General features: G+C 34.8%; 1 long non-coding RNA gene across 1 annotated transcript; it reads right to left on the bottom strand.

The window, feature by feature from the left end:
- Positions 1-30,390: 30,390 nt before the first annotated feature.
- Positions 30,391-40,703, bottom strand: LOC101421525 (uncharacterized). Its single transcript, XR_188264.2, has 3 exons — positions 39,996-40,703; positions 39,465-39,633; positions 30,391-30,575 (listed from the first exon to the last, which is right to left on the bottom strand). It is a non-coding gene; the product is annotated as an uncharacterized lncRNA (long non-coding RNA).
- Positions 40,704-72,089: the final 31,386 nt, after the last annotated feature.

Genomic DNA, 72,089 nt, shown 5'->3' with positions numbered 1-72,089 from the left:
TTTTTCCCATACAACATTTTGAGGTAGAATTAGAGGAAGTGCAAAATCTGCTCTTAAGTACCAAAGAGTTCCAAATTCGATGACACAAAATTATAACCTAATTACAAAACTGGACTTATCATATCTTCAGAAAGATGGAAACCTCTCCAAACCTATGGCTTATATGTATAAAATATTCTATCTAAAAATGCACCTTTCTTAAAAATAACTACAAATGTAATAATAAGGGGTCATTCAACTTACTCTCAGTACAGAGAATCAAGCACTTAATTTTTTATCAATAAATTCTCAAAAATTAAGTATTGCTACTACTTTCTTTGGAAATGACCATTATGACATGTGATGGCTTCCTCTAGTGAACTTAGAACAGATACAAAATTTCTTGTGTGAAATCTTCCCAAAATTCTGCATCTAAACTGGGCAGCTGGTAAGAAAATGGACTGCTATTTTCTTAGCATAGATTATTTATTTTTCAGTCCTCTTGAGAGATTACCCCTTTGGTAACTGAACACTTATTGCCATCTGGAGCAGGTGGGAAATATAGAAAGTATGTGAAATTCTGGCGCATTTCTGTGATCAAAAAAAATAATTGCAGAAAATATTTTCTTTCATATTTTGGGTGGAAATTCAATTTCTTAATAAATGACCCCTTCCCATGATTTCTATCAGGATGTCATCACATTTGAAAGTATATTGTTTTCCCTCCCACAGATGTGTAGGATGGCATCAGAAATTAGCAATTTAAGGTAGTTGTAAATCATCCTTGGGAACAGACTTGGCCCAGTGGTTAGGGCGTCCGTCTACCACATGGGAGGTCCGCAGTTCAAACCCCGGGCCTCCTTGACCCGTATGGAGCTGGCCCATGCACAGTGCTGATGCATGCAAGGAGTGCCCTGCCACGCAGGGGTGTCCCCCGTGTAGGGGAGCCCCACACGCAAGGAGTGTGCCCTGTAAGGAGAGCTGCCCTGTGCGAAAGAAAGTGCAGCCTCCCCAGGAATGGCGCCACCCACACGGAGAGCTGACACAACAATATGACGCAACAAAAAGAGACACAGATTCCCGTGCTACTGACAACAACAGAAGCAGACAAAGAAACAAGAAGCAGCAAATAGACACAGAAAACAGACAACATGTGTGTGGGGGGAAGAAATAAATAGATAGATAGATAGATAAATAAATATCATCCTAAATGTTATTTCTATAACGATAATTCAAACCATGTGACCTGGTTTAAGTTCCATTATTATCTTATGCCAATTCAGTCAACATCCAAAAGACTGAATCTTATTTCAATTTCACTAGTCCCCACTCTGCATTCATGTTCTCTCCCTCTATTTAATTCCTAAGCCCCATCAAGGCAAACAGTGCGTGCTATCCACACAGACTAGAATGACTCAAAATTACCAAACTATTTGGATAAGTAGTGAAGTTTGTGGATTTTCTGCTTCCTAACACCATATAGACTCTGATGTTCCATTCAAGACTTTCAGATTCTATAATTCAAACATGTGCATAAGCAAAACACCCTACCAAAAAGCCTTATAATATATAAAGATGGATATAGACCCTTTGAATGTATTCTAGATATACTCTAGACCTTTGAATAAGCACCTAAAAACCTTCTGTCCAAGAGGGTAGATAAATGGAATAAAATTAACCATATAAATCAGAGAGGAATCTCAACCAGGCTGATCATGGTTCTCCATAGTTGAGTCAATGTCTAAGCATTAGAAAGAAATATGAGTATTTCCAGCAGTTATTTTCAAGCCATTCCTGAATTGATAGAGCTCCCATTTCTTTAGATGAAATATTACTTAGAATTCTAGTATGGAAAATGAGAAAAGTTGAGCTGCTTTACTTGAGGCAAGATGGGATGGCTTATGCTAAACCTCCTATAACTATCATATCACCCTGCAGATTTTGATTCACTGTCTCTGAAGTCTATGGAATTATAATCATGTTCAAAAACAAGTATCTTTTAGAAAAAATCAAGTGTTGCAAATTACTGTGGTATATATATTTTATATTACAGCAAGCTTCAGGAATAAAACTAAGGCAACAAATTCTCTTGAATTATTAAATGTATTTTACATTTGATCATGAAAACATAATTCAGTATAGAATAATTCTGGAAAACCAAAATAACAAAGTTGTAATATTTAAGCTTTTCAAACATTTTCATTTACAATAAGTTCATGAAAATGGAAAAATGCTGTTGCTATAAAAAGGCAATTATATCAGCACACTAATATGTTTTTAAGAATTCAGCAATAAAATTATAAATTAAATAGATCTGAAATGTCATTGGAGTGTTAATATCCAGATATGAGGAACTAGAAATTCAGAGAACAATCTCCTGGCATGTAAAATCTAAAAATTCCAAATAAAATATAGAAAACATTTTTAATAGGGAACTGCTGAGCTAGTGGTGAAGAAAGAAAATTCGTGAGTGAATTCATGAAAGCCAGTACCCAATAGGTAAGTGAGCCCTGAGAGCAGCATTGTCACTCACACCATCTGATCATCCCTTCGGCTGAGAGACAGCAAGGTCTTTCACAGGACTCTTGGCAAGAGGGATAAAAGCATAGCATAGAATCCAAGCAGAGGAAGAGAACTCTCTACCCACCTAAAACTTGGACATAATTCAGCACATCATTGCACCAGGAAAACAAAAACAAAACAAAAAGCGAAAAACATCTCCAATCAAAAGATTCTCAGAATAATTAACCATTTACCTATTAAATCCTTATTGGTTTGGAATAAAAATTCCTACTATCAGTGTAAATGCAAAAGTTGCAAAATAAAAAAAAAATAAAGGATAATAATGAGTCGGTCAAAGTTTTAGGAAACTGACTGAAGCAAGCAGAAATTATTTTCCGAGAAAGGAATTTTAATACAAACCTCAAATGATTTCAGCAAATATAGTTCAAAGAAACAGAACTCACAATTTTTAAAAAATTAACAACCCAGGAAATCTAGCATAGTGAGTAAGAGTCAGTGTAGCAGTTTGATATTGTTAATTAATTCCAAAAATAGATTTTGGATTTTATTTGTGAACTAGTCTGTTCCTCCAGGCATATTAGATTGTATTGGTTTCAGAGGTTTCACTCTTACTTGATTGGATTATGATTAAGACTTTTATTGAGCCACCTCAGTAGGACATTGAGTGTATGCCCTGGTGGGTGGGGACTCACAGAGAAAATGACAAAGCAGAGGAAATAGAGTTTTGATCCTGGAGCCCAGGAGTAAACACACAGAGAAGCAGATATGTGAGGAAGGAGAGAAAGCTCCATTAGACACAGCTGAGGACCCAGGAAGAGACACTAGCCATTTTCCTGACAGTCTACAGCTGGCCTTGTGGAGAGAGCAGAGCAGCTGAGCCCAGAGAAAAGCAAACTCCAGAAAGAGAGGAACTCGGGAACCCTGAACCCTTGCAGACATCTGCAGCCATCTTGCTCCAACATGCGGCAACAGACTTTGATGAGGGAAGTAACTTATGCTTTATGGTCTGGTAACTGTAAGCTTCTACCCCAAATAAATACCTTTTGATAAAAGCCAACAGATTTCTGGTATTTTGCATCAGATCCTTTGGCTGACTAGTACAGTCGGCATATGAAAAAACATATAAACTGTAAAATTAGGCCCTCAGAAAATTCATATATTCGAACTGTAAGCTGTAAAATATAAAACAAATACATTTTATATATTTAAAGATATATTCTAAGAAATAAAAAGGGATACTGAAACAGTAAAAAATTGACCAAACATATTTGAAGAAACAACCAAATAAAATTTTAGAAATTAAAAATTAAATAATTAAAATTAAAATGCATGAACAATTAAAACTTCAGATTAGGCACATAAAGAGAGATTTAGTAAAGTGGGAAATCGATATAAAGAAATTATGTAGAATAAGGCATGAAGAGGTATCGATAACAAAAATATAGAGAAGAAATTAAGAGATAAGTAGGGCAGAAAAAGAAGAAAATTAGCTTTCTAGACAAAGAAAGAAGAGAAAACTGGAGTTGTGCAATTAAAGAGAAATTGATAGTTTACAAAATTCAGAAAATAACAAATCACAGATATAGATGTCTAAAATAAATCCAAGGAGAAAAAGTTAAAAGTATTCCTTTTTGGGCTGTATAGTTAAAAAACAGAACCTCACGCAAAGAGAAAATATTACTAGTAGTAAAATGTAGATAACACTGATTACCCAAAACTAAATTAAAATAGTCAAAAGCTGACTTCTCAATATCATGATGGAAGTCCACATACAGTAGAATAATACATTCATAGTATTTAGAGAAAAGCTGTTAACTTAGAATTGCATATCCATTAAGCTGTTTTCAAAAGAGGTCAAAGTCAGTGGTCAGCAGAGGTTCTGAGGGAGGAAGAGGGAAAAACAGGTGTAACATGGGGCATTTTTAGGACATTGGAATTGTTCTGCCTGATATTGCAGTGACAGATACAGGACATTACACATTTTGTCAAAACCTATAAAATTGTGTGCAAAGTGTAAACCATAATGTAAACTATAGACCATGGTTAGTAGCAATGCTTCAATATGTGTTCATCAAGAGTAACAAATATACCACTCTAATGAAAGATGTTGTTAATGGGTAAAGTATGGAAGGGGGAGAGGCTGGGGTATATGGGAATCTCCCATATTTTGGTGTAATATTTATGTAATCTAAAGCTTTTTAAAAAATAAAGAAAAAATGTTAGAATATATATAAAAAAAGAGAGGTCAAAGGAAAGATATTTTCAAATGAACAAATTTGAGCTCACTATCAAAAAAGCTCACTAAAAGAACTTATAAAATAGTTCCATCCAATAGAATTTTCTGCAATGAGATTCTATTGGTGTTGTCCAAAATGGTAGCTATAAGTCACATGTCATGTGACTTGGAGCACTTGACATGGGGCTGCTATGACTGATGAAATTAATTTTTAATTTTATTTAATTTTTCTTAATTTAAATTAAAATATGAATAGACATGTGGCTACTGGATATGTCTTAGGCCAGTTCTAAAAGATATAATTTAAGAACAAGTGATCTGCAAATATAACAGCAAAATTGTGTATAAATGTTATAATAAATAAAACAATTTAAAAAAGAATATCTTATTTGTGCTGTTAAAAGAATCAATAGAGGGAAGCAGACCTCATCCAGTGGATAGGGAGTCCGTCTACCACATGGAAGGTCCGCAGTTCAAACCCCGGGCCTCCTGGACCCGTGTGAAGCTGGCCCATGTGCAGTGCTGATGCGTGCAAGGAGTGCCATGCCACACAGGGGTGCCCCCTGCATAGGGGAGCCCCACGTGCAAGGAGTGCACCCCGTAAAGAGAGCCGCCTAGCGCGAAAGAAAGTGCAGCCTGCCCAGGAATGGCACCACACACACGGAGAGCTGACACACAAGATGGTGCAACAAAAAGAAACCTGGATTCCCGGTTCCACTGACAGCAACAGAAGTAGATGAAAAAAGAAGACGCAGCAAATGGACACAAAGAACAGACAACTGGGGTGGGGGGGAAGGGGAGTGAGAGAGAGAGAGAAAGAACTGAAATCACAGAAAACAATAACAAAAAAAGTCCTAGATGGGGATGGTTACAGTTAGCATATTATAAAACCTTTCTTTATTTAGGAGGAGAGTACAGTAAAAAGTAATGACACTTTGATAAGATAAATAATTATGATTAATTACTTTTTAATAAAAGTAAAAGGTAGAATATTTAACTTTCAAGCTAGTAGATAAATAAAAGAGAGTGGGCAGGAGAGAAAAAAAATCTTTCAATATAATATAAGGCAATAAGGAGGAAAAAAGATCCACATAACTATGACAAATGAAAGGTATAAAATGAATTGAGTAATAAACATAAATACAAATGCATCTGAAATTATATTAAATATAAAAAGAAAAAAATCTACTTACACAAAAAAGATTACCAAATGGTTAAAAATTACCTAATTATATGTAGTTTGTAAGAGCATAAAATGAGTATAAGAGAAAGGAGATAAAAATATATATCAAGCAAATCTAAACCAAAAGAAAATTAATGTAGGTATATTAACATTTGAAAAAATAATTCAGGACAAAAAGGTATTAATAATAGACTCTTTCTGTTTTAAAAAAAATGTTTAACTCATAAGTAAGGAATATAAATTCTACAGTTGTGAACACACAATAAAATAGTTTCAAAATATATAACAAACTTGAACATATTAGGAGAAATTCATAAAGCTGGCACGATTTTAGAAATTTTTGCCATATTTTTGCTCACCAAATTATAAGAAAAAAATCATTAGTGACAGGGAGCCTTACTTAAGGTGACATAATTAAGAAGAATCATCAAATGGTCACATATAATATATTATTGCCAACATAGCCTTTTCAAGGATACATGTAGCTTTCACAGAAATTCAGTATGTTCTAAGGCATAACACAAATTAAGACAAATTTCAAAGGAAAAAGATTATATAGTGTTAAGAAAGACTAACAGGTGATCACCAAGTATATATCCTCTTCTTTTTAATTAAACATTCTACATTTCTCAAACATGATTCCAGTTGAGGCCAATATGGATGTAAAGTATTTGTAGCCACAAAACACTATTTTATTCTATGAAATATGAACAGAAGTGATTTATGTTCTTTCCAAGGAAGTACCATAAACAATGCTTACAAATTATTCATGCTTATTCCAATACCAACTTGATGATGATGCAAAGAAAATAGAGTCCTGAGATGAAACACACCTAGAATGAATCACTGATTAGGGAAAATCATCTTTTAAATCATGAACACGTATTGGAGGATTTATGTGGAAAATAAATGACTTTATATTTTGTTATATTTTGTTAACTCACTAAGATTTCAGAATATCTGCTACAAATCTAGTGTTATTCTATCTAATACAGTAATTTGTATCAGAAGTGGTAGCAGAGTTGGATTCAGTCCAGGAATGTGAAATTTGTTTCTCATTAAAAATAAATTGATGTAATCCATCAAGTTAATTTTAATAGGTAAAGAAAAAAAGAATCTGATGATTTTCAATATCATTCACATTTTTTAAAAAGTTCTCAGCAAATTCGGAATATAAAGAGATTCCATTTCACTGACTTCAAAAGTTTGTAATCAAACAGAAGAGTGTTTTTATGAACAATGACTGCCACAGATATAAAAACAAATGAAACTTTTCTTTCCCCAAAAATGGAACAATAAATACTGTGACCAGTTGTTTGGTCAAGCAAGCACTGGGCTAACTCTAATGCAAGGACATTTATGGACTTTAGTCACTATTGACTTTACTGCAGTGGTAAATCATAAATAGCTGGTTATAATTACATCAATCAGGGAGATTGACATCAGCAATGAGTGCCGCTTAACCCAATCAGTTGAATGCCTTAAAAGGGGAAGTGATTCCAGCAGAGAGAAAATTTCCCAGTTCATGTTTGGACTGGGAAGGTTCATCAAGAACCTTCATTGGACTTGTATCGCAGCTCCTGGTGGCAGCCTGCCTGTGGAACCTAGACTTGTGCATCCCCACGGTCACATGAGAGACTCATAAAATTGCAGACTATTGACAGATATCTCTTGTTGATTCTGTTTCCTTCTGTTTCCCTAGAGAACCCTAACCAATATACCCATCCTCCATTATTTCTTATTAGCAGAACCCAGGTTGTTCAGAGTGGCACAGACATCTTGATACAGATGACAAAATAAAATCAGTTTAAGCCATCATGACAACCATATTTCCTTTGTCAGATATGGAATTTAACAACTTGTCAATGTGGCTAGTTATGACCATATAACCCCATGTGGCCAATGGAATGTAGGGCATGACTGCTATTTGATTGGATTTGCTTCTAGGAAAACTTAGTTTCTATCAACAGGGAAACACGCCTTGAAAATGCCTTGCCTTGAAAATGTAGTAATATCTGAAACTGAGGTAGCCACCTTGTGTCAGATATAATGAAAATGATATAACTGAAAGATAAAAAGAACTTAGTTACTTGATGACATTATTGAGCCATGATGTCAGTACCATCTATCTCTAGCATTCTTATCATGAGGCATTATTAATGTCTTTATTGCTTTAGGCAAGAACAAGTAAGGAATTTTGTATTTGAAGCTGAAAGTACTCTAAGTGACACAACTACCAAGCACCCCAAGTTCTCTTATTAAACTCCATGTATTTCCAGCTCAAGAGAGTGGAGCTAGGGGTTGCTTGGTGATTTTTCCTTGAAACAAAAATTATTTGGTTCCAGAGTCTTATACTTAAAAATAATATATATACTCAAAGAAAACATGTGTCAGTATGTATTCCTGTGCAACCAACTAATCCAAAACTCAGAGGCTTATAATAACAATTTATAGCTTCTTATGATTCTAGGACTTGGCTGACTCAGTAGGGCATTTTTTTTTTCTGTGCCAAATGATGTTGCCTAATGTTACACATGTGCATCAGTTTGGCTGCCTTCAACAGGGAATGTGGATGGGACAGATAGCTTCATTCACACTAATTGCACCTCCACTGTGATATCTGGAATTCCAGGGACTGGCTGGGCCTTCTACTCTCTCATTACTCAGTTATATTGCCTGAGTTCCTTCACTCTGTTGCTGACTACCAAGAGTGAAAATGGAACCTGCCAGGCCTCTTAAGATCCAAGCCATAGAACTACAATAGCATCAATTCTGCTTCATATGCTTAGTTATAAGTCATAAGGCCAGAAAAGTTTCCAGAAGAGGGAAAATAGATTCCATGTCTTTAGGAGAGAGAGAGGAGTAATTGTTGATGACTGTCTACTGACTGGATAATCTACAGCAAATCCATATGCCTTTAAGTCTTTTGTAGTCCTACCTTTCCTCTACCCCCATAATAACTTCCTTATACAACTATATGTGCCATCTTACTGTCATATTTAAAGTAAAAGTATATTCTATGTAATGAGAAATTGCTAAAAAAGTGATGATATGGTATGGATTCAAATATTTCTTCTATATTATTTCAAGATCAGTCATGGTTCTTTGTTAAAGGAGAACTATTGGAAGTAATAAAATGATTAATAAAGACAAATTGATAGTGTACTAAGATGCAATTATTTTTTCTTTTTGTATATTCTTCTTTTCCATTTCTCTCCTCAGAAATTTGACTTAAGAATGGAGAAATTATGTGGAATTATTTTATACTACTATTATAAACTGAAAATTTTACTTCATTCAAACATAAAAATTCTTGTGTCTATTCCATGAAATATAGAATATGAAGATTATTAAAGAACATTTTTTAAAGTAGTAAAACTACAAAAACAAGAGAGCCCAAGAATATCAGGCCTGTTTACATTGCATCGATTGTATTATTAAATTACAACAGGTTTATTTTACTTATTCTTAAACAATTCCATCCATTTTAGAATTCATTAAGCACTGATTCTATAAATTTAATTTGTTTTGTTTTGATTTGTTTTGTTTTTAAGAATGTTCCTTGAATATCAGAAAGAGAGAATTGTCTAAAGTATCATAATGTATATATTCAAATATTATTTTAAGGGCTGTATTAGCCAAATGGTTGCTGATGCAAAGTGCCAGAAATCTGTTGGCTTTTATAAAGGTTATTTATTTGGGGTAGAAGCTTACCGTTACCAGGTCATAAAGTATAAGTTACTTCTTCCACCAAAATTTGTTGCCACAAGTTGGAGCAAGATGGCTGCCAATGTCTGCAAGGGTTCAGGCTTTCTCTTCCTCTTTAAGGTTCCATGGTCCTGGCTTCTTCCAATATTAGCTGTAGGGTGGGATAAGTCTTGTCTCTCTCCCAGAGCTCATTTCTCTCCAGGCTCAGCCACTCTGCTCTATCCACAAGGCCTGCTGTAAACTATCAGATGAACAACTGTCCCTCTTCCCCAGCGGTGGGGACTCAACGTCCTACTGAGGTGGCCCAATCAAAGTCTTATTCATAATTTAATCAAGCAAAGGTGAAACCTCTGAATCTAATACAATCTAATATGCCCCAAGAAACAGACCACACAAACATAATCTATTGTCTATTTTTTGAATTCATAAACAATATCAAACTGCTACAAGGGCCTAACAAGCAACTTTACTATATGATAGAATTCATTTTCTCCAATCTAGTTCATTTTATTTATCCATTGCGTCACTTATTAAAAATTAATAACATTTTAAAAAATCCAAATTACCAAAATTAATATCATTTATACTAGAAAGTATCATGTTACATTTTTTTTTCTTTTAAGAAGTGCTGATGATTTGAACTCAGGACCTCACACATGTGAAGAAAACTCTCAACCACTGAGTTACACTTGCTCCCCATCATGTTACATTTTATTGGTTATAATACATTCAATGAACCCCAAGTCTCCTAAATATAGTGATATGCATGCACATGTATATGCAATATGTGTATATACACACATCAATACATATATACATGCACATGTATATTCACACACATATATATAAGTGATTTATGCAAACAAAGTTGAAAGACACTGAACTTAAGAGTGTTTTGAAGTCACTACATTCTTTTAGAGAGTACCACTGTGCTGGTAATTAAACAGCCACACTCCCACTGACAGGCCTTCAGCTATGTTGCACTCATCTCAAGAATATGACCGGATCTAGACTCAAACTGAAAACCACCATTAAATAGGTTTACTTCAGACAGATTCAATTTCTCTTCTCAGAGAGTGCAAACTATGAAATTTGAACTGAGAGCAGACATGAGATACCCAATCCCTATTAAACATTGTGTACAAGGATAGAAACTAAAGTGGTATCGTATCTATTTTAATGCATTCAGCCTTCATATTAAGAATTAAGGCTTCCCCAAAATTGATTTACAATATTCAGGATGAATGGAAGTAAACTATAATTAGATGTACAGAGTCTCACAAAAATAATGTTTGATGATTTGTATTAATAATGCTCCAGCTGTATTTTTTTACTAAAAAAAAGTAAATGAGAATCAGTTCCCTTAGTCATTTTTAGAAAAAGTTAAACTGAAATTCAAAATCATTACATATTAAATATTACATAGACAGCCACTAACTAAAAATTTCACACCTTAAAATCTCACTGAACCCTATACAGTTCCCAATAACAGAAATTAGATTATAGCTATTAAAACCTAGATTAAAAAGTGAGTATTTGCCCAAAGACTCCAATTTCCTTTTACAGATGTTACTCTACTCTGCATTATCCTTTTGTGGAAGTAGGGAAAAGGACATTCCCATTTTGGATGGAAAACATACAGGAGAACAGAGTTTCATACTTAGCACAAGATCAAAGGAAACTATTATTAGTGAAGTGACCGTTCTGAAACATCCCTTAACTCCCTGGTGAATGCCTTCTCCAAGTCCTTGCCTACTCTCTTTTGATAAAAGACTCCAAAAATTTTCCTGCATAGTGTACATTCACTCTTTGTTCTGTGAAGAAAATAGGTGGCTGCAAGCTCACGCTCACATAGGGATTTACTTACCTATAGCCAAATGAGTACCGGAAGATGCATTATCTTCAGCCATTTGGTTGCTAAGATGGTCTCCAGCATAAATTTTGTTACTCTGATTTTGAAGCACTAAAGGGAGTTCTCAAGCCTTTGACCCAAGGGTAAAATGAGCACAGAAAGACTTCATCAAGGCTATACTTTATCACTTAAATTTCTTCCCTGTTGATATCACTATTTCAACTGCCTCTCCATTTAGGATCCTGTTGATTTTTTGCCTCCATGGTTTCTGATACAATAATATATTCACTCTTCTTTCTCTAATTACTCGTCTGATTTTGGTCTACTGCCTTTCTCTGATTTATGGTGCTATAAATCTATATGCTATGTCTGGTTCTCAGCACTACTCTGACAAGCTGGGAACTCCTCAAGACTGACCACTCTTTTCCTACCGCCTGATCTTTCATTGGCCTGACTGGTCTCAGTCTTTAGTTGTCTGTATTTTACCAACGATCCTTTGACACTGTCAAGCACAGTCAGTACCTTCACCCTTTCCTTCTCACCACCATTTCCCGTAATAGCATGTTTACTACCACTTTCTTTACAGTGTTGCCCAAGTCGCTGCAAGTGTTCCAATAAAGCACCCTCCTCAAATCATACTCCTGTCCCTGTCCTAATGTTTCCATAGGGTAAACTCATTTTTTAAATAAGTTTCAGATCCAAATTTAATATTCAGATATATTTTGTGTAGTTAGCATATTAACTTAAAAAAAATAGAATTTGTGTGTCTTTTACCACCACTACTTGGTACTGCTGTGGCCATTCACAAAAGTATGTTAGACTTCTATTTTGCAATCTATAGGTTAAAGATGAGGATAAGAAAATTGTATTGCTTAACTTACATTTCCCTCTCCCTTAATTGAAAACATATACCAATTGTGTCCTACGATATCCATACTTACTGTTAGAAGACCCAACTTTCTGACTTGCAGGATTGAGAAAGAATGCTTGCTTCCATTAGATCAGTAGGAGAAAAAACTAACAAAATAAAGCAGAGGAGACTATAGTGACAAATTGAATGAGCCGAAGATGGTAAAGTAAAAAGCTCTCAACTCATATCCGGTCTTCCATCATTTCTGTATCCCAAATATACTCTGAAAAAAAGAGTATCTATAAATATTTAATGGAATTGAATTCAAATATTGTTAGAACATCATTTCTCCTTAGAAACTGGAAGACTGCCTAAGCATATATCTGCGTTCTCTCAGATACTTTCTAACTTTTTAAAACGCAACTGAACCTTTTTTTGTCCAAAGAAATCTTACAGTGAAAACCAATATTAAAATGTAAAGTAGAGCTGCCCTGAGTAAGTAAAAGTGGGAACATTGAGCTTCTTTAGGTTCGTCCCTGACACTCTAAATCATTCCAACCCTGCAACTTCGCCTGAGGCAAACTTGATTATCATGGTTTTCTTTGTGTTTTCACATCTTCATCAATGCCTGATACCAGCCTCTTGCCCTGGCTTACACTTGTGTTAATTGACTTTTTACTCAGCTCTGTGCTCCAATTCTTACTTGGGACCTATATTTGCCTAACCACTGAGATGTTAGTTAATAAGCATGGCTTTAGTATCACCTACCTTAGTTTGGATTTAGAGCTCATTTCTCCATCACACACACCTGAAAATTTAATTGAATGCAGAGGGTATGTGTGTTCCTGTGTGTTTGAGATGGGAAGGGAATTATGGGGTTCAATCTAAATATAATTGAGAGCAATTATTCATTTTACCTAACCTAGCTTGTTTCAATTGAGTTTAAGACAATGAACAGTCTCCAACTGGGTTTCCCTGTCATCAGTTCCCAATGTTTCCAGGTGCCTTCTACCAGATCTTAGGGTAGTGATTCTATGGTGTTCTGATTTCCATTTCCTCCCGTAACCTTCACTACAAAGAAATACACACATAAATACACACCTACCATGTGATGAGCCACTCCCAGCCATCTGTTCTCCCTTTACTCTCAGTTCTAAAATCAGCCTGTCTTACCACCTAGCTATATTGTTCTCAAATATTATGGATGATTACTAGTTTTTTCTAGGAAATCAAATGCCATATCTCTCATTATGAGCTTTTTTCAGAAATTTTCAATAGCGTTTCCTTATCCCTCTAGATTCTGGTCTTATTTTTCATTATTGCATCTTATATTAATTTCTTCTATAGAGAAATAGTCTTACAGGGTTGTGGAATAGACTATTAGATTTTCTCCTAAATACATGTTCTGCTTTTCTTTTTAGCAGTGGAACTCACTATCTTCAACAGACCTTGTAGCCTAAAACTTTAAGTTAGATAAGACTGAATGACTAAGACCTAGATAATAAAATATGAACTAAATAATGTGAGCAACATCTGGGTCATGCTACTAAAGGGAAGTGGCATGCACTCCATATCTGTTTCTTTTTTTCCCTTTTTCTTACTATTTCCCCCTTTTTTAAAATAAAATTTTTATTTTAAATTGGTTGTAGATTTACAGAAAAATTGTGAAGAGATTTACAGAGAGATCCCATACATCACCCCAGTTTCCCTTATTATTAATATTTTACATTATTATGGTACATTTGTTTCAATTAATGAACTAACACTTAAATACTGTTAACAAAAGACCATACTTCATTCAGATTGTCTTAGTTTTTATCTTATCTTTTTTTACTGCTTCAGGATTCCATCAAGGAGAATGCATTACATTGAGTTGACATGGCCCCTTGGCTACGGAAGTTTCTCAGTCTTTATTTCTTATGATTATCATAAGAATTGTGAGAAATATTGGACAAGTATTTAGTAGAATTTCTATCATTGGAATTTGTAATTAGACTGGGGTTGTTTATTTCCAGAGAAAGTCACAAAGAGGTAAAATGCCATTTTTATTATATCATGGCAAAATTACATATTATCAATGTGGCTGTCTCAGTTTCCAAGCTGTTAGAACAAGTACCATATTATGGGATGGCTGGAATAAGAGGAATTTATTGACTCACAGTTTTGAGACTAGAAGTCCAAAATTAAGGCATTAGCAAGGCAATATTTTCTTCCCAAAGACTGTGACATTCTGAGGCTGGCTGACAGTGATCCTAGGGTCCTTGGCTTTCTCAGCCCATGGTGATGCACATGGTAATGCCCTCCCTTTCTCCTCCAAGATCACGTCTAGCATCTGCTCCTCCATATGGCTTTCTATTCAAAAAGTCCCTGTAACAGGATTATAAAACCCAACCTCATTCCCTTGGACTACAACTTCACTGAAAACAACATCTTCAAAAGATCCTATTTACCATGGGTTCACACCCACAGGAATGGACCAAGATTAAGAACATATTTTTTTCTAGGTGCATAATTCAACCTATCATTGTGACATATCAATGTCGATGTCAAACATCATCCCTTGCCTAGAGTAGTGTTCCTCAGGTTTCTCCACTACAAAGTTACACTTTCATCCCCACCCCACCCCATACTGTACTCTTTTGAAGAAGTTGTGATGTACAACCCACACTTAAGGAGTGGGAAGTTAAGTTCCACCTTCTGGAAGGTCAAGTAACTACAGAAATATTTTAAAAGTCTTCTGCTTAGGGATTTGTCTATTCTCCCTATTTATTTAGTCATTTGTTTACATAATGTTGGACTAAAGGATATTCATTATAGAATTCACTACTTTATATTATTGCTCATATTGTTCCAGCTTTGGCCATTGGCAACTCTTTAAGTTGGCTCCTCTGTCCCTTTACATACCCCATCAATAATAATAATAATAATAATAATAACAATAATAAATTCTTTTCCACCTTCTTCTTCTTCGCATGTCCTTACTCTCTGAAACTACAAGAAGTTCCAGGCTCTTCTCCTATAATTCCTGTCCCTATCCTAGAGTTAGCCATTTTGGCAAGGATTCCTGGTTTCTTTTGTTGGAGAATGGCATTAGAAAGTAAAATCTATGTGCTTGTTTAAATTGGAGTATCCTTGCTTGTAGACCCTCAGGTGACAGAGCCAGGAAATACCTGTGTTGCATACTAACCCATGTATATCATGCATATACACATATCTCTAAATATTTCTATGTGTAAACAGCTGAAACTACATTAAGTTGAACTTATGTTAATACTGATTTCTTCCACTGTAAGTCATCACCACATGGATCATTCCATTGTATGGATTATCACAGTTTATTCATTCTGTTGAAGGAGAACTTCAATTTCTGTTTCTGTTTTGTTTTTGTTTTTTTATTTATAAATAAAGTTGCTATAAATATTCTTATGCAGGTTTTAGTGTGGTTGTAAGTTTTCAAATCAGTTGGATAAATGCATATGAACCCAATTGCTGGATCACTTGAAAGACTATGTTTAGTTTTGTAAGAACCTACAGATCTTCCAAAAGTGAATGTACCATTTGCATTCCCAAAAATGAATGAGTGTTCCTATTACTCTGCATCCTCATCAGCAACTGAAATTATCAAGTGTTTGGATTTTTGCTATTTAAGTATGTATGTAGTGACTCGTTGTTGCTTTAATTTGAAATTTCTTAATAACAAATCATTATAAGTATCTTTACATATACTTCTCTGCCATCTGTTAATCTTTGTTGAGAGGTCTTCTCAGATTTTAACCATTTTAAAAATTAGGTTGTTTGTTATCCTATTGTTGAGTTTCAGGAGATCTTTTATATTTTTGTTAGAAGTCCTTTATTTGTTACATGTTTTGCAAATATTTTCTCCCAACCTATGGTTTGTCTTTGAGCCTCCTGACAGAGGAGAAATTTTAACTTTTTAATTTTAATGAACTCTACCAACTTTTCTTTCTTGGATTTTCTGTCAGGTATTATATCTAAAAACTTTATCAAATGCAAGGTCACATATACTATGCCCTATATTTTCTTCTAGAAATTTTATAATTGTACATATTATATTTAGGTCTATTTTCCATTTTGAATTAATTTTTTTGAAATATGTAAGGTTTTTCTCTAGGTTAATTTTTTGCATATGAATGCCCAATTATTCTAGCACCATTCTTTCTCCATTGAATTTCTTTTTTTCACCTTTGTCAAAGATCAGTTGACTGTATAGGTGAGTTTGTTTCTGTGCTCTATAATCTTTCACATTGATCTATGTGTCTATTTTTTCACCAATACACACTGTCTTTATTACTGTAGTTTTATTGTGAATTTGAAATTGGGTATTGTGCATCCCCCTACTTTGTTCTTTTTCAGTATTGTGTTGACTATTATTTGTCTTTGGTTTTCCCATATAAATCATAGAATCAGCTTGTAAATATATACAAGATAGTTTTGGGGATTTTTATTGGGATTGTGTTTATCTGAAGATCAATGTGGGAAAAATTGACATCTCAACAATATTGACTCTTACAATCTATGAACATGAAATATCTCTCCATTTAGATTCTTCAATTTCTTTTAAAAATATTTTACAGGTTTACACATATAGATGTCATACATATTTTTTAGATTTATATAGATGTATTTCATTTTGGTACTGTTAAAAATGGTATTTTTATCTCAAATTTCATATTTTTCATTGCTGGCATTTTAAAATATAATTGATTTTTTATAGTAACCTTATATTTTGCAACTTTGTGATAATCGTTTATTAGTTCAAAGAGTTTACTGTTTATTATTTGGGATTTTCTACATGGACAATCATAGCATCTGCAAAGATATAGTTTTATTTCTTCCTTCCCAATCTGTTTACCTTGCTTTTCTTGTTTTGTGCAGTGGCTATGAATTCTAGTACAAAACTGATCTTAGAAGAAAATAATCCCCCAATAATTATTTGTGATGTTAACAGTAATTTTTTAAAAATAGGTGTTCCTTATCAAATTAAGGAAGTTTCCTTCTATTTTTAGTTTACTGAGAATTTTTTTTATAATGAATGAGTGATTGATTTTGTCAAATACTTTTTCTACATCAAATGATATGATCATATGATGTTTTGTCTTTGGTCTGCTGAAGTGGTGGATTATATTGACAGATTTTCTAATTTTGAACCTAGACTTGCAAATCTGGAATAAATCACAGTTAATTGTGGGGTAATAATATATTTTACACATTGTTGGTTTGCTTATAATTTGTGGAAGATTTTTGCATCTATATTCATGAGAGATATAGGAGTATGATTTTCCTTTCTTGTAATATCTTTGTCTGGCTTTGATGTGAGTATAATGGTATGTTCATTGAATAGTTTGGAAGTAGTGTCTCTGCTTCTATTTCTTGGAAAAGTTTGTAGAAAATTGGTATAATTTCTTCCATAAGTGTTGGTAGAATTCAATGGTAAAATTGTCCAGATCTGGTGATTCATATTTTGGAAGGTTATTAATTATTGATTCAATTTCTTTAACAAGTGTAACTCTATTAAGATTTTCTATTTCTCCTTGTGTGTATTTTGGTAATTTGTACCTAAAAGAAATTGATCCATTTCATCTAAGATATTAAATTTGTGTGCACACAGTCATTTGTAGTATCACTTTATTGTCCTTCTTGTGTCCATGAAATGAGTAGTAATGAGCCTCTTTCATTTCTGGTATTGGTTAACTTGGTTGGAGGTTTATCAATTACATCTATCTTTTCAAAGAACCAGACGTTGCTTTTGTTAATTTTCTCTGCTGTTTTTCTGCTTTGAATTTCATTGATTCCAATTCTAATTCTTGTTATTTTCTTCTGATTGCTTTTGGCTTAAATTGTTCTTTTCTAATTTCCTATGATAAAAGCTTAGGTTATTAATTTAAGATCTTAAATTCTTTCATTTTTCTAGTACATGCATTGAATTATATAAATTTCTCTCTAACCACTACTTTTGCTGCATTCCACAAATTTTGATGTTATATTTTTCTTTCCATTTATTTCAATATATTTTATGTTTCTCTTGAGACTTTTTTTGACCCATGTTTATTTTAGAATTGTGTTGTTTAATTTCCAAATATCTTAGAAACTTCAATCTATCTTTCTGTTATGAATTTTTAGTTTGAGAACATTGTGGTCTGAAAACCCACTTTAGATAATTTCTATTCTTTTAAATTTGTTGAAGTGTGTATTATGGAACAGAATGCGGTCTATCTTAGTGATGTTCCATAGGCGCTTTAGAAAAACACATGTTCTGCTATTGTTCGATGGGGTGGTCTATAAATATCTATTGTATCAAACTGATTGATAGTGCTGTTTATGTCAGCTATATCTCTACTGATTTTCTGCCTGCTTTATCTATCAATTACTGCAAGAGGAGTGTTCAAGTCTCCAACTATATTAGCAGAATTGTCTCTTTCTCCTTTCAGTTACATTAGTTATTGCCTCCAAGTATTTTATTGTCTTGTTAAGTGCATGCATGCTTAGAATTTTTATAGATTTCTTAGAGGTTTGACCCTGATTATTATATTATAATAATATATTATGAAAATATTATGTTACTATATATACTTTTTATACTGCAAACATTTTAATGGTTATGTTGAGCATACATTTTGGAAATGTTTTACTTCAAAACTGCAACAAGTTAAATAAATATTTTTTAATATACAAAGAAAATACAACCAAAAGTAAAACTTGCTTTAAGTGTGTATTGCACTAAGAAAATTTTTTTCTTTTAAATCAGTGTTTTCAGGTCAATCACTTTAAAAGTAAATGATTATTGAGATACTTGGATTAGGATCTTCCATGTTTTCAATTATTCTCTTTTCATTGATTTTTTTCTTTTCCGTTTCCCTTTTTCTGCTTTTTCTGGTTTTATCTGTTTTTTAAATATGCTTCTATTTTATCTCCCCTCTTAATATATTAATTATGCTTTTTGTTATTTATGTTTTTACTTTTTGCCTTAATGTTCCAAAGTATAATTTTAACTAATCTTTGTCTACCTTCAAATAATACTGTACTGCTTCATGTCTAGTGCAGTAACATTAGTACAGAATATTCTCAATTCATTTCTACCCCCACTTATGACATTGCCCTTATTTATTTAATTTATCCATTTGCTAACAATCACCCAACCTATTGATACTATTACTACTTAAAACAATTATCTGTCAAATCAATTAAGAAAAAAGATTATTTGAACTTCATCTATTCTTTTCTATCATCCTTGCTGTTTAAAATGGAGCTCTTAGTTTCTAACCTATATCATTATTCTTCTTACTGGAGAACTTCTTTTAAAATTTTTTTGCCAGTAAGTTCTGCTGGCCATGAATAATTTCAGTTTTTATTTGTCTGAGAAGTCTTTATTTTTCCCTCATTTTTGAAGGATAATTTTACTAGATATAGAATTTTAGTTTGGCATTTTTTTTTTTGTTAGTACTTTAAATGATTAGCTTCATTCTCTTTTTGTTTGTATGCTTTCTAAAAGAAGTTCACTGTAATTTTCTTCTTTCTCCCATTATAGATAAGGTGTCCACCCACCACTCTGGTTTCTTTCAAGAATTTATCTTTATCTTTCATCTTCTTCAGTTTGAATATGATATGTTTAAGTGTAGTGTTTTGTTTGTTTGGAATTTTAGCATTTATCCTGCTTGGTATTTTCTGAGGATTTTGGATCTCTGGTAAGTGTCTGTCACTAACTTTGTAAAATTCTTAGCCATTATTACTTCAAATATTTTTTTTCTTCTCCATTTTCTCTTTCTTCTACTATTTTATATCACAATAATACATAATTATATCTGCTGAAATTGTCCCACAATTCTTGTGCATTTTGTTCTAGGTTTTCAATCTTTTTTTGCTTGCATTTCTGTTTAGGAAGTATCTTTTGATCTGTCTTTAAGTTAACAGTCTACTGGTACAGTGTTTTTGATTCCTAGACTTTCCTTTTGAGTTTTTCTTAGATTTTCATCTCTCTGCTTACATTTTCCATCTGTTCCTTTATGTTCTCTACTTTTGCCATTAGAAACTTAACGCATCAATCATAGTTATTTTTAATGCTTTGCTTGATAATTCCAAAATCTGTGTCATGCCTGAGTTTTATTCTGATTTTGTCCCTTCTGACTGTTCTTTTTCTTACCTTTTGATTTCTTTGTGAATACCAGGCATGTTGTTTGGGATAAAGGAACTTAATTAAATAGGCCTTTAGAATGAGGACTTACAGCAATCTGGTTAGAAATTGGGTTGTATTTAATGTTTACTATTGTAGGTGTCAGAGTCGTTAAATTCTCCTAGAGCCCTCATTTTTTATCCTCTTCTGACTTTGGGCTTCACGAAGCATTTCTTGTCAGAGAGATCCTGTGGTTTGCAGCTTTTTCAGCTGTAGTCTACCATTGTTATACTGGAGTCCTTTTTACATGATGATCACAGCTAGGAGAGGGGAAGAATTCTATTATATTATGATTACATTTGTCTTAAATTTGTTTTTCTAGTGATATAACTTTTTTCTTCATTAGGTAAGATGGGAAATCTAAAGAGGGCTAGATTGGGAGAAATGCTCTTCTCCTGCCCCAGTTACAATAAAAGTCTTATAAACTCCTTTCCTCTAGGGAGTAGGTCTTTGTTTTAAAGAATACTCTGAGGCTATTTTACAATGATTACTCTTCTTCTTACCCCGCCAGAATCACAATGGAATCTTTGTCAGATATTTACTATGAGAACCTGGTAAGATTCCAGGATATAAATCTCCTTAAAGTGTAGGGCCACTCCTAGCTATATCTTTAAGAAATTTCTCATGCTCAAACTAGTGTATACTCAGCCTCCAGCAATTCAACAAAATTACATTCAAATGTGCCTACCAAGGTATTGTTCTAGTGGCTTCTGTTTGAGGAAAGCAGATCTGGGCTGTGTCTCTTTGAATTCACACCTCTCTTTAAATATTGGGTTGGCAGTTTGCCTTGTAACTCCACTTTTAAGATGGATCCAAGAAAATTCATTGATTTCAGTTTGTTTCATCTTTCCATGTAGTAATATAGGAGCTAAAATTGGAAGTTGTCCACATTTTCTTGACTTCTCTTCCTGCTACTTGGAAATGTGGACATGATGCCATATTAGACAAGAGAATTAAAGTCTCATTGGAATTGGTAGCACACCGTTATAGAAGGAGACTGGGTCTCTAAATTATTTTGTGGCGCAAACCACTCTACCAGCTCTGGACGCCCTATTTTCCTGGACTGTCCTGCAAAAGAGAAATTAATATTTATCTTGTTCAGACCATGGTATTTGGGGACTCTTTTTTATTTGTTAAAATACAACCCTAACTAACAACCTGTCTAATAAAGAGGGATGTACAGCATATTATTACTTTTGTTGTTGTAACAGAGAGAAGTTGGGTTTCTCAGTATTGAAGGCCAGGATGCAAGACTCTGAAAAGGAAGATTTATTGTGACTGGCTGGGCCCAGCAGACTCCTGTCCAAAAAGTCAAGCCCGGAATAGGATTTCTGGGTCCCTTTTATTCAAAGGAGGTAGAAGCAGGGAGTCAAATGGTGTTTTTATGCAAAAAGGACTTTCTTTGTTAGTTTCTTAGAGTTTTAAGTGTTTGTTTGAGTACCAGACAGGTTTTGAATTAACATATCCCCCAGATTCCAGGTAAGCTTGAATTAATATATCCCCCATCTTCCAGGTAAGCTTGAATTAACATATCCCCACATTCCATCTGGATGTTAGTTTGAATACACATTCAGTCTGCATGCTCCCTGATTATCCAAAGCCTATAGAGCCTATATCACTTAATTGGCTTTCTGGGAACTAGGCATACTTGGATATAGAATAAGATAAGTTTGAATTCACTCACAGGCTATATTATTGCCTACCATTTTTTATCCTCTTTTCATTTTTCCCAGTATACTCTTTGTTTTTACAAACTAGTAATTATTTTTCACAACCCTAAACCTCATGTAATACCCACCTTATTAGTTCCAATGAGAATTCTTAATAACTCTGCCTCAAATATTCCTAATCTGAAATTCTACTCATTAAATGTTTTAAATTCTTAAGAATCTATAATTGCAGCACAGTTAAATATACTTTCCAGTATGGAATAGACCTTGGAAGTTATAATCATGCTTTAAATTTCCAACAAATATAACACAAAAAAGATGTTCCTTAGGGAAGTATTTGCCCTAGATGAGATTTTCCTGTGTGGCCCTAAGAATTCTATTTTCCAAAGATCTTAAGAGATGTTCCTCTAAAAATACATATATAAAGTCCCTGCAATAAAATACCTTTAGACAATACTGCACACTATTATCTTCTTAAAGATTCACTTTCCCCTTTAGTATATTTATTGCCCTTAGAATTTCCCTAGTAAAGATATGTTGCTAATCACAATATTTTCCAAAAGCTTATGGCTCAGATCCATTTGAAAAACTCTTTTATTAATATCTTAATAAACTAAAGATTATGAAGAGTAATCAAATCTTATTCCAAATAGACCTGTTCATTTCAAAATTCCAAATTTAAACTTTACTTCTTCCCTTCCCCTAGCTCAGGCTGGTAGTGTTGTCCTAGTGCTTGGATTACAGAAAATAAGCATTTGGTATACCTCTCAGATATATCCTCTTCTTCTTCATGTTGGTAATACAAGCTTCTTCAGTGTTGAAACATAGGAGGTTAACAAAATTGTAAAACTATTATACTTGATTGAGAAACCTATGAACATCTCTCTTTTAATACTCCTGATTCTCTGGCTAACAGTGACATGTGACAATTTAGAGGGTACTAAAAGGAGTCTTCCTGTTGCACAGTTTTCTGATATGGAGGAACTCTACTCCATCACTTCCTTTTGTTGAAATCTATGGTGGTTTGGAACTGTATGTCCTTCAGAAAAACATATTCATAAATTTAATCCATTCCTGTGGGCATGGACTCATTTTAAGTAGAAAGTTTTGACGAAGCTATGTCAGGTAAAGTTTGATGCACCTCATTCAGTATGAGCCTTAATCCTATTACTGGCATCATTTATAAAAGAATGAAATTCAAACAACAAGAGAGAAAGCCATAGAAGCAAGAAGTTGGAATCAATGAAACCCAGAAGAGAAGGGAGAGACCAGCAGATGCTGCCATGTGTTATGCCATGTGGCAGAAAAGCCAAGGATTTCCAGCAACTGGTCTTCAGGAAAAAAAGCATTGCCTCAATAATTCTTTGATTTTGGCATTTTCATGTCCTCAAAACTATAAGCTAATAAATTTACGTTGTTTAAGCCATCCCATTTTATGGTATTTGCTTCAAGCACTAGGATACTAAAACAGGGTCCTTTTTTGGGGTGGGAAATTAAGAAGGCAAGGCTCAACTATCTTTCATGGTATTTGTCTGACTCAGGGAAGCTCCCTGTCTATCCAACTTTAAATGGTGGTTGTGGAATGCAGGCTTCTTGCTCTTGACTACACCATCTCTTAACTAGTCCTCTACCTCTGCTTAGCTCACACAGGGGCAGGGCAGCAAGTATGCTGGCCTAATGGAAATGTGCCTTGAGGTCTTCTTCCTTGTTCTCTCACCCTGAATTCTGTATGTTTCATGGTAGTAGGCTCCTATTTTCCTAGTTCTTTCTTTTAGATTGTTTTCGGTTTCATGGTGTGGTCATTTCTGGTACCTCTTAAGGTCAAAAGGGATGGACCAGTATTTGGTTCCCACTGATGAATGTCTCTGGATTTAGAATATTGGGCACTTTGTGTTTTAGGTGTTCAATGTCCATTTTTAATTGTAATTCAGAGAGAAATAGAAAAATATAATAATCTTAGGATTTTCAAATAAAAGACTTACTGGTAGTGTTTTCCTTTTAGAAAGTTTTCAGATTCTTTAGAAACACAATTAAAGATTCTCTTTGAAACAAATTGATTCCTCTGAAATATGATTCCTCTCACACAGTCAGAGCATCTATAATATGGTCTGTTCTTTTCCATAGATAATCTAGTGTATAACTTTGTCTTACTAAAATTCAAGAATTGAGAGTCTCCATTTTTAGGGTCTGAAAACATTTGGCTTAATTCTAAACACATTTTCAAGATTCTTTGAAATCTCAAAAACCTTTCAAACATTAATTATTCACCAGCAGATCAACATTCTGTAATCATCTTATTCAGAGCATGGGATACAAATCTAGCCTCAAGTGGCTATGAAAATTTAGTAATTTATGAACTGTAAAGAAAATGAACTATGGACATTCAGTTTGTCAGTGGTCTAGTTAAAAGAGTAGCCCAATCAGCTAACTACAAACAGGGACTGAAATTCCACCTTCCTGAATCAGTGAAATAAATTTATTTCCATTTTTCTCCTGTATTATATGACCAAATTATACTGGAAAAGAAAGAGAAAACTATCCAGACGACAATAGAAAATCATTTTAACTAACCAAAATATTTAAACATGTTAACTTATATCTATATTATATATAAATATATTGTATTTATTTATAAACATATAAAATTATAACAAAGCAGGGTATAGAAAATTTTGGATCACATTTTTTTAATCAAACTTCTAATAGAAAATACACAAGCATCTGAAACAAAAAGGTATACAGTGGATACATATTTAGATTTTACATATAAACAATCCATTCATGTATTTCCAAAAAACATAAGAATTATTTAGTATCGAGCTCTTCAATTACATTTAAAATTACTTTGTACTCTTCTTTAGTGCTTTACATGTAAAAAAAAGTTACATTTATATACAGTTCTCAACTATAGAGAGAAGCTGATACTTTAAAGATCACTTTACAGAATCTTAGCTCTCTCTTACAGTAAACGAAGTTCCATTTGTCCATTTAAAATGCTGAATTTTTAATATGTCCTTCTGTTCTTCCTCTGTCTCCTCTTCCCTTTGGTCCAGAGAGTCTAGTTCACATCTGAAAATCCATTTGCTTCCATAACGTGTCACAGAATACAAGTAGTCTGGAAAAAAATTTGCTGTTTGCCCTACTGCTGACCTTTGTGTCATATGTTAAGATAACCATACAATTTCATCTTTTCTCAGTATGTATATTTTACATAAGGTCACTAGTGTGTTGGTTTTACTTTTTCCAAATAAAATACTTGAATTTGACCTGTACTTTCTGCCATATAGACAACCTCCTTTTTTATGATAGTAATTTAGGATAACTTAGGACAAGTATCAACCAAGGAAAAGCTGGAGGAAAACTGTTTGAGAGAATTGGGAGGTTTGAATCAAACATAATAGTGTTTCCAAAGAGAAATGTGAACTTTTTGTTCATAGATTTTTAAAAATTTGTTTTAAAAAACTATTTGAATTTTAATGTGTTCTTTGAAGTGCACATTCTTTCAAGTAATATTAAATCATGCTAACATTGCCCTCCAAAAATAATTATGAAATTTTATATAAAAACTAACTGAGGAGAATAATAGCATAAGAACAGTAATAATAGCTATTAAGTTATTAGTGCTTATCACAAGACAGCCACTCCTAACACTTTACATATATTATATGCCATTAATCCTGACAATAATAGAATATGGTACTTGCCATTGTCCTTGTTTTCCAGATATAAAAATGGAAGCTCAAAGAGGTAAAGTGATTTGGTGATAAATAGCAGAGTTAGGATTCAAACCTAGTTATGCTTGGCTCCAACATCTGTTCTCTTAACCACTCCTCATAAGCTCCTGAACAAATGTTGTTTGCCAGCAAATTACAAATGCTTTATAAAAAAAGTTTTCGAGATTTTTACAAAGCTTCTCTTATACACCTAAGATTTAAGTTAGGTAATGATAGAACTTTTCTAACACAATTCAAATCATATATTGCATCATTTCATGCAAAACATTTTTTCCCATGAAGAGCAAACTTTATAATCATTGATGATAGTAAAATAAATCAGTATTTTTCCTGGAAATGAAATAAAATATTTTCAATCATTTAATGCCCTGAACTTTCTTAATTTCAAGCAAATTAATGTGTTTGTTTAAACATATGTAATCAAAATAGACATGTTTTAGTTAAGACCTCAAAAATACTTTGTGTCTTAAATTTCATCTTATAGGCAGAGTTCTATATCCAACCCTTAATCTCTGAATAGCCTTGACATACCTTGGCAATACAGAAAACCTTTTCTGTATTTCTGTTAATACTGTCAAAAGTATTTTAAATAACCTAATGTCAAACATATTTTCTCCTCCTCTCTATGTAGCAAGAAGTAGGAATTTGAAACCATAAAACTTTCGGATGAAACCATAAGACTTTTAGATGACATATGTCATTTTTATACCAAATGGGAAACCATGCTTGCTTTTCTCGTTCCTTGTATCACAATATCACAATGAATGGGTCTGAATTTACGATAAATTAACTGATTATGATTATGCTGCTAAACTCTACCCAACTCAAACAAATAAAAGGTTTGAAAGAAAAAAATTCCCTGCCAGATTCCAGATTTGGCCTGGATTTTGTATTACTGACATACTTTTCTGTTTCACTTTCAAAATTGCTAAAAATACTTAGAAAAAGTCTAATAGAGAGAACAGATTCAGTAGGAACAAAATATATTTTTCCTTGAATACAGTTCTAGCAGTATCCCAATCCACTAGACCTAAGCTAAATCTAAAGCTCTCTCAGTTTTTCAAGCTGCAATGATAAATACCATGCAATGGGTTGGCTTACACATGGCAACTTATTAGCTCATGGTTTTGGAAGCTAGAAGGCTGCTGGCAATCCTTGGATTAGTATCACATGATGATATCCTCTCTCTTTTCTTCTAGGTTCTAACTGACTTCCTACTTCTGGCTCTTCTCTCTAGGTTTGAATCTTCTGCCTTATTAAAACTCCAGTAATCCAAAATTAAGTCTCAATGTTATTCAGGTAGGCCACACCTTAAGTAAAATAGTATCTTCAAGGTCTCCTACTTACAATGGGCTCACACCCTCAGGAAGGTGGATCAAGATGAAAAACATATCTAAATTGGGAACATAATTAAATCCATCACAAACCCTTCATCAGAAGAATTTCAGAGAAAAATGACAGCAAAGTGAGAAGAGCTAGTATACCAAACAAGTTTGATCTCTGACATAAACAAAATTGCATGTGTTTCCCACTGTTCTTTTAAAATTTATCAATCATCTCATGCCTCTGGATTAAACATGAGAAAACCACAGGTATTTCTCTTCTTTTTAATGCAGTGGCATATCTTAGCTTCATAGGACCTAAAGATTATACAGTTGGATGCCTTCTTTAAGGAAATGAACACAGAAATAAAAATTACATTTAAAAAGGAGAATTGAGGAAGAGAAAAGAAATCACAACTTACAAATTTTAAAAAGCTCGCAAAAACCTCAAACATCACAAAATTTTTAAAAATCCACCATAGTTTCATTAACTGACTGAAGCAACTATGTGATACCTTATTTCTTGCATTTGTCTATTCATTCTTAGCTTGCCTTCACCTTTTAATTCTCCTACAATTGTTTTGTAATATCATTTTATTTGTAGTAATGTAAGTCAGTCTTTATCATGATTTAGCAAAATAATATTTTATTATTTTCAGTTTAGAAAATTTCTTTAGCTTCCCACACTGATAATTTTAAGATCGATTTAAATTTGAGGAAATTTTAACAAGATTTCTTTATGTATGTGCATCTTCTAGTTCTGTTTTTATGTTACAAACCTTGCTTTTTCCTCTATTACCCACATACTCTGGTATCAGGCACAGGATGGAAAAACTCAAATCACAATTTGACCTGTGGCTCTGTACCTTCGTATCATGGTGCCAGATCAATCGTATACTGTGCAGCAGGAGGATTGCTGAGAGCCATTTCTACACCTGGCTAGCTAGCAATGTTTTAATTATGCATGGAAGTGACTGAGAACATAAGCATATTCTAACAAATGAAAGTATCCCCAACTCAACTTCTCCTCAGCTGGATCCTAAAAGTGCCCACAGTTACTTCAAAGCTACTTGTCAGGAAGGCACATGTAATGGTGAGAAGTTGGAGGGTAAAGAGACAGTAATGTGAACCCATTGTTGTCCCTTCAAGACACAAATTTAGAAATTAAAATGACAAGTTACAGATAACCCTCAAAATTCAAAAATTGAGTTACATTAAATATGCTTCCCTACCTAAACTCCAGTCTTCCTTGCACTAGAAAACTATTTTGGGAATGGTGTTTGGAGCTTGGTTTCTTCTCTCCTTTGTAGTTCTACTTTTCACCAATAGCAGCTTCCTATCACTCACATAAAGAGTAGAAAAGTAAGTTAGAAGGGTTTCCCATTTTCTGATGGTTTCATGTTTTTTGGGATTAGAGTTTAAACTGACTCATTTTCCTATGGGTATTTTAATGCTTTATTTGCATATTCCTATTGCTGATGACTTTTCTCCTGCAGTTGTTTTGATCTGGGCTGATGGGTCTATTTGCAGGTGATAATTTTCAACTTCCCTCCTTAGACCCTTGAGATCCTAAGAGTTACATCCAGTTTTGTGTTAAGGTTCTTGTAGCCCATTGGTGTTCTCTTGGATGCCAAATAACTACAGTTTATTTCTCTTCCCCATGTGGCCCTCATCTAGTCCATTTGCCACATGCATGCTTCTACTACCCAAGTAAAACTTGAAGGTCCAGGCTGATCTGCGGCAACCACTTATTTCTAGCTGCAGAATTTTTCTGAGCCATCAATCAGCTGTGAGCTTTTTGTGTCTTCCAGCTTCAGCACACCCTAAGCAGCTTGCTGGACAGCTCTCTGACTGTTCTGGAGAAGATTGCCTGCTCTCACCCTACTCACCTTGACTGGGGATCTACTCACCTTGGCTGGGAATGGGATTAGGAGACCTTTACCAGGTACTCCTTATCTCTGGACTCTGACACTTTCAATATTTCTGGAGAGTCTGACAATTTTAGAATTTGTCCTCAATTATTCTGCAGATGGAGTCAGGCTTTGGTACACCAGAGGCTCTGTCATTCTGTCACACATCTGTCATGAGTTCAGTGCCCACAGCAGGAGAATGGAGGGAAACTAGTGTGGTTGTTCAGATCCAGTTTCTTTGTTTTATTTTTCCTAAAGGATGTAGCATTATGACTGTCCCCTTTCTTAATCACAATTGTCATGCTAAAGGTAACCACTTTGTTTCTGAGAAGCCAAACTTTCACTTTCCTTCCTTTTTCTCACCCACCCAGTTCAGAGTATTGAGTGATAAAGAAAGAAAAAGGATGAATTGGTGACAAATCTTGTTAGCATGATAATTCACCTTTCCTTAATATGAAATAATATAATTTTTTGAATAATTCATTTATACTCAAGCTAGCAAAAATACATATATTTCACTTTAGAAAATCCATTTCCCATAAATTATTAGTTTCATAAAGAAATATAAGTAAAATAGATTCACAAAGTAAAAACTTTACCCAGATTTTTCCTTTTGGAGTAATGAAAACATTCTACAAGTTGAGGCAATGACAGCACAATTCTGTGATGAAAATAACAGCCACTGAGTGTCCACTTTGAAAGGATTGTATAAAGCATGAGACAGTATAACACAGGGAATCCAGTGGTACCTGATGGACTATGGATAACAGGACAAATATGAGAACACTTCTCCTGAACAACAACAAATACATAATGTTGAAATAGGGTCTTAATAGTGATTGTGAGAAAATATGTGAAATGTAAGATATTGCCTATAGTTAGTAGTAATATTTTGACAATGCTCTTCCATGGTTTGTAACCAATGTTTCACAGCAACGCAAGGTGTTGGTGGTGGGGAGATGTATGGGATCCCTGTATGATGATATGCATATTTGTTTGTTTTTTGTAAATTCACAACTTTACTATACATTTATTGTTTATGTATGTTCATGTATGAATGATATACTTCGATAAAATTTTGTTTGAAAAACTTTACCCAGTTTCCTAACCTTTAAGAAATAATCAACCTTTGTAATTTCAGTCGGCTTACAGTGAAAAAGTTTGAAGCTGAATCTATAAACTCAAGGGTATAATAAAAAGAACTTCTTTATTTTCTTAAAGTCAGATTCTGTTGGGTGGTAGAGACAAACTTTTCCACTTTATGGTTATCTGGCCCTCTCCATGAAGTTTGACTTAGCTCGGGGCATGGCACAGGTCTCTGGTCTCGAATTTCCTTAACCAGTGTGGTGGTTTTATAATTCTTCCCATCACTTCAATATCTTTATCTTCCCATATCACTTTTTTCTTCTGCCATATTTATCTGCAATAACCAAATTTAAAATATTTTGTAAATTTATTTTGTAAAATTTATATTCATGAGATAAATTCTGCTATATTTACCTGCAACTACCCCTTTAAAATATTTTGAAATTTTATTTTGTCAATTTTGTATTTACAAGATAAATTCACTCCTTTACCATTTATCTTTCAATATCTTTACCTTCCTATATCACTTTGTTCTTCTACCATATTTACCTGCAACTACCCAACACAAAATAATACAAGAACTCTTTCATTTCCTACAACTGCGCCTTGAGACAAAATTCAGTGTATGAGCTACTAACGAAATCATACAATGATCTGGAGATGAGAGGTAAAACTGCAAAGTTTCCAGCTTTAACTTCTCTCCTTGGCTGCTAATAAAAGGATTTTTCTTTGTTCCTGTCACATGATCTGTAATTCTCCACATACTCTAACATAAATCTTTGTAGTGCTTCTAAATCCACATATTCTCACCACCTTCACTTTTAGTAAATAGCCTCATATCTCACTCCATGGAGAAAATTAATGCCTCATTTATGTTCTTCTTTAAGCTCATATTCAGGTATGTGTAGGTTCAAATATATATTTACCTATCTGGTATGCTTTTCTTTACAATCAAAGGGCACTTCCACAGACTCCTATTCAAGACTAACCTCTGCTCAGGACCCTGTATTGCTCTATTGCCTTCACTGCTCCAACACAAGTGTCCCCTTATAAGTTGGGTGTTCATCCTTTTTTTCTCAATTGAATACTTCCATACAAGATGCATTAGTTTCTTACAGATAATGTAACAAATGACCACAAACTTAGTGGCTTAAAAACAACAAAATTTATTCTCTTACAGTTCTGCTAGTCAGAAGTCTGAAATGATCTTATTTGGCTAAAATCCAGGGTTGTGTTCCTTCCAAGAGTTCTAGGGAAGAATTCATTTCCTTAACTTTTCTGGGTTCCAGAGACTGCCTACATTCCATGACTAAAGTAAGCAGCAAAGTATCCCCCTTCTCTGACTCTAAATCTTCCTCTTCTCTCTTATAAGGACCCATGTGATTAATTTGTAATCCTTCGATGATAATGGATCATCTTCCCAGCTCAAGACTCTTAACTTAATGACATCTGCAAAGTCACTTTTGCCAAACAATGTAAAATAATCACATATTTCTGGGCTTGGGAATTGGGCATCTTTGAAGGGTGTATCATTTGGCCTATGACACAGGCCATCAAGATGCTTGATAATTTCATATTGGAAGTTCAGATTTTGTGTTTATATTGACCTTTTTATGAATTCCAGTTCCATAATATAATATTTCTATGACCTTCATTAAGGTATTAGTTAGCCAAAGGAGTGTTGATGCAAAGTACCAGAAATCTGTTGGCTTCTATATAGGGTATTTTTTGGGGATAAACGCTTACAGTTACAAGGCCCTAAAGAGTTCAACTCAAGGTTAGTTCTTTACCAAATTCTGTTGCCATATGTTGAAGCAAGATAGTGGGCAATGACTGCAAAGGTTCAGCCTTCCTTTTCCCTCTTAAGGCTCCATGGGTCCAGCTTCTTCTGATCTCAACTGTAGGTTGGCATAAGGCTCATCTCTCTTCCTGGGGTTCATTTCTTTCTGGGCTCAATTGCTCTGTTCTCTTCAAAGGGTCAGTAGTAAACTATCAGGCAAATGGCTCACTCATCTCTCTTCCCAGGGCCTCTGCCATGTCTATGGAGCTGTCTCTCTTCCTCTGTGTATCTATTTCCATGTTCTCCTTGAACGATTGTCCATTTATATAGCCCACCAAGGGGGTAGGGAATCGACTCTGAGTTGCCCTAATGATGTGGTCAAATCAAAGCCTTAATCTTTACATAATGTAATGAAAGACATCTCAGTTGAATTTAATACAGTCAAAGAGTATCACACCCAGAGAAACAGACCAGTTTACAAACATAATCAATATTTCTTTTTGGAATTCATAAATAATATAAAACTGCCACAGTTGGGTTACTTAATCTAAGTCTGAGTTTCATTCTAATGTGAAAATAATAGTGATCACCTACTTGTTAGAATTATGTATTCCCACAAAAGGCATATTCAGGTCTCAACCTCTGGTCTTGTCAGTGTGAACTCATTTGCAAATATAACAATTGAAGATATTATTAATTAATGTGTGCCCAAAGGGAATGAGGATGGACCTCAATCCAATATGGCTGAAGTCCTCATAAGCAAAGGAAATAGGACAGAAAGAAAAGAAGCCAAAAGGAGCAGCCAGAAGCTGAAGTCAATGGAATCCCAAGAGAAAGAAGACCACTATGTGTATTGCCATGTGACAGAAAAGACATGGAATCCCACATTTGCCAGCCAGCCAGAAGATACCAAATCAGGGAAGAACCAAGCCTTCTAGCCTCAAAACCCGTGATCCAATAAATTGCTGTTGTTAAGCCACTCCTTACATGGTGATTATTTTAACAGCTAAAAAACTAAAACAGTATCACATATATACTCACAGTAATAAACATATTATAATTTATCTGGGTTAGCAGTGTACCCTTGAATTCCTTCAAATGATAAAATGTTAATTATGATAGACAGTAATTTGATTCTCCCATCCATTTCTCAGTCAGATAGCCCTTCCTCAGTGAATAACTTCAAATATTATTCTAGTTAAGTCTTCTTTTACCCTCGTCTAAGATTAGGTTGGTCTAAGCCTTTCTGTTATCTGTTTTCTAACAGCATCTTAATTATAACTCCCTTTCACATTTTTCTTCCCACCATTGATGAACTAATGTATCCACTGTCCTCCACTCATGCACACACATGCACAGCCAAGCTCCCAGAGTGCTGCTTTTTAACCACCCCAAAGAGTGGTAATGCCTATGCTTCCCCAAAACAGACTGTTGGAAAATAAAATGAGATAATGAATGTGAAAGCAGTTTGAAATCTATGGAGTGCTCTACAAATGTAAGGCACAATAATTAAGGCATATGTGACCATCTAATAATCTGTTCATCCCTGAAAATTGTCTTGGTAATTGAAATCTGACATGTTAAAATTGCTAAATATGAGTATATTTCACCACATTCTTATATACCTATCCTAAACCTTTGCTCTCTACTCTTACCTTTATGACAAAAAGGGAGGTTTCTTTTATTACTTTTTATGGTCTTCTAGAAGAAGATGGTCTGGTTAATCTTTTGGAGTAGAAGAAGAAGAAGGTCTTGGAAGTGATTTCTATGCTTAAATCCAGGGCTCCTCCTGTATATATTACCTCCATAGAAGATAGAGGCTAGAGACCAGAGTACTAAGGTATGCTCCTTGGTCTATGTCTTAGCTGCCACAATATTTCATTGCTCATTCTTATTCCAAATTAAATATGGAACCATGTGGGGTTGCAAAACTGCCTGCAGCATGCCAGTTCTCTGCTCAAATGACCATCTGTCCTTTACAGATCAAGGGTTTCCTTTTTGGCAACATACTGGCTTCCAATTTCCCTATAACAATATTTTACAAGCTACTTATATATATCCTCTGGTTTTCAATCATATCTTCAAGACACCAGTGGCTTTTTAAAACAGAGTGCCAAAATGCCTCTACACACCAATTAGTAGGGTGCCGCCTCTTGGAAAGCCAATTCCATTTAAGTTTCCCAAGCAGGACATAAAGAGGGTTTAAAATTTAGCAAAATCTGAAAAGACCATCAGGTAATAATACTTCAAAGTATATATCAGTAACTTGTCAACACAAATAATAATGTGGCAAGAGAACTAGTTTTTTCCCCACAAATTTTAACCATAGTGTAGAAAGGAAATTTCATAAGCGTCATAATACATCAATTAAGAGCATGAATAAATATTCTTAAAACTATGAGATCCAGAGATTTGCAGATATCTAAGTTATCCATAGAAAAACAGCCTGGAATACAGCCGCAGGAATTCTTTCTTAGGGATTAGTGATCTCAGAACAAGTTACCTGATATCTAAGACTTTCTGCCAGGTGTGTTTGGCTTTTGCACCTGTTATTCTTTCCTTCTATAATGTCCCCTGCCATCTTTCTATCTATTAAATACAACCTTCGTATTCAAGACCATCTTCTTTGTGAAGGCTTTTCTGATAGGTCATTCTCAAGACTTTTCTGCTACGAGTAGGCAATGATTTTGAAAAATGCTGAATGCTACTATGTTCCTGCCCTGGCAGGAAACATAATAGATAATATCTTTATTTTCATGTAGCTTTCATACCAGTGTGGAAGATAAATAGTTTCTTTGTTTGTTTCTTTTAGAAGTGTGTATACATGTGTGATGGTGGTAAGTACTGTGGAGAAAAATTGAGTAAGGGTCCATAGAGTCCCAGTAAATGTTCATAGAGTCCCAGAAGGTGACAGAGAAATCTACTCAAAGAATGTGGTATTTGAAGATAGATTTGAAGACAGGCCTGAGGGAAGATGGCCTAAGGGAAGTTTTGTAAAGAGCTGTGCAGTTAACTGGGGAAGAATATGCCAGATAAAACAAAACAAGGCATATGTGTTCATGTATACTTGGTATACATGAGGGATAACAAGGAAACCAGTGAATGTGGATAAGAATGGTGGAAGTTAGTCAAGGCTCAGATCATTTATAGTCTTGTAGACTGTGATACAGACTTTAAATTTTATTCTGAATGCAATTGGATATTGATCAGCAGAATGACATTATTTTATCTACATTTTTCAAGGATCATTAAAGCTGTGTAATCAGGGACTGGGTGTGTGAAAGTTGAAACCAGATCAGAAGAATTTTATTGAAGGAGCTCTGATTAGATTAGAGATGATGAAATCTTTGTCTATGGTTTCAGAGTAGAAGTCATAATAATGGTCAGATTCTGGATATACTTTCAAAATAAATCCAAAAGCATTGTTCTCAGATCAGATACGAAGTATAAAAGATGTTAAGGAGTCGTGGATAACTGAATTTTTTGGTTCTATGCAACTGAAAAGATGGAATTGCTATTTACTATAATAGAAATCTATCAGATATAAGCAAATGATTTTCTTGGAATAAAGAATGAGTCAGTTAGAAGATGAACAATTTGGAGTAGACACACATTGCTTCAGATGGTATGAAGCTGCCATTTGCTAAGATGGAGAAACTTAAGGGGAATTAGTTCAATTTTAGATATTCAATTGTAGATGACAATTAAGAGGGGGTTAAATCCAGTTGGTACTGGATTTCAAGATAAAAAGGTCTAAGTTGGAATTACACATTTGAAAGTTGTCCATACAAATAAGGTATTTAAAACCATATTGGGGAAGTGGATTTGGTTCAACTGATAGAGCATCTGCCTACCATATGGGAGGTCCAGGGTTCAAACCCAGGGCCTCATGACCCATGTGGTGAATTGGCCCATGCGCGGTGCTGATGCACGCAAAGAGTCTAATAATGAATCAACCTGTTCCAGCTTCACTGAGGTTTTCTTGATTATATTTACTACAAACATATGTGTTTGAAAATAAGATATTTGTTCTTTGTTCAAGTTATCAGAAGAGAAATTTGTTGTTATGGAAAATGATTCCAAGTATATATCTAGAAAATAAAAATGAATGCTCCAAAATATTTTGCACTAAGAAATATCTTGAGAAAGGCTGAACTTTCAGGGAAACTACTTTGCAAGTATGGTGATTGCAAGCGTCTTAAGTATGGATGAAGGGTTACCTTCATAAGCCGTCATAGGTCTTTATTTTAGAAAACAACTAACTTGAGATTATTGATTGGCCAATCATAACTGATGGACTTAATGCCAACTATCATTTTCTCATAATAATTAAACAGATAAAAAATATGAACATGAACTTCCTAAAACAGCTGGAGCTCATCCAAGTAGCCATCTTGGTTACCTTATTCATGATTTGAAATAAGGGATAAATGGAAAGAAAATCTAATTCACATAAGAAAGTAAGACTAGAAATTGCAATTAAAATATATTGATAATAGGATATCTAGTAAGTAAAAAAAATCTGTATAAAATAAAAGATATTTAGAATACAAGGCAGCGTACTTAAAATGTTTATATGTAGTATTTATATATTTAAAATTTAAATATCATGCTTTGATATTGAAATAACCCTAAAGGATAACTTGAGGGGGGAAAAAGGGTATAAATAAATAGAGATAAAAGTGACTATGTAGGAAAATTTTGGCACTTAAGATGAAATAATAACTCAGAAAACACCAACAAGATGAATTTCACTCACTTTATGACTACAGTAGAAATCATTAGTACTTTGACTTTATTCAGCCCAAGGTCAAATTTGGAAGCAGAAAAGTCCTGAATTTGATTCACTAACAATTTTCTCTCAAAAGCTATTTTCTTTTTTTGAAACTTATTCTCTACCTAAAGAGTTCTCTTCTCCCTCCTGGATTCTGAAAGCCACCTATCTTGATTTCCGTTCTTTGTCAACACATTCCTGCTAAGATATTCCCTCTAAGAGTTTCAATTTTAATAAGATTTTATATCATTAAAAAATGTCCATTTACCTAAACTATTATTAAAACTACGCAAGCCAAGAAAATTGAAAAGAGACCGATTAAATAATAATCCCAACACAAATTCACAAATAGTTGCTTTTGCAAATTGTGTACCCTTTAATATCTGACCACATATATACATAATGTTCATATAATTTTGGACTCTGCTTCTTTTTTTTCCATTAATATTAAATTGTAAGATTTTGGATTAATGGATTTATTTTCCACTATTTTGGGAATTATTTTTCATTTCAAAATTTTTAATTGAAGTATATCATTCATACATGAGCATACATAAACAATAAGCATATAGTAAAAGTTTTGACCTTACAAAACAAACACACATATCATTACATAGGGCTTCCATACATTAGCCTTCCACCAGCACCTTGCATTGTTGTTAAATATTTGTCACAAATTCTATATACATTAAGCATCAGGTCCTCCTTCTCAATCAGCATTTTATTTCCTAGTAACCTATATTCTAGAGTTTACCTCCATGAGTTTAGTTATAGTATTTAGTTCATATTAGTGAAGCCATACAATATTTGTCCTTTTATGTCTCAACATAATACCTTCAAGATTCATCCATGTTGTCATATGCATTCAGATTTCCTTTCTTCTTACAGTTGAATAGTATCCCATTGTATGAATATACCACATTTTGTTTATCCATTCATCAATTGTTGGACACTTGAATTTTGGATCACTGGATTCATTTTCCACTAATTTGGTAAATTTTTCAAAAGCTGCATATGGCATCTTAGATATGAAAGACTTTGTTTTGCTTCTGTATTTTTTTAACTCATTAAAAAAAGTTGGTATCAGAAATCTATATGTAGGAACAATTTTCAGGGTTTTATTAATTGTTGTGATGCTACTTTTCAGAAGCTTTGCACCTATTTACAATGTTACCAGTTAATGCATACTAGTTTTATTCCAACCTGATTAGCAGGGGATATTATGTTTGTTAATTTAATAGGTTTTAAACGGTACCTTTTCATTGTTTTAATTTGCAAGGCTTTGATTACTAGATAGTTTGCTCTTTTTGCCAGGTGTTTACTTGCTATTTGGATATGTATTTTTTAATGATTTGTCTACATTTGTTCTTTGTTGTTTTACCTACTGGTATCTTGATGTTATTTACACTAATAACCACTTTTAATGTGTGATGCATTTTACATCAACTCCTTGATTTTCTTATATTTTTTAAATTTGGTTGTGAAAAAAATTATGTGAGATTCCCAAGAACTTTACATTTTTTTGATCATGGCAGGCAGGCACTGGGGTGGTATTTGAAAGGCAGTTAGATTTTTCTGTACTATTCAAAGCACACCAAATAGGCAGCAACCTGGTCTGCTTCATTTCAAGGCAAGCTTTTTCTTTAGCATCACAGGCTGATGCTTTTATGGGTAATGGGCTCCTTTACACAGGTATGGTACATGATGACTCGATAATAAAAGGCATTCTAATGGAAATGTGTATTTAAATTAATGAAGGCACGGAGATAATCTAGCAAAAAGGTGTAGGCTAAAGAACTGGGAAGGAAGGTAATGGTAAGTTTGTAAAACGTAGCTCCTCAAACTAGGTAAGATCAGGAAAAGGTAGGTGATATTCTAATACTTGGAAAATGTAAACAAAATGTAAAAGAATATAACCGTAAGTAGTAAAAGACCTGAAGAAAAATTAAGAAACTATCAAACATTATATATATTATATATATACAACAGTTATTATTGAAAGTTTTTCCCACATTTTTTTTAATAGGGAGGAAGGCAGAGATCAAATAACTCATTAAAGTTCACAGAGCAAGTCAGTGGCAAAATCAACATCTAGCTCATAAATACCTTACTGTTATTTACTTTGCTTACAATTTCACTACCAGGACATGTTAGCCAAGATATTTCACAAGGAAGAGTGGGAGTTAAAATACTTTGGGTGGCTGCAAAAAGGGTGGGAGAAATAACAACTTTAAAAAAAAGAAAAAGAAAAACAATAAACAGTGAGACATTCTTGCAGTGGTTTCGATGGTTTGGCTAATTAGATACTCTATTCCTGTGAAACTTACTTCAGTGAACCTGGTGAATCCCACACAGGCCAAATCCCATAACCAGAAAAATATTGCATTAATATCACTCCTTTGTTCTTTTAATCTGAAGGTAAGATTCATTTTGGTAGTGTTCAGATTTATTATGAAATATTAATTAGTGGTACTGTACTAAATTCATTGGTATTGTGTGGTTTCATGTTTTCCTTTCTTTTCCTTGAGATGCTCATGTAAAGTTATGATAAAAGTAATAAATATATTGTTTGCAAGTTGCCCTTAAAGAGCTGTTAAACTAAAATTAACATCAGAGTAAGCTACATTGAGCAGAATTCTGAATTTAAGTGGAATTGATTTCTGACTCACCTGCTAATGAACACTACCACAATATTCATAAGCATTCTTTCTTCTTTTCTCTGAATTCTTTCTTCCGTTTTCCTTCCATTATTCTTTTACTCCACTTTTTTCTCCCCAGCAGCTCCTAATTTTCCAGTTGAATTAGTATTTCAAAACCTTGATAAAATTCTTACTCAGCCTGGAAAATGGTTTTCAAAATAATATTTTATGTTATTTCACTTGTACCACCACAAAGGTGATTCCACTCACAGGAACCTGGAGTGGAAGTTGAGACAAGAATCAGGGGAATATAAGAGAATTGAAAAAGTTCCAAAAGGAAATAAATGAAGTGGGTCCAAAAAGAACAACACTCTCTTGAATCTTCATTTGATGCCAATAATGTGTGTGTATATGTGTGTGTGTTTCTACTTTCTAATTGCTGGGACTCATTTTATCCCCAAATGCAAATCCCAGGGTGATATAGCTTCATCGTCTCAGTCTCACCCAATTTTCTCAATGAATATAAATGAAAGTGTACTATTACAAACCCAAAGTAAATACCTGGTTGCTTTCCACACTATTACTTCTTTTGGCCTGCAAGAAAATTTGTCAAATCCGGTGCTCTCTCAGGAAGACTCCAAATAAGATCTTCATTTTGAAAAGTTAGGTCTTATGTCTTGAAGGATGTGGTATCAAAGAACGTTAGGTACCAATTCCAAAATAAAGATGGATACATAAGAAAAGGAGAAAAATATCAAATATGCTCTGTTAAAGAAATAAAAAGAGAAAAAAATAAAGATAAAATGAAATTAATACTAAAATTAAGAGTAGATGTTTTCTCAGGAAATGAGATTAAAATGGGCTAAAAGAAAAAGGCAAAATTATGTAAAAAAGAATTATTTGAAGTAGTTTAGCATTACAACCCAAGAAAATTTAAGAGGATACTGGGGAGTATAGAGAAATGTGGTGTATTTAGACAGTTGCTCTTTCACACACTAGAGATATAAATTAGTAATATCAAATAGTTCCAGTGGGTTCTCTTTTCTTTTCAAGTAGCTAATCATTTTCACTTCTGGCTGGGGCTCTCTGACTCCAGAATGAATTTAGAGCAGGTATCGGGACTGTTTCTGGTTACCTGATTGGGTCAAAAGGGGGAAAGAAAATAGTCAATGGTCAATTAAGATGTCTGCTAGTCCAGGGTCATAGTTTAGCTGCATAGATGCAAAACCAGTAGTAAATTTACTGCACCACAGACTTGACATGTTACTATCGGTCACACTACTCAGGAATTATGAAATAGCGCTACTTATTTTGGACCAGGTCTTCCTGCCTGATTTGAGGAAAATACCAGGTCTTCCTGCCCGATTTGAGGAAAACAGAACCTAGGACCATCTTTCAGACTGAACTTGTAACAAGTAGTATAGTATCTGTAATAGGAACTAAGCTAATTAAAAAATAACAATAAGGAAGCAGCTGTGGCTCAAGCAATTGAGCTCCAGTTTACCATATGGAAGACCCCAGTTCGATCCCCAGGACCTCCTGGTAAAAAAGGAAAACACAGCATCACAGACCAGTGCAGAGAGGCACAGGGCCCCTCAGTGCCCCTGCCCATGTGGTGAAGCTCCCAGGCACCAAAAAGATGATGATGCAACCAGATAGAACAAAAAAGAATCCCAGTTCTAGGAAAACAAAATTCTCTAAGTGTTTATCTACCACGATCATACTCTCTTTACCTCCAGTGGTGTACTGAATATATAGACCCCACTTTTCTCACTTGATAATTAAAGGAAATGGACTTAATGAAGACCAAAATCTAGTGAAGATCTAAATTTTGATGAGTTGATGACACTGAGATTTACAACCATAGATTCCTGGGCTTCCATATGTAACATGCTGCCCCTTGGGATTATAGACCCTTTAATAATTATTGCTTTTATCTTTTCATTGGAAATATATAGTAAAATTACCAAATCACAGAAATTTAGCACTCAAATCAAATTGAAGATCATCTAGTCTATCCTAAAACCCTTATAAGAATGAAAGGTGATAAATAAGACTGTATATACAAGTGAGTATACGTATTAGTCAGCCAAAGGGGTGCAGTGCAAAATACCAGAAATCTGTTGGCTTTTATAAAGGGTATTTATTTTGGGTAGAAGCTTACAGTTACCAGGTCATAAAGCATTAAGTTACTTCCCTCACTAGTCTTTGCCATGTGTTGGAGCAAGATGGTTGACAATATCTGCAGCCTTCCTTGGTTCCTCTCTTCCTGGACTTGCCTCTCTCTGGAATCAACTGCTCATTCTCTGGTTTCTGCAGCTGCAAAATATCAGGCAAATGGCTCATCTTTCTTCCCTGTGCTTTTTCTTTTTCCTCTTGACCAAGCTCCTCTTACTTCCTGGGGCTTGAGCTCAAAACTTCAACCTCCCTTCTCTGCGGTGCCATTTCTCTGTGAGTCCCCGCCCCCTTGGTCCTAATGATGTGGCCCAATCAAAGCCTTAATCATTACTTAATCAAGTGAAAGTAAAACCTCTGAATCCAATACACTTTAATATGCACAGAGGAAAAGATGAGTTTACAAATATAACCCAATATTTCTTTTTGGAACTCATCAATAATATCAAACTGCTACAGTACACACATCAGAATTCTTTCTTTTCCATTTTCTTAATGTGTTAATAGACTTGCCTAATTTTTCAAATTTTTCAAATTCAATAAAACATCTTTATAATATGGCACCAGGAAAGCATATTGAAATCACATTATATTATGTGCTTTTCCTGTTCTGTTATTTTTCAGATGCTGTACTTTCTGAACATACCAAGTGGGCATAATAGTTGTCATGCTATGATTTTTCACACCTTCTTAGAATTCATTTATTTAGTCATTTTTCCATTCCACTGAATTAATGAACATTTACTATGTACCAGTAACTCTGCAAGGCATGGGACTGTCAACTATGAACAAGATAATCCTTGCCTTCAAGGGATTTTAGTATTTAACTATAGTGCCTAAAGGATAAGTCTTTCAGAGAAAACAATCATTTTATCTAGTTTTTCTAATAATAAATGTTTATATGACTAAGTAAATCGAAGTGATAATGCTACTTCTTTGGGGCACAGCATTCTTTTATATTGTCTCAACCTCTCATTTCTCTCAGCAAGCTTTCAGGCCAATTTTACCACCAAAACTCATATATCAACCAGGTTTAATGTTATTTTGACTGAGGAGAAACCACACATCCTTCACCTTTTATCGATCAATTGTTAGGAGAGAAAATGTTGGTAAGATGGACATAGTAAAGATAATAAATAATACATTTTAATTTGTGAACAGAAGACATCTGGATGGACATGTGGAAGTAGAATATGTATATACACATAAATTAAAATCAAGAGAGCATGCCCAGGAGAAGTTAGAATGTCAGGAAACAAAGAATAAGAGACAACCTCAAAGCAAGGGAGAATGTTAAAAAATAAATAAATAAGTAATGCAGGCCTCACTTCTATTGGAAAGATGCCAGAAAACTACTCTGAGTAGCAACAGATGGAGGAGCTTGATGAATGATGCTCAGGGCCCTAGCTTCATCCACAGAGGTCATAGAGGCTTATTGATGATCCAGGAGAGATAAAAGGGCTGGGGAAAAGAATTATAGCACCAGTGTCCCCAGACTCATCTGATTACAGAATCAGAGTCTCTATCATTCTCTGGATTACTTATCCAATTGTAGCTACAGTGGTCTTATTCATAATCCTTGAATTGTTAATTTAATTGTATACAAAAGAAAAAACAGTAGAAATTAAAATGTATATAATTCTGAAAGTTCTAGGGTGAGGAATCAGCAAATAAAAATTTTGTTTCCCTTGGACAAAGCTACTGCAAAAGTCAGAAACTCAGAGCAGCTCTTCCAAGACCTGAATTATCTGGTCAGGAAAGTCCTAGGTATTTCATATTTGAGGGAGAGACAGGCTATACTTTTCACATGGAAAACTGCAGCATCAGACCTATTTTTTTCTCTAAGTCCTTGATGATTTCTTTCATTTAATTTCCCATGAGTTTTATGGGATATTCTTAGATAGGCTTCAGCTATTGAGTATAAGCAATGAAAAAATAAGCATAGATTTTAGTAACCCTTATTGTGACCATTGTTAAGTGTCCCTGAACGATATAGATGCATTTTTATGAAAAGGGACATTTGTTAGATTTCTTCAAGAAGGCACTGACTTTTTTTTTCAAAAAAAAATTTTGTTCTTATTTACCTCTATATGTAATATTTTGCCAAGCTTGAATTTTCTAGTTAAGATTATCAAAAGTCATCAAACAGGAGAAAACATGTATAAAATGTAGGGAATTTTACCCTTATAACAACATGATGACTATTTATATTGTTTGAACTATTTGGAGCAACTGTGCCAAGAAAGCTAAAGTATAACATCAAGAAAATTAAGTAAAGCAAATTATAGTTTTAAATAGTTTTTCCAATCAATGTATTTGCATAAACTCAAAAGGGTAAAATATGGGCAATTCCTATTCGGTATTAATTGAAGAGTAGAAAGTGATGTTAGATATTATAGATTAAATGTCCCACTTCTTCTCCAGTATCTCTGGAAGATGACCACAAAGCTGATAATCATTTCGGGCATGTAGGGTAGTGTTTTGTGGCAAGTCCTACCTTTGCCTCCTTGGACAACTTTGGACAAATTACTAAATCTACCTTTTTAATGTTGGGTAAATTGCTCAATTTCTGGCCCACATTTCCTCATTTTAAAAAAGAGCTCATCGAGTTTTATATTGGATATGTGGGAGTACAAGATATTGTATATATGAATTATTGTGATCTAAAACTTTTGTGAAGACAAGCTTAATAATTAAGAAAATAAAAAAAGAGAAAGAAAGGACATAGACACTGAGGAAAAGATGGAAGAAGTTGCCTTGCCAATTTACATACAGGGCAACACTTATTGCAGTGATGGAAGGCAAAACATCAAAAACAAAGCTTTTGCATTTTTTGATTTTTTGATACCCCAATTTATTTTTACCTTAATTTTTCCAAATTAATATGTATTCTATATTTAACCTTTAAACTCATCACTATATTCCATTTTACTATTAATGGAACCTGGCAATATATTGGGCTTCACTTTTGAAGATGTTTTGGATCACAGAGAGGTTCAACAATGGCTGGGGAGGAATACTGGTGTGGGATGTATTGAGAGGGGACACATGGTTGGCAGGGAGTTCTCCAGGGCATATATCCAGGGTACATAAAAATGTTTGGAGATTTTCATAGTGGTTACAGTTAAAAATGACACCTGAGGGAGTGCTGAGTTTCTAGCCAGGGGAACTCTATCACATTCCCTAATGGAGCAGCAACAATGCCCCAAGTGCAACAGCAAAGACCAAAAAAGAAGGATGGTCCAACAATGAGCCCTAAGAGTTACCTCCTGAGAGCCTCCATGTTGCTCAAATGTGGCCAGTCTTGAAGCCAAACTCAGCATATAAATGCATTGCCTTCCCCCCAGCATGGGACATGACTCCCGGGTATGATCCTCCCTGGCACCGAGGGATTACTACCAAGTACCAGCTGATGATGTAAGTAGAAAATGACCTTGAATAAAAGGGTCAACTCAGACCAGCAGAATATCTCAGCCTACATATAATATCAGAACTTAAAAAATGCTTTTGACCTGAATAAAAGGGGGAAATGGAAAGGACAAATGAATTTATATGGCTATGAGTCTCCAAAATAGAGCCAGGATGTTATCAGAGGGGTCACCCTTACACACACCTCAGCAGAGTCCCAGAGACAAATAAAGTAGATACAACCCCAGATATTGGTTCTTCTGAGCACTACAGAGACCCACACGTTCTATGGTCATGGCAGATGGAGTTCAGTGCCATGTCAGTTGGCCCTACTTTGGAGTTTGTGTTTCTGTGTGATGGAGCTGGACTCAGATGTGATCTTTGTTCACAAGCCTCTCCTGTTACTTTTACCGGACCTGTGGTTGACGCTGGGGTTTAGTGTATACCCAGGGGACCTGAATCTCTGGACTCTCCATGTGATAGCCAGGCCCTGAGCCTCAGCAGACTAGCAACTCCTACACTCTGGTTTATTGGACTTACCCTACTCTGCTAACATGGAGGTGAAGAAGGTCATCCACCACAGCAGAGAGCCAAGAGTGCCTACAGCTGCAAGCAGGAGAATTGTATCCAGCACCCATGTGAAATCTAAGCCCCCTCTTGATACAGATGTGGAGTGGACACAACCATTCCAGAGTCCACAGGATGGAGGAATAGAGTATGGATTAGAGTGGACTTACTGATATTCTATTCATGAACTATTGTGATTAGTAATCAAAGAAAATGTAGCATTGCTGTGGAGAAAGTGGCCATGGTAGCTGCTGAGGGTAGGGAGTGGGAAAAAGAGATGTGATGTGGGGGCATTTTCAGGACTTGGAGCTGTCCTGGATGGTACTGCAGGGACAGTTACCAGACATTGTATGTCCTCCCATGGCCCACTGGGTGGACTGGGGGAGAGTGTGGGCTATGGTGTGGACCATTGACCATGTGATGCAGCAGTGCTCAGAGATGTATTCACCAAGTGCAATCAATGCCCGATGATGATGGAGGAGGTTGTTGTTATGGGAGGAATGAGGTAAGGGGGGGTGGGGGGTATAAGGGGACCTCATATTTTTTGAATGTAACATTAAAAAAATAAAGACAAAAATAAAAATAAATAAATTAACTAACTAAATAAATAAATAATAGAATTTCCCTTTCACCATCAAAAATAAATAAATAAATGAATGAATGAATGAATGAATGAATGAATGAATGAATGAATGAATAAATAAATAAATAAATAAAAAAGAGCTCATAATAGTGCTTACTTCAGAAGTTCAGTATGGACACTAAATAAACACTTAGGACATTGCTTGGCTCATAGACAGTCTTCTAATATCTACCCATTATTAATAGTATACCTTGGGATGGTGATGTCCACTCCATCTCTGAATCAAGAGGGAGCTTAGATCCTATATGACTGATGGATGGGATTCTCCTGCTTGCAGTTATAGACTTTCTCAGTTCCCTGGTATGGAGGTTAACCATCCTCACCTCCCTGTTAGCTGACCTGGATAAGTCCAATGAACAAGAGAGTAGGAGCTACAACTCTGCTGAGGCTCAGGGCCCAGGTGGCACATGGGCAGTCCAGAGATTCAAGTCTCCTGAGCATGTACCAACCCCAGCACCAACCACAGGTTCAGTAAAAGTGACAGAAGAGGCATGTGTAGAGAAGACACATCTAAATCCAACTTCATTACACACAGGAGCACAAATTCCAAAGTAGTGCTCACTGGCAAAGCACTGAACTCCATCCTCAGGATGGAGTAATAAAATATCAATTAGAGTGGACTTACTGGTATTCTACTATAGAATTATTGTGACTCTAGCAAAGGAAGAAATTGTATCATTGATGTGGAGACAGTAGCCACTGGAGTTGCTGAGGGCCCGGAGAGGGACGAAGAGGTATTATATGTGGGTATTTTCGGGACTTGGAGTTGTCCTGAATGATATTGCGGGGACAAAAGCAGGACATTATATATCCTGCCATAACCCACTGAATGGACTGGGGGAGAGTGTAAACTACAATGTAAACTATAATCCATGCAATGTAGCAGTACTCCAAAATGTATTCATCAAATGTGTGAATGTGCCACACTGATGAAAGAGGTTATTGATGTGGGAGGAGTGGGGGATGGTAGGAAGTTGGGTATAGGGAAACCTCTTATATTTTTTAATGTAACAGTTTGTATGATCTATGTCTCTTAAAAAAAAAGACAATAAAAAAAATAGTGTGCTTTACGAGCTCACGAGATAACCCAATCTTTTCTTGGAGAGTTTTTAATATAGAAAGTATTCCATATACCAAATCAAACCTGTTTACTGGGAACATTAGTCACAATTATTTTTTCAAATAGTCATTTGTATTTAGAATGTAGTGCTAATGTCCCTTAATTTGTGTGTTTGTGGGTGGAAACATACTCAGTTTCTTGATATATTTTTTTATACCCATTACCATTCCAATTTCATTCTTCTGTATAACTCCAACTCACTAATATCATTGTTCAAACATAATATTTAGGAAATAATATAAAAATCTAGATAACATCTTATCAGCATTTTGTATTAGAAATTTCGTATTTCTTGTTCTGACTTAACTAGATTGCACTGGTTACATTAAATCTAGCACCTCACAGTTTTGTATTTTGCTTTACTCATAAAATCATTTAAAAAATAGGATATCAGAGCTAAAAACAACTTTAGAAATCTAGTCCATATCCCATTTTCAGAGATAAGGAAATAATTGTGGAATAGAGTAGGGAAGCAATTTTACTAAGGTCACACAGATCATTTTCCTGGTGCTAGCTCCACCACGACCAGGCCTCTAAGTCCAAAACCTTTAGGTCATTGTTTTAATTCCAGTGCCAGCACCAATCAATTTCTAGCTATCCTGTTCAGCAGAATCTAAAATTATATCCTGGATTCATGGGAAAGAATGCTGTGACTATTAGAAATGATTGCTCTGGAAAAAGTAATGGAAAGTGGTACCACTTTCACCACATATTTGTTTTTCATCTCCCTTCCTCTTAATCCAGGTCTTTCCAATACTGAAATTGCACAATTAATTTTTCTGAATCCAAGTGAGGAATTTGACATTTATAATTATAAGTTATGTCTTATTTATGTGAACCCATTTTTCTGATCTGTTCACCTATTCTCAAATTTTGTTTATGACATCTTCATATTTATAAGATAGTCACAAGTTTGATAAGCATAATAACCATATCTCTATTCCAAATCATTCATTAAAATGTAGAACAAGGACTTTTTTAACACATTAATAATCTCTACTAATAATTTTCCTAAACTGGCACTGAAAGCAATTATTGTTCTATATGGTCTACTAGCAATCAAGAGTCAGGTCTTATAAGCCACATGTTCTGTCTCTCCAATTTCCTTTTTGATATGATTTCATGGGACTATGAGTGTGAGGAGAATAATTACGTGTACTTGCTTTAAAAAATACTATGTTTGTTCAATATAAATGGGTAGAAGAAAGGGTAAAGCAGTTGCCTGGAGAGAGTACAGTGAAAAATTGCTAATGGAAAGGGGCGGCAGTGGTAAGAAGAGATCATATGATAAGCCAGTAGACTATTTTAAAACTTAAATTTAAAAAAAATTTCTTTTACTATTCTATAAACCAAGGCAAGAACATCAGCTAGCCATAGGAACTAAATTGCCAGGCTAAAAAGAACTTTCCATTTTTCTTCAATTTTACGTAGGACAATACCTACAGCATTCAGACAACTTCTTGTCTTCAAAGTGGGGCGGGTCACAGCCAGCCCACAGTGCTTACCGGCTAGTTAAAAACATTTCACTTCTGGGACCAATAAAGGAGAAAGCTGTAAACACTGACACACTAGGCAGCATGACACCTGCCTGCCCAGGAATCATGTCAGCTGCTATGTTTAAAAGGCAGTGCGCTTACGGGCCTTTAAAAATCTGTACAGTCTTCTCACTGCTATTAGGAGGAAACTAATAAGCAAACAAAGCTAAACGTTCTCCAGCTACCACAGAGCCAACACCAAGACTCTTTTTAATATAGCTGTCTTGTAAACAGGGTCCTAATTCTTCCCTTTCTGTCCTCTCCAAGACTGAAGGAAAAAGAAAACACATAAATAATCCAAAAATACCCCTCATGATTAGGGGGCTATTGTTGTGATTGCAGCAGCACCTGGGTGTGTATGTACACACGGGGCCATTGCAGTTGTGTATATTTCTACTGCTCAGTCAAGGCAAACAGCAACCAGCTGGCTGTGTCTAGCTCAAACTAATAAGCATAAAATCAACATAGGCTGATCCAGGCTGAATATCAGCATCTGTTAGGCCATTGTCTCTGCTGATATGTCTGACTGAGCAGAAGGAAGAGACTGAGAGTCAGCCTGCAGGAGGCAGAACACAGGAGGAGAAGCCTCACACCACCTGCCAAGTTTTGGGGGAAGGAGCGATTGTAGGAAGGAGAGTCATTCAAACCCACAGAGATGATGCCATATCGAACCCGATAAACTATTTTTCCCTCTCCAGTCAGGTTTTCCCTTTGGGCAGCTTTAAACAAAAGGCAATGAGAAGAAGCCATCAATGAGTCAGGAATTAGGATTAAAGATCAGGCATCATAATATCATTTCATGCTTCATTACACTTGCTAGAGAAAACCAGATGAGCAAACATGCAAGACCGTGGCAACTGCAGCAAATGGATGAGAAATCCTTCTGACCTGAGAAAATAATGGTAAAAAAATAGGGCATTTATTCTCACATCAGGTAAAAGCTGAAGAACTCACCTCACACCTATTGTTTCCCCATTCTGTTGTGCCATCTTCTCCTCAGTTCAGCTCTGATCTCGACATAGCTACTGCTCCAGTCATCTCAGAAGCATCCAGGATCTTAATATTATGATCAGTATCTTCTGATGTTTGGTTACTCCCCAAGGTAAACTACTTATCTCTCTTAAGAAAGCAGCACCTTGAACTAAAAATTAAAGGAAAAAACAGACATTTTCTCCTTTCTAACATCCCTTCTCTAAAATGCCAGATTAGATTTTTGAAAACAATCATTCCCTCTTACCATGCCTCATATAAAAACTAAACTAACTAAAATGCGTTGCCATTTTTTAATAAGCAAAGAATTTCAGATTTTTGCAGTATATTTTATGGAAGCATATGAGTGTGGAAGTTTAGTGTGTTTAAGAGTGGTGTTTCAAAATTGGGAACCATAGGTTTATGTGTGATCAGAATGAAAATATTCAAAACATTTTCATGGTGCTTGAAGAGATTTATAAATCATGAAATCTTTGTTTCAGGAAAAACAAGAGAAAATGCTGTCTGGGTTCAATAAGAGACATGAAAGATAATTGCAAGGAGAAGCAGAGGAAATCAGAGATTTCATTAATATTTCACTAATATTGCACTAGCTAATATTGCACTATTTAGTGTAAATGCAGAAAAAAGAGTAGTTTGAGCTAAATGTTAGAACTCATTACATGTGAATCACTCTGTAGTGAAAAAGATTGATGCTGAAAATTGGCTCAGTATTTTTATGTTTTCTAATTTTTCAGAAAGCTAAAACAGAGCCCATTAAAAAAATCAGTACCGTGTAAATCAATGCATTTCAAGTTTCTCTATGCATCAGAATCATCTGACTAAATTAAAAGAGAGAAAGAAACCCAAACTTTATCCTACCTCTTACCTATAGTTTTAAGTGTCTCTTGAGTGCAGTGGGGCCCAGGTAACAGAATTTTTAATAAGTTCCTTAGGTGATTTTGTTTCAATCATGAATAAGAACAATTACTACTGTAAAGAGAGATGCGCTATAAAAAAACTAAGGGCTAAAAATGGGGGAAAGTGATTTTTGGCATCACACAAGCTTAACTTTACAGGGTTTCAGAAATCATGTGGCTGCAGTTTTGGAAATTAACCACTAGATGGTGATACTATGGTGCAAGGGTCCCAGCGTCTTTAGATACTTCACCTTGATGTACCATGCTTTTCAAGCAAATAGAAAGTAAAAGTGAACCAGTTCAGACCCCTTATTTACCAGTTAAGAAATTTATCCTTAGAGAAATGAAGTGACTACCAATCACAAGAAACTAAATCTCAGATTCAAGGATCTGATATCCTGTTTCCAAGGGCTATAGTTCTTTGTCCATGGCTACAAGAAGAAAATACCAGTTTTAGAAATGTCGTTGTGAGTCTAGAGATCCCTTACCTTGAAATGTGGGGTTGAGTTCCATGCTTCTCAGGTGATTTTGTAGAAGTCAAGAGAAGAGAAGAGGGTCAAAGAAAGAGATGGGGACCACTTGGAAGAAGCTTATTGATCCTATATCCAAAGTGCTCATTTACTTTAGAGGACTGGATAAGACATTTTAGATAATTTCTAAAATAATCCATATTTTAGAAATGAAATGTGATCCTTACCTCACATCAAACAGAAAAACAAATTACAATTGGCCAAAACTCCAAACTGAAAAGGCAAATTTCAAAACTTTTAGAATATATAGCATATATTTATGGACTCAGGTTAAAAAAGGGATTTCAAAAAGGCTGAAAATTCAAGACACAGAGAACAATTGAACAATATATAACAGGGAAAGAATTATTAATCAGAATAATAAAGACTACAATTCAAGTTAAAAAATGAACAAATGAAAAATGTGGGCAAAGGTTATAAAAAGACAATTCACAGAAGAGAAAACAGTAATGACCAATAAACATATGAAAGACTACTCAATCTCCCCTAAGGAAATGAAAAATAAAACAACCAGAAAGCACTCCTTGGCTAGGAAAGTAATACCTCTTAATTCCAAATATTGACAAACTATAGAAAAATGTGACCATTCATGCACCACTGGTTAAAGGGTAAATTGCTCCAATCTTTTTAGAGCACAATGTAACGATATCTAGCAAACCTATGTATATAAGAACAGAAATTTCACCTGTAGGTATTTATCCTTATGAAACTTTCCCACAGTCCACTAGAAAACATGCACAATATTATTCACCAAAGCATTTGATTTTGTTAGCAAAACAAAATAAGTGATGTTCATCAATAGGAGACTAGGAAAGTAAACCATGATGTACCTTATATTGGAATCCTGTATAGCAGGTAAAATAAATGAACAAAGTTATATGCATCAGCATAAAGTTCAGTATAAAAGAGAAAAGGGAGTAGAAAAGAAAGAGAAAAAGGATAAGTTCATTGACATTGTCAAACAATTTTCAGAGTTAGTGAAAAATGTTGAGAAATGCACTGTAGTAAACTGATTTAATTCCTCGTCTTTTGGATTTAACTAGAGCTGGGTTCAGAATGACTCTCTGACACTTACTTCCAATGTGAAATTAAACAATTATTTATTCTCTGTAAGCCTATCGTGTTCATCTATAATATAAGAATAAAAAAATCTAACTTATGGAATTGTTTTGAGCATTGAATTATATAGAGGAACAATTTAAAATTTCCCTGATTTAAGAAAATTTTCGTTGAAACAAAAGAGATTACAGAAATCATTTTCCCCATCTTCATTTACTCACTTTTATAAATATTGTGCTAAATGCTAGAAATAATATATTGTCTAATAAGAACATGGTCCCTGCTCCTACAGAACTGTGATTCATTAAAAATTAGACCTTCAAGACAAAGTCAAGCCTGCTTTCTGAGGATGTCCATATGAATGGCGCTTCTATATGCTTCATCCAAGCAGTTTAGCAATCAAAGGGCCTAGAACTATTCCTCAATCCAGAAGACCTATAATTTTTAAGCACATCTAGCTATTAGAAGGTCAGTAACTGTATTAACTTTGTCTAATGACAAAGACAAAAACAAAAACAACAGCACATACCCTCACATCATATGCAATAAAGTCTATTTCTATGGGGTTTTAACTCTTGAAATGATCTAAAAGAGAGCAGAAGAGCTGCTTCCAATAACATCATATAAAGTAATTTTTGATAAGCTATTTTAATTCAACAGGTCCTTTGCTATTTTAACTAGGTTTCAACAACATAAAGAAAGAAAAAGAAAATAAGAAATGCTATTTTAGATTAAGCAGCTTTTAAACGAATACTGAATATTTATTTCAAGAGAAATTTTTCAGATTACTTAAGGCAAAGTCATACACAGGAAACCTGTTGAACATATTTTTAGAAGTTATGAAACTAATTTTCAGCTAACCAAAAATCATTTGAAGCTCTTAGAATGAATTCATTAAATAAATATGTATTGAACACATCTTTAGATACAGAGATTTTAAAAAGCAGAATTTTAATCCTCAAAGAATGTACACTTTATTAAATAAAGGAAACAGCATGCCAAGTTTAATGAGAAAATGTTAATAGATATGTTTGCAAATGTGATTTTAAAACAAAATTTTGAAGGACAAAGATAAGAGGAATAATTAGAGAAGATGGCAGTGGTATCTCATTCCAGAGAGAGGGGAAAGCATAATTGTAAAAAGGTATAAAAGTGTGGTGTATATTAGAGTAAATGGATAGTTGGATGTAAGTAAAGAGCATAAGTATAATTTCTTGATGCCATTTATACTAGTTTTTTTTTTACTAGCTCTCTGATTTCCCGATTCTATCAACTGCTTGGAGGGAAATGTCATTTTTTTCTGTAGTGACATCTTCTCTCCCAGATCAATGTATGTCTCATGAAGTATGTCCACTTTGGCTCCATTCTCTGATCTCTCAGAGAGAGGTTAATGTTTTGACTTAATGGGTAGAGCAAAGATTAAACAGAAAATTTAAGCCAATTTCAAGTAGCCCATGGGGAAAGGGACTTGCACTAACAATTGTACTCTTGCTCTCTCTCTATGTATCTTGTCTCCTCATTTACATATTCTCAGCTCTATCTGACCCAAAGTAACAGAAAGCGATGACCATGAATTCCAAGAGACCCAAGAAAAATGACTTATGCCTACATTTTCTAATTTATATCCTAAAAACAGGTCACCCATAATATTTTAGGTTTTCATAAATGAACTTTTAAAAACTATTAAATGCCATTAGTTTTGACTTTGAAAGTTGCTTTCATAAACCATGATGAAAAAGGAAACATTTTATAGCACCAGAATTTTTATTGTTACAAGTTGTTCTTATGACTTGTTTATGGTTTGGGAAGGAGCTGTGCTATGTCCCTCTTCATATACACTTATATAAATCTTTGAGTATTGCAAAGACAGCATATTTCCCAACTGTGATTTAATGTGTTAAATCCAGATAATGGACAAATGAAGTGAATCTTGTTGATCAATCAAAAAACAGTCTTTGAGGAACAACTTGTGTGTAGAACATTGTGCTAAGTTTTGGATTTGCAAAGAATTACATGCAAAGATTTTACATGGTTTCAAACTTTATAATAAATGCAAGAAAGCATGTAATTATCCATTAGTTTTGTGAGTTTAATGAAGGACAACAACATAGTGAATAATTTAAAACAAATGAAGTAAAGTGAAATGAAGCAAATTGAAGATCAATGAATTGTATTCAGTAACACCTTTGAGGTGGTTGGATCAGCTGCAACTCTTTTTTTGTCTCCTCTTGTGAATGATGAAGAATTAATTTACTAACAAACTTAAGAATGGAACCACTCATATACTCATGAGAAATGTTTGGGAGGAACAAAGTATTGGAAGAGACTCTCAAGTTCTCATTATTATATCCTTTTAGTAAGTGTTTTTCAGGTTTAAAATGTTTGATTTCTAGGTAGGAACAACTTCACCTGGGGAGAAATTCATCTAATCATTGTGATTTTTTTAAATGTCTTTTTTTATTATTTTATATTTTTTAAAACATGCTTAGATTACATAAATGTTACATAAAAATTATAGGGGATTCCCATATGCCCCGCTCCTTACACCTCCCGCACTTTCCCACATTAACAAATTCCTCATTAGGGTGGTAAATTTGTTACAATTGATTAACACATTTTGGAGCATTGCAACTAAGCATGGATTAAAACTTACCTTGTAGTTTACACTCTTTCCCACCCAATTCTGTAGGTGATGACAAGGTATATAATGGCCTATATCTGTTATTGCAATGTCGTTCAGGATAATTCACAAGTCCTGAAAATGACCCCACATTACACTTGTTTTTCTGTTTCCCTGTCCTCAGAACCTCCAGTGCTCACTGCCTCCATATCAGTGATACAATTTCTTCAATTGCTAGAATCACAATAAGTCTATAGTAGAATACCAGTAAGTCTACTTTAGTCCACAATTCATTCCCAATCATGATGATTCTGGGATGGTGGTGTCCACTCCACCTCTAACTGAGAAGGGGCTTCAATCCTTTAGGGCGATAGATGGGACTTGCTTGCTTAGAGTTGGAGATTCTCTTGGTTCCTTGGTATGTTCATTTTCCATCATCTCCTCCTTGTTAGTTTTCCTGAATGAGTCCAATGAAATGGAGAGTAGGCGTTGCAACTCTGTTGAGATTCACAGCCCAGCTGGCACATGGACAGTCCAAAGATTTAAGTGTGTTGGACATATACCTACCAACTCTAGCACTAATTATAGGTTCAAATACAAGAACAGAAGAGCCATGTGTAGGACAACCTCAACTGAGTCAAACTCTATCACCCTGGGGAGCATAAATTTCAGAGTAGGGCCAACTGGAAAAGCACGAAACTCTTGAGCTATGTGCCCTGTCTATAGTGTCTAGATGTCTCCAAGCCCTCAGGAGACCCACTATTGGGGGTAGTATCTCTGGCAGATCCTGCTGGGATGTGCATAAGCATTGCCTTTGGAATGACCTCCTGACTCACTTTGAAATCTCTTATTTATAAACTCATTTGTCTTTACCTTTTCCCCTTTTTGACTAAGGTCTTTTCCAGTTGCATTGCTACTGGTGCTTGGTAGTATTCCTTTGATGCTACCGTCCCTGGGAATCATGTCCCATCCGGGGGGAAGGTAACATATTTATATGCTGAGTTTAACTTAGAAAGAGACCGCTTTTAAGCAACAAGGAGGCTCCAAGAGGCAAATCTTAGGCACCTTATAATACTAGGCTAAGTTTCCATTTCAGGAGTAAAGGTTCCTCAGTGCAGCCATCAATATCAAGGTCCAATCAATGGACCATCCTCCTTCACTAGTCATTGTCCCTTTACTCAGGGGATTCTAGGTATTCCATTAGAGAATATGGCAGAGCTCCCCAGGATGGGAATTTGATATTCCTTTCGTTATTGTGTGAATCCCCACCCACTGTGAAAATGCCCTAAGAACATTCAAACACATTTATATGCCTTATATGTTTACCCAGGTGAACTTCCTCCCATGTACCCTCCATCACTCACACCCCGCACCAATGATCCTCCCCTGCCACATTTATAATCCATCTGTGATCCAAAACTTCTTCAAAAATGAAGCCATTTAAAAAGAACCAATAAAATAGCCAAACTCAATTAATAAGAAAATGAAATAATAATGACAGTTTTAAAAATAAGAAATAATATTTAAAATAAAAAATCTTGGATAATAGAAACTAATGAAAAAATATTTTTAAATTTTTTTGACATTTTGCCTTTCCTCACTGTAAGATCTATTGTCCTTTATGGACAGTGATATTTTCTTTCATTTATTCCCCCAGTGTCTTACTTTTTTCATTTTGCCTTCAAAGTTTTAGGTTACAGAAAATTCATATACCTACTACAGGGGCCTCCCATATGCCCAACATTCTCCCCCTTTCTCCCTTCCCCTAATAACATTTTAATTATAGATGGCATGTTTGTTACAGCTGCTGTACAAATATTGGAACATAGCTATTAACCATGGTAAATGGTATACATTATGGTCTACATTTTGGACTATACACTTTTATAAATTTTGATGCAATTTGACATGGCCTTGCAGCATAGCAAGATCATGTATTACATTCCATCATCCCCAAAATGCCCCCTGCTCCCTCCTTTCTACTCCTTTCTCCTCTTCACCTTGGGACCCAAGGCAACCACCAGGCTTCACTTCTTGAAAGAAAAGATTCATAGTTGGAACAACATTGAGGGTTTGATATACTACTCTGTCCTCCCCTATAGGCATTGTCCATGCTCTCAATAGGACATAGTGGACCACCCCAGGATGGGAGACCATCACCTTGCCACTCATTATATGGATCTCCACCCACTGATATAACACACCATAGCAAGATGAATTCTCATATGCTCCCTAGAAGCCTGCTCCAGATGCACCCTGTCCCGAATGCCCCCACATCCAACACCCCAAACCAGCAGCCCTTGCTTGCCATGTTGTCAACAGAGCATTTCCAACATTGTAGTTTGAACCATGTACCCACCAATCCCCAGTGTTCACTTGCTCCCTCCCTCAAACCTTCCCCAAGTTCCTTGTATAGTCCAACTGACCCTCTCCACCCCATCCTCCTTACAAACAAGCACTTCCCATTCCACCACCTCTTCCACTGTACAACTACAAAATTCCACCTTAAATAGATTTTGTTCATATCGGTGTTGGCTCACGACTTTCTTTTCCCTTTCTATTTCCTGTTAACCTATCTTCCAGATTCCAGCTCTGCGAGTCTGCTCGATTTGCTTAATTCATATCAGTGTGGTCATGTAATATTGTCCTTCAATGCCTCCTGGCTTGCTTCACTCAACATAAGGTCCTCAAGATTCATCCATGTTATCCCATGTGTTAATACTATATTTCTTCTTACAGCTGAATAATATTCCATTGTGTGTATCTACCACAAATTGTTTATCCATTCATCTGTTGAAGGGCATTTGGGCTGATTCCAACTTTTGGTGATAGTGAATAATGCCTCTACAAACATTGGTGTGGATATATCTGTTTGGGTCCTTGCTTTCAATTCTTCACTGAATTGAACTAGGTGGAATTCAGTAGAATTGCTCAATCATATGACAGTACTATAGTTAGTTTTCTCAGGAACTGCCAAACTGTCCTCCACAATGACTGGACCATTCTACATTCCGACCAGCAGCAGATGAGGGTTCCCAGTACTCCACATGTTCTCCAACATTTATAGTTTTTTAGCTGCCAGTCTAGTAGATGTAAGATGATATTTCTTTGTCATTTTGATTTACATTTCCCTAATAGCTACTGATGTTGAGCATCTTTTCACATGCTTTTTAGCCATTTGTATTTCTTCTTTGGAGAAGTGTCTATTCAAATCACTTGCCCATTTTTTAAATGGGTTGTTTGTCTTTTTATTTTTGAGGTGTAGGATTTCTTCACACATACAGGATATTAGACCCCTATCAGATATATAGTTACCAAATATTTTCTCCCATTGAGTAGGCTGCCTTTTCACTTTCTTGACAAACTCCCTTGAGGTCAAAAGTTTTTAATTTTGAGGAGATTTCATTTATCCATTTTTTCTTTCCCTGCTTCTGCTTTGGGTATGAAGTTCATAAAATCATTTTCTATTATGAGATTGAGCAGACACTTCTCAACATTATCTCTCAAGATCTTTATGGTCTTGGCTCTTATATTTAGATCTTTGATCCATCTTGAGTTAATTTTTGTATTTTGTGTCAAGTGGTATTTCTCTCTCATCCTTTTAGATATGGATATCCAGTTCTCTAAGCACTATTCTCTCCCAGTTGAACAGACTTGGTGGCCTTGTCAAAGATCAGTTGACTATATATGCAAGGGTCTGTATAAGAACTCACAGTTTGGTTCCACTCGTCAGTATGTCCATCCTTATGCCAATACCATGCAATTTGACCACACTTTGTACTATGCTTTAAAGTCAGGTAGTGTGATTCCTCTGCTTTCGTTTTTCTTTTCCAATATGTCTTTGGCTATTTGGGGCCTCTTGGCCTTCCAGAAAAATTTCATACTTAGCTTTTCCTACTCAACAAAAAATGCTGTGTTGATTTTTATTGGGATTGCATTAAATCTATAGATCAATTTTGATAGGATAGACATCTTAATGATGTTTAGTCTTCCTATCCAGGAATTAGGAATATTCTTCCATTATTTTAACTCTTCTTTGATTTCCCTTAACAGTGTTGTGTAGTTTTCTTTGTATAAATCATTTCCAACTTTATTTAAATTTACCCCTAGGTATTTGATTCTTTTAGTATTGTAAATGGGATTTTTTCTTGATTTCCTTCCCAGATTGCTTATTAGTGTACAGAAATGCTACTGATTTTTGCACATTGATCTTATAACCTGCAAATTTATTGAACTAATTTATAATCTCTAGAAGCTTTGTTGTAGATTTCTCAGGGCTTTCTATATATAAAATCATGTTCTTCCTTTCCTATTTGGCTGCCTTTTATATCTTTTTCTTCTCTAAGTGCTCGAGCAAATATTTCTAACACAATGTTAAATAGTAGCAGTGAAAGTGGGCATCCTTGTCTTATTCTCGATCTTAGAAAGCTTTTAGGATTTCTCCTTTTAATATGATGTTAGCTGTGGGTTTTTCATATAAACCCTTTATCATGTTGAAGAACTTTCCTTCTATTCCTATCTTTTGTAGTGTTTATTTAAGGAAAAGGTGTTGTATTTTGTTAAATGCCTTTCTGCATCTATTGAGATTATCATTTGATTTTTTTCTTTTGATCTGTTTATGTGGTGTATTACATAGATCAATTTTCTTATGTTGAACCATCCTTTCATACGAAGGATGAAACCCAATTATTCATGGTATATAATTCATTTGATGTATTGTTGAATACCATTAGCAAGTATTTTGTTACCAATTTTAGCAATTAAGTTCATTAGAGAGATTGGTCTATAGTTTTCTTTTCTTGTGGCATCTTTACTGTCTTTGATATTAGGATGCTCTTAGCATCATAGTATGAGTTAGGCAATCTTCCCTCCACTTCTGTTTTATGGAAGAGTTTAAGATTGGTGTTAGTTCATTCTGGAATGTTTGGTAGAATTTACCTGTGAAACCATCTGGTCCTGGGCTCTTCTTAGCTGGGAGGTTTTTGATGACTAATTCTATCTCATTACTTGAGATTGGACTGTTGAGGTCATCAATTTCTTCTTTTTTTATTTTTTTATTTTTAATTAAAGTTAATAGATCAAAAGGAATGTCACATTAAAACACATAAAAAACAAAAAACTTAAGAGGTTCCCATATAAACCACTCCCCACCCCCACTACATCATTTTTGTAATTTGTATTTTTTGAAGATATATACTTCACAAAAAAGTTACATTAAAACAAAAGAGGTTCCTGTATACCCCTATCCCCACCCCACTCCTCCACACCAACACAATTTCTTCTTTGTCAATGTAGCCTGCTTGTGTGTTTCTAGGAATTTATTCATTTCCTGTAAATTATCCATCTTGTTGGCATGTAATTTTTCAAAGTATCCTCTTACGGTACTTTTTTATTTCTGTGGGGTCAGTAGTGATATCTCCTTCCTCATTTCTTATTTTATGTATTTACATCTTCTCTCTTTTTTTCTTTGTTAGTCTAGCTAAGGGTTTGTCAATTTTATTGATTTTCTCAAAGAACCAGTTTTTGGTTTTGTTTATTTTTTCTAGTGCTTTTTTATTTTTTATTCCATTTAGTTCTTCTCTAGTCTTTGTTATTAACCTTCTTTCTAGATTCTTTGGGATTTGTTTGTTGTTCTTTTTCTAGATCCTCCAGGTATGAAGTTAGATCTTTGATTTTAGATCTTCTTTTTTAATATAGGCATTTAAAGCTATGAAATTTCCTCTCAGTACAGCTTTTGCTACATCCCATAGGTTTTGATACATTGTGTTGTCATTTTCATTTGTTTCAAAGTAGTTACAGATTTCTTTTGTGATTTCATCCTTGACCTACTGTTTTCCAAGTGTGTGTTTTTCAGTTTTCATCTTTGTGCCTAATCTGGTTCTCTGTCCCTTACTGATTTCCAGCTTCATTCCATTGTGGTCAGAGAAATTACTTTGTATAATTTTAATCTTGCTGGATTCATTGAGTGTTGTTCTGTTGTCTAGCATATAGTCTATCCAGGAGAATACTCCATGTGCATTTAAGAAGACTGTATATCCCTCTGTTTTGGAGTGTAATGTTCTTTATATGTTTATTAGGTCCAGATCCTTTAATATATAATTCAGTCTTTCTTTATTGATTCTCTTGAGATGTTCTGTCTAATGGTGATAACGGTGTATTAAAGTCACCTATTATAATTGCAGAAGCATCTATTTCTCCACTTAGTTTTTCCAGTGTTTGCCTCATGCATTTTGAGGTTCCCTAATTAGGTGCATAAATGTTTGTGATTGTTCTTTCTTCTTAACAGATTACCCTTTTTATTCTTACATAGTATCTGTCATTGTCTTTTACAATAGTTTTGCATTTAAAGTCTATTTTGTCCAATACTCATATAGCTACTCCTGCCTTTTTTGGTTATTGCTTGCTTGTAAAATTGTTTTCTAACCTCCTTGTAACCCTGAGTCTAAGATAGGTTTCTTGCAGGCAGCATATAGATGGGTCATATTTCCTTATCCATTCTGCAAATCTGTGTCTCTTGATTGGTGAGTTTAACCCATTAACTTTCAAGGTCATTACTGTCAAGGACTTACTTATATTAGTCATATTTTCTTTTGGTTTATGTGTGCCATGTGTTGTTTTTATTTCTCTTCTTATCTTTTTAGTTGTTCTTACACTCCCCTCCAATTCTCTTTCCTGTTTTTTTTTTCAACATGCCAAATTCCCTTTAGTATTTCTTGCAGTGCAGAAACAGTCTCTTAATTTCTGTTTATCTAGAATATTTTGGCCTCTCCCTCATTTTTGAATGCCAGTTTTACTGTACAGAGAACTCTTGATTGGAATACATTCTCTTTTTTGAATCTTCCATTGTTTCAGGAGTTTCCATTACTCATCTCTGTTTCTCAGGAAGACAGCCTCTCTGTCATTATAGAAATATTACTTTACTTTTATAATGATATGTTTCTGAAACTTTAGGTGTAGAAAATCTTTTGAAATTCAATTATATTTTAAATATTAGTTCTATATATTTTTAAAGCTTTTAATAGAAAGTACTCTTTTTGTAAACTGAAACATCATTTTGTAAGGCTTCTTAATTTACTGGTTTGTTCAGAAACTTTGGATTCTATCTGCACTTTTAGTTTATGTAGATTATTATTATTACTCTTTGTTGCTTTAATTTCAAACCTAAAATATCCATTTTAAATATTGTTTAACTCTAAGGAACCCTAAAATATGGCCTCTGTTTTATGTCATCTTTAGCAGTTCAGGAGTGAATTCAAGAATTTGGGATTAAGGTTAACCTTAACTATTAACATCTAGCTGAATGTGCCAGGACAAGCAATTTGGGACTCATTAGGTGGGTGACGTAAGAAGGAAAAAGATAGAGAAAGGAATTGGTTCCTTTATTAGAAAATGAAAATGTAGTTTTTGAGTTTGAATTCGATTGGAAAGGGAGTTATGTAAAGATATTCCATATGCAGGCATGAGCTGTCATCAATCTTCATAGCCAAGGAAACAAAATTGGGGGGAAAGTTCAGGAAGTGGCCTCTTAAACAGCTCCATCAATGTACACTAGGCTATTAAAATTGGAAGGTATTTTAGTGAATATCTAAATATCTATTAAAGTGCATCCATATACCAAATTAAAAAATAATACCCATAAGGATGAAGCAAATTCCACAGGGACAAGTGTATTTGTAGCAAGAATTGGAGAAGAACCTCCCTTATCTTCGTACGAACATTAAATATCTCTCTTTTAAACTCAAAACAAAATGCTTTGCTCCAAATCCTCCTATTTAACACCCCACTCTTTTTATCTTTCACTTCTAGCCATCATTAAGCATCTTAAAGCAGACTCCAAAGTGATACCAATAAAGATGCCCATGTTTACCATTTCTAAGAACTGCAATCACTTTCAAGTCTGAGCTCACATGAGGGAGCTGGGCTAAAACTGTTGTTAATCTTGAACTTTTATGTTTTCTTTGAGTTATTTTTTTTATTTTTCATATTTTCCATTCAATTTACAAGTTAACCCCAAATTACTTTGTATTCAACCTTCAAAAACAATTTGCATGGTCACATATTACTTTATAAGGTATAGACAAAATATTTTATCAATTGTTTAACTTCCCACAGGCACTTTGTATGGGTTTATATAATTATAATTTGCCATTGGGAGGACAACTAGATCTTTGCCCCCAAAGTATATTCCACAGGTCAGCAGGCATCATCAGGACTCCTGGAAGCTTGTTAAAATGAAGATTCTCAGGCCATGCCTAGACCTACTGAACCAAAATCTGCATTTTTAAGATCTCTAGGAGGTTCCCCATGAACATTAAAGTTGGAAAAGCACTGAATTAGATCAACACATTACAAAAATCTCAAGGGAAAAAAGACTTTTAAATGTGAACAGTAAGACTTTTAGGTTAAAAGGGGGAAAAAAAGAAACACCTGAACTAGAAACAGCAGATACAAATGGATTAGACATTTCTGTGTAATTTTTGATAATGTTATAGGCTTATATATTTACATAAATACAGATATTTATATAAATATACATACATATTTCATTTTTTGGCAATACAAAACTCTAGCCTTCTCTAAAACAGCTCTGCCTGTGCTTATATCTTTGTTTTTTTAATTAACAAGTGTTATACAGCTTTCCAGAAACACAATAATAATGTAAATTACTGAAACCTTGAAAAATATCATTTTTGCTTGCAATGAACGCTCCAAGATAAGATTAAAGTTAAGAGATGGGAAGCAATAGCTCAAGAGAATGAAATGCAGAGAAGTAACTCTGAAATTTATCTTTTAATCATTCATAAGATAATAAATCCACATACCATTAGCTCATAAATTGAGTATAGTGTATATCTGAATGTTCCCCCTGTCCTGGAAATAAGGAGGCTCTGTCCATACCAGCATAGGATGTTTTGGTCAAAAGAATATCCGTTTCCCTTTCCACCATATTTGCAAGTCTTTGATTTGACTGCATATATTTTTAACAAATCAATTTTATTGATACATATTAATAAAGCATAAATCCATTCAAAGTGTACAATCAATGGCATTAGGTTTAATAACATATTTGTGCATTCATCACTTCAATCATTCTTTTAGAGGACTTTCATTATTCCAATGATAATAATAATAATAAAACAGAAACAAACAAAAGTTACCTCTCAGTCTTTCTATGCTTCCCCTGTTCTACATAGCTGTTATTCTTTTTCCTTCTCTCGAATATATTTGTATTTATATTTTGTAGAAATAGTCTTATATATGTAATATCACCCATATTCATGTCCTACATGAGGTTTTACTATTTTATACAGTCCCATGTCCAGGTTTTAGCTTTCCTTCTAGAAATATATGTCCTTAGGTTTTCCCTTTCAATCACTGTCATACCCATATAATAACTCTGCTAGTTACAGACATGACTGGATATTTTTAATTGGCCAAACAGTAATACTTCTCCTTTTAACATGCTTCAGAAGGTTAGGAAAATTTGATGAAAGAGTTGTTCTGATATGGTCATGACCTTGTTTATTTTTAACTGAATTTACTCTAGGAAAAGTCTACTATAGAGAGATAATGGGCTACTTGTTCACCGAGGCAATGAAGAGAATATTACAAAATAAAGGCTGATTTTAAAAAAACAAAATAAATATAAATACAAATATACTAGAGAGAAAGAAAAAGATAGCAGCTATGTGCAGCAGACGAGGCATAGAGAGATTGATATGTGATGAGTTTTGTTTGTTTTTTGTTTATTATTATTATTGGAATAATTAAAGTGTTCTGGGAATAACTGGGGTGATGAATGCATAAATATATGATTACACTGAATACCACTGATTGTACTTTTTGGATGGATTTATGCTTTATTAATATATAACAATAAAATTGATTTGTTAAAAAATAAATAGTAAGAAGAAGGAAAAACAATAAAGAAAACAGTTTACATTTGAGTAACTCGATGAGACAGAGATTACATTGTTTTTAATCTAGATAGTTTGATGGGTAAAGGGGTAAGAAATAGTTAGGTGATTAATGAAAGTTGCCATGAAATTTCTAGCCAGTCGTTTATTTGGACAATGATGTTTTATTGCTCTCTGCAGCAGACACTGTGAGCAAATATACACAATTGCAGTAGTTTAGTTGTAATTTGTAGAATAGGGGTGAAAAAGGGTGATTCATTCCTCAGGAGAAACACACTGTTTATATACTTACATGAGAATAAACTGAAGCTAAGTAATCACATTGGAAAAGTTTTAATTTAAGTGATTCATTATCTATTTTGTTTGCTGTTGTTTCAATCCCTTGTCTGCTTTCAACCCAAAATAGAATGAAGGCTCTGAGCACAAAGGTGTAATGGGAGTAGCTACTACTACAGTGATCATTATTTTCCCTTCTATAACCAATATTGGCCATTCAGGATAAGGGAAGATAATCATTGTAAGTGCTAGAGGAAAACCAGAGGGTATGAGATTATGCCAATTTCCATGCTACCATTTCATAAAAGGCCTTATAAAGGAAAATGGAGAAGGCTAAAATACATAATTCATTAAGAGAAATTATTTGCCTTAATGTGTTACCCAGTGCTTAGCACATTTAAATTACTCAACAAGCATGTGTTGAGATAGTGAATGAATGAATTGGTATTGGTATTGTTAAGACAAAATTTAAAGGGAAAGCTTCATAATTTCTGATATCTAAATGAAAATGGTAAATAATTCTGCTTCTAATCTTTGATTAATAAACATTTATACAAGTGTGTTAACAAAATCTAGCATTATATTCATTAGGCAGGCACTTATTGATCAACTACTAAATGCTAGTCACTGTGCTCAGCACTGACAGTACACAAAGCAATAAGTCATATACTTTGTCTAGGAGTAGCTCAGAGTCTAGATTGAGAGCTGTGAATGCTCTGGTGACCTGCCTAGATCCCGGCTTTAGGACTGAAGCATTCATTTCCCCAGCTGGCAGAAGGACTGGTGATTGATGGTGCTGAGCTGAGTCTTTCTTTGAGAGTTACCCTCAGGTGAAGATACCTGCTTGATGGAATGTCCTACCCCAGAGGCAGTTCTCATCCCAAGACTAGTAGTTGTTGATGAATAAAGTCCTGGCCTCTGATCTCATAGGAAATAACTGTGATGCACTATCTCAGATCCAGAGCTTCCTGGAGATTTGGCTGAGGCCTTTGTTGCAACTGTTTTGCAGGGCAATTTCCCCCTTTGCCTAAACCTACATCCCATATTCCCCAATTGGTATTGGTCCCAAGAACTCCTCTGACAAACTTTCTGCTCAAACATCTCCATCTCAGCATCTGTTTCCCAGGGAATTCAGATCAAGAGTTGATGCTAAAAGTGAGTGGAGAAAGTTATGAAAAGGGATTTAGAACCAGCTGTATGACAATGAAGATGCCATCACTAGTGTTAAGTGGAGGACTGTTAAGCTCTTGGAATGCAGCAATTGTTAGAACTTTCAAGAGCAATAAACTGGCATGGGATAAGGGTGGAAGGGAATGTACTGTCAAGTAAAATATCGCAGGCTTTCAAGAGATTGTACAAAGTATTAATTATAAAGGTAATGGGAATCGAGTGGCTTTTGCTGAGTGACACTGGTGTATAAAAGAAAGACATTGAAAAGTTGAGAGTGTTTAATCATCAACTGAAGGTCAGAGGACCTCCTTGGCAGCATAAAGAAACTTTTATCTACTGTTGCCGAAAGGCTGAAAAAGACAAGGGTCACAACCAAGATTTAATTACAAGAGTAGGAGAGCTCCAGAGAAAGTTGAAATCCCAGTGCCAGCAAATTTACTATAGCAACATCATAACCTCAGCAGGCAAAGAGAGGACATGAAATTTGAAATTAGGATTATCTAGAAAAATGCATTCGAAAATACTGAAATCCTAGAACACTTTGAACTTGGGATTTTCAGCCATAGTGACCTGACCCAAGAAAATTATGAATATAAGCAATAGAATACCCTACCCTTATGGTCATGATAGATGGGCATCCAACAAGGGTATTTCTCCATTTATGAAAAAAAATAAAGCAAGGATGGATGATCAGGAGTCTGAAGGTGACCCCCCACAAAGGAGTCATAATTCTTTATTAGGGTTTTAATCATGAGCCAGTTTTCAGACCCAGAGCTCAGTGACTGAAGGAAAGGAACGTGTCCAGGAGTGTAGAGTATGACAGCCAAAATAAAGGGCAAATTGTTGCCCCTCATACTTTCCATACAAAAGAGAAAGTGTAGTGCCTGTTAGGGTGCTTTGGGTTCTGTAGGCAGTATATTCTATACATGGGCATACGCTGCCTCCACCCAATTACCGGGTCACACAAAGGCTGCCCAGAGATTAAAAAGGGCTCTGTAGCAGGACCAGGCTGCAATGTAAGCAGGCTTGCTGCTGGAGACCCAATGGCATAGGAGGTTTTAGAGAAGGCAAAAGGGCTGTGCAGAGTTCATAACAAGCTGTAATAGGAGACTCACAACCTAGACCCCTAGGATTCTGGAGCAAAGGCCTGCCATTTGCAACAGATGGTATGATAATGGGCCCTGAGAGATAGAGAGCACCTGATCATGAGATGGCAATTGGCTATGTGGCCAGAACTACCCACCAAGAGCCCAGTTCTGTCAGTCATAAATCAAAAGTTCTAGCAGGCTCAGAGTCAAGTCCATTGGAAGATGGAAGTGATACACCAGAGGTCTCAAGTAAATTACACAAGGAAATGACCCAATTCCCGATATCATCCAAGTATATTTTACTGATACCCATTCTTCAACTCACAACTATGTCCGCAAGAAGAAAGTGGTTGTTTTAAAATCAGAACAAACATAAACATAAGCATAAGTGGATTGGCTCTATATGTGAGTATAAGACAAAAAAACCCCACTGCTGCTATACTACAGCCCAACCACATTTCCTGAAAGACATGAATGAAGGAAAGCCCTCCCAAAGGCAGAGCTGCATTCATTTTGTAGGTAAATAGAAATAGCCCAAGGGAAAAAATATATATAGCAGCACCCTGAGTAATAGCAAATGTTTGGCTGGTGGGACAGGGCTGTGGAAAGAGCAAGACTGAAAGAATGAAGACAAGTAATTCTGGAGAAGAGGCATGTCAGGGGATCTTTGAGAGCAAGAACAAAGTGTAGCAATCACTGTATTTCATATTAGTGCACATTAGAGAGCATTACCATGAAAGAGTTAGTAAACGCCAAGCAGGTAGAATGACTTAGCCCATTTACATCAACATGCTTCTACCATCAGCCAAATCAGAGGCAGCCAAATGGGCTCATAGATAGTATATCCAATCCTGCAGGATCAAAAGTTATATGTAGGCCCAAGACCACAAGCTCCCACACATTGGGGCCAGTCTGGCTATTACTGTTGCCACTGGATAACAAACTAGCAACTGAAGCTTAGCATCTACTATGACAATTTCCTCCTCAAGATTATCAAACATCTATTTGGTGGCTAATTGATTACATCAAACCTCTTCCATTCTGGAAGGGGCAGCAATTTTTCTTAGATGGAATTGAAACATATTCAGGTATGTTGACAAGATCTCAGCCAGTACCTCTATCTCAGGGTTCATAAGTGATTAGATGCACTGACATGGAATCCCACATAATACAGTACCATACCCAAGAATTCATTTTTTACAAAGAAAGTGTATATACCTGATAATGGAATCCACCCTGAAGCTGTCATAAAAATAGCGGTCCTTTGAAGTTGCAGGGGCTTCATTAGACTCTATATCAGGTGGATGAAGCTTCTTAGTAGAAGTATATTTAGAACAGTTGTTTTGAGAAACTCAAAGGGTGAAGCAATTTCAGTATATATATATAATTTATATATTATATAAATATGTTTATATTTATATAATGGGTTGAAACTTCTCGGTCTAGTAAAAAGTGTTATGTTCTAGGATTCAGTTGTGGCCTGTCAGAAGAATATTGGAACACCCTGAAATTGTATGCAGTGGCACTATCTCTGAATGCATCTGTAAATCTATATACATATGTATATCGATATGTAGATGCAAGCTTCCCTGGGAAGTAAACCCATATCTTTCATCAGATTCTCAACTAATTTGCCATCGAAAATAGTTTAATAATTACTGATTAAGGAAGTTTCAGTTATTTACAGGAAATAACGTGACCTAAAATAAAAAATAAAAAAATAAAAATATTCTTTTAAGAATGGAACATCATCATCCAGGAAGTAATACATACCTTAAATAAATCAGTAACTATTACGTGGGGCTATATTTCCAACAAGTAGAATGCATGGATTCAAGAACCAGGAATTGGATATAGAAATGGGCTCCTTTGGTCAGGAGGTCAGCATTCAAGGAAGAGTCGCCATCTTGGCAATGGCAATTGACTATAGGACTGCTGGTACAGAGAGAGGGCACGAAGAATATGTTTGCAACTGCTGGTCTACTAAGAGATCTTTAACCCAATCCATTTTGGAGGACATAGCATTTAGATTTTATATTCAGATATACTAACAGAAACCTCACTATGGTAGTTTAAAAAAATAAGTGGTTATTTTTATTGAGCTCCAACACTTTCTGTCCTGCCTCCTGCCCCTGGTCGGGGAGGAGTTCCTGGGGCTCCCCACGGCACCTCGTGCTTTCCCATCTTTCCCCCCGCAATTACGCAAGAGGCATGGTGCGGAGGGCACCGGCCTTCTGCAGCAACCATGCGCACAAGCAGCAGAGGGAATTAGCTCGTCCTCCAGGGAAAACCGCCCGGCGACTAATGACGTCATGGAGGCAGGAGCTAAAAGCGATTGGCCGGGTTGAGTTTAGAGGCCAAGGGAGCGGTATCTATTCCTCATGTATCAAACATTATCAGATAGTTAGTCCAGAGCTGGCTAGCAGACCCATAGGTCATCAGTGACCCAGATTATTTTCTCCGTCAGTACTACCATTCTTACTCTGTGACTGTTTTCCTCATGTTTGCAGTATATCCAGTTTGCTTTCCCCACAGGAAATATGGAAAGATCAGGAAGAATGGGAAAAGTCAAAGGGCAAAATACAAGAGGCAGAAGTCAAATGACTTCGCTGCCTTTTAAATGTTTTCCTAACATCTCTGCCAAGCAATTTCTGATTCTGTCTCATTGGACAGAACCAGTTAATAAGGCCTATCTAACTGCCAGGGAAACTAGGGAGCAGCTGGTATTGAAACCTCACACTCCTCACCAGCTTTTTCCTGTCCTATTGAATAAAATGTTATCTTGAATATTTATTTAATATATCAGGAATCAGTTTCCAAATCATGTAAAATGTATTTCTAGGTGTCAGGATGAGAGTTAACTAAAACAGAGAAGTCAGTGGGTAACAAGTCTTATCCAGAATCAATTACATATGCAAAATAGAGAAGATTAAGTTGATCCTGTGGTAGCAAGTTTTCTTTTCTGTATCACATCAATTTAAATTGCAAAAAGTAAAGATCCATAAATAAACCAACTTACTGCAACTGCTGTCTAAGCAAAACTTTTCACTGAACTCAGAAACCAAATTCAAGGAATATTTTATTCACACTATAACTCACCTACCCAGAATCCCAAAATGATTTATAAAGTTAAATAATACAATTACACAGTTAAATAACCACAAAAGGGAAAAGAAAATTAAGAGAGCTCTAGGCAAGAGAGAAAAGACTTTCAAGAATTATATGAAAAAGAACAGATAGCATCAATGAGGCAGAGAAATGCAAGAAGTATCTTCCAGATGCCAAGAGCAATAAAGGAAAAGGTTTTTGATGTTATCTCAGTTAAAAGCACTGTGGAAGGAAAGGAGAAATAATGTTAGAGAACTGAGGGATATAGGATAAACTGGAGACAGAAATTTGCTGAAATGCATTTCCTAGCTCTAAGTAAATGTAAAATTTTAAGGGATGTTGAGTATTTAAAAAAAAAGAAAGAAAAGAGAATTAGAGATCAAAAAGTCACTTGATAGTATTCCAAAATTTCTACCATGCAGCCAGACCTAGTGCTTGATGTAGGAAATCTGAGAACATGTGTACTTCATATATAAAATGAGACCAGCAGGATTGGATTGCAACTGGGCCCTTTCCTTCCACTTATCTGTCCTTACACCACAATGTTGTATGTATTAGAAAGAAATTAGAGCTATAAACCTTTATTATTTATGCCATTTTTTTATTAAGGTAGTCCACACCTTCAAGACCAGCAAAAAATGTAATATATGTGGTTTATGCAGCAACTCCGCTTTCCATACCCATCCTATTAACCTTTATATTTTCTTGAAAACTTTTAGCAACAGCCCAGTCACAGGCTTATATCCCAGTTACCTTTATAAGGGTGGAATTCTGAAACATAATGGAAATAGTACTAGATTTGGAGATCAAAGTGTGCATTTAGCAACTTTGCTCAGCTATTTTATGTGTAATCATCAATGTGTCCTTTAACTTTTTTGAGCCTCATTATTTTCATTTATGAGAGGGTTTAACAATTAAAGGACCATCAATATAGAAGCAAATTAAGTGAACTTTATGACAGAGAAGAGGCAAAAAAGAACTCAGTGAAGACAAAAAATGTGAGTAATTAATTCCAATATTGTCAACAGACTTATATTAAATATATGGCAGTGGTTTGTGAATTTTAAATATTATTTCCATCTAAGTAATCAGCTTTGAAAAGTCAGTCCTGGAAGCGGTAGAATGAATTATGAGAAAACATCTTTGCAGATAGAAAGTCTCTCTGGCCATCTCTTCAATATAAACTAAGTAATCCAGATTTGCTCTTAGAAATCCTTGTTAATATTGATGACTACTGAAAGTATAATATTACATTATCCTATTGTACCTCAAAATTAGATGTCTTTACACACCATCCTCTCTCTAGCAGATATTTTTAAAGTCTCATTGACTTCCTTTGTTGACCTTTACTCTGGGTAGGTCTAATTAGTGTAAAATTGTTGAGTGCTAATGATAAGCAAAATTATATGTAACAGGTACTGAAATAATGATATGCAGGTATTCAAAACCCTATCCAGTGCCCTCTATGTGCAGTGGAATGTGGATTTCACTAACAGACTTCTTCACTTTTCTTTGACTGGTGGAGAGAGTTGGTGAGAAAAAAAAAAGAG

The sequence above is a fragment of the Dasypus novemcinctus genome, chromosome 4, assembly GCF_030445035.2.
Source record: "Dasypus novemcinctus isolate mDasNov1 chromosome 4, mDasNov1.1.hap2, whole genome shotgun sequence".
Classification (NCBI taxonomy): domain Eukaryota; kingdom Metazoa; phylum Chordata; class Mammalia; order Cingulata; family Dasypodidae; genus Dasypus; species Dasypus novemcinctus.
Note: the sequence above shows the minus strand (reverse complement) of the source record. Positions and strands in the feature narration are given on the sequence as shown.